Source organism: Alosa sapidissima, chromosome 20 (assembly GCF_018492685.1).
Source record: "Alosa sapidissima isolate fAloSap1 chromosome 20, fAloSap1.pri, whole genome shotgun sequence".
Classification (NCBI taxonomy): Eukaryota; Metazoa; Chordata; class Actinopteri; order Clupeiformes; family Clupeidae; genus Alosa; species Alosa sapidissima.
Genome location: NC_055976.1, coordinates 11,607,453 through 11,672,885, shown reverse-complemented (window position 1 = coordinate 11,672,885; position 65,433 = coordinate 11,607,453). Strand labels below are relative to the sequence as shown.

The 65,433-nt window shown below is 41.9% G+C and overlaps 2 protein-coding genes and 1 non-coding gene across 3 annotated transcripts; all 3 read right to left on the bottom strand.

Annotated features, from left to right (window-relative positions):
- Positions 1-15,538: 15,538 nt before the first annotated feature.
- Positions 15,539-16,964, bottom strand: smim19 (small integral membrane protein 19). Its single transcript, XM_042075205.1, has 3 exons — positions 16,697-16,964; positions 16,399-16,523; positions 15,539-16,260 (listed from the first exon to the last, which is right to left on the bottom strand). The coding sequence occupies exons 1-3, from the start codon at positions 16,825-16,827 to the stop codon at positions 16,199-16,201; spliced, it is 318 nt and encodes a 105-aa protein (XP_041931139.1). The 5' UTR covers positions 16,828-16,964; the 3' UTR covers positions 15,539-16,198.
- Positions 16,965-29,594: 12,630 nt separating this feature from the next.
- Positions 29,595-29,785, bottom strand: LOC121695107. The gene has a single exon (XR_006026025.1). It is a non-coding gene; the product is annotated as a U2 spliceosomal RNA (small nuclear RNA).
- Positions 29,786-36,844: 7,059 nt separating this feature from the next.
- LOC121694832 (myosin heavy chain, fast skeletal muscle-like) lies at positions 36,845-50,429 on the bottom strand. The gene is made up of 38 exons (XM_042075210.1): positions 50,214-50,429; positions 49,974-50,117; positions 49,731-49,887; positions 49,602-49,629; positions 49,348-49,468; positions 49,167-49,259; positions 48,771-48,834; positions 48,588-48,686; positions 48,405-48,508; positions 48,185-48,323; positions 47,533-47,651; positions 47,225-47,374; positions 46,960-47,130; positions 46,570-46,870; positions 45,716-45,786; positions 45,545-45,632; positions 45,339-45,456; positions 45,117-45,240; positions 44,878-45,014; positions 44,339-44,594; positions 43,982-44,224; positions 43,713-43,889; positions 43,479-43,624; positions 43,286-43,376; positions 42,813-43,202; positions 42,483-42,728; positions 42,196-42,392; positions 41,914-42,097; positions 41,661-41,826; positions 41,445-41,569; positions 41,049-41,357; positions 40,689-40,892; positions 39,927-40,052; positions 39,649-39,819; positions 39,465-39,569; positions 39,294-39,389; positions 36,955-37,086; positions 36,845-36,865 (listed from the first exon to the last, which is right to left on the bottom strand). The coding sequence occupies exons 1-38, from the start codon at positions 50,415-50,417 to the stop codon at positions 36,845-36,847; spliced, it is 5,817 nt and encodes a 1,938-aa protein (XP_041931144.1). The 5' UTR covers positions 50,418-50,429.
- Between the last annotated feature and the right edge of the window lie 15,004 nt (positions 50,430-65,433).

The following is a 65,433-nucleotide window of genomic DNA, read 5'->3' as shown; positions in this document are numbered from 1 at the left end:
GAGTTTCAGTCAAGTGTCTTTACCTGCAGTTAGTTCAATCTGTCGCACAACACCATCAAGCTTAGGTGGCGAAGATTGGGTCCCTGATTGTGTGGGCCCAACTGATTGAGAGATAAGAGAGAGAGAGAGAGAGAGAGAGAGAGAGAGAGAGAGAGAGAAAGAATGAGAGAGAAGAGGCTCAAACACTACAGAAGGGTAATGAACACAAGGAGTTTGGCAGCAACAGAAGATCAAACAGAAGGATAAAGCCAAAGAGAAGAGTTCACACAAACACATAAACACACACACACACTCATCAAACACACAGACAAACACACACACACACTGGTGCAGTGGTGTGTTTAACCTCTGCCCGTGAGATAACATGGAGTGATAAAAGCACAAATGGCCTGTGGGACACACACACACACACACACACACAAGTTGGTTTTAGACCCAAGACTCACACATTCCCGCAGAGTTGGTTTTAGACCCGATTGGTTTGGTTTCTTTGCCTCTGTGTGTCTCTGGTGTTGGAATCCGCTGTTGGTTTCTTCTGTGTTCATCATGTTTATTCAGTGTCCTTCTATGTTTTTGTCCTTACATTCACCTTCTATAAATTTGTGGGTATTTTATTTTAAAACAACAACAACAACACATTGTATTTCCATAGGGCTTTATCAAGGCACCCAAAGCACATACAATAAACATCACTATACTCTAATCACCTCTCAGTGTTAACAGTAAGACTATTATGGTTATCACAAACACATGCTATACATCACACATACAGTACCATGAACACTGAGTGCTTGTGGATACCAAATGGGCTAGTTGGGTAACATCCCTCTTCTGTTTTGGCATAGAGGACTGTGTGTAAAATATGTCACTGCACTGAACAGTAAGTCGTTTTAGATAAAAGGCGCCTGAATGAAAATCTTGAGAACAGTTTGGTCCAGTTATGTGGTGAATCGCTGTAGTCCAGCCAATGCATTATAACAGCAGCATGCATGTGCACTCAGCCTCACATGTGATTGATGCGTGTGTGGATAGCCGGTGCTGTGCTCAAATGTGTGCAACAGCGCTGTCAAGCAGAGAACTCATGCACTGTCAGAGCCTTTGGTCCTTTTTAACTAGTGTCACAGCACCCCTCACAGGCCGATATTGGTACTGCAACCAAACACACTATCCTCAGCAGCGTCTGCACTCATCAGCCCCTACACTCTCAGAATGCCCCCCCGAGGAGGAAGGGCCATTGAGTGGACTCGGCTTTCTCCGCTCTGCGCAGGGACAATCAGCGGTGGGTCAGAGCATTAGTGGCCAGTCTTCAGCCAGTCACAGCGCACGCCATTAATGATAGGAGCGCTGGAGAGGACATGGGTGCCAGCCTCCTTCTGTTGTCATGGCAGCATGCTTGGCAGAGATGATGGAGCAAGGGGTCATCTGCTACCCGTGATCATGTAAGACCTTAATGCGGCTGTGTGAGTGTGTTGTGTGTGTGTGTGTGTGTGTGTGTGTGTGTGTGTGTGTGTGTGTGTGTGTGTGTGTGTGTGTACGTTTCTGCTGCGTGTGTGTGACTGAAAGATAGTGTGCTGCCTAAAGTCACAAAAACAACATCCCATTTGATAATTAGTGCACTCTCATGCATGCCCTAATGTAAATCGCTGGCTAAAAAGGATTGTGTGTATGGGGTGGAAGTTGTATTCTAAGGTAGGGTCTATAAGAAAGCCCATTCCCTTCCCTTGCCTGTGACTTGTGTGGGTTTTGCATATTCTCTTCCCTTTTGTGACCCCTCTTTGAAGAAAATAACTCAGCTGTTTTTCAAAAATGTCTTGTGCATGTACACATTAAGGGTCAGTTTGCCCATACTGTACATGGAATGAGCATAGCTCTGGACTAAATGAGAACGTCAGACCTCCTCTCCCCACCAATGTACTGAAGACCAGCCCCAAATGCATTCATACATGTAGACTGGAGTCCATTGGGTAAGATCCTAAATGGCTCATAGACCACTGGTGCCATTTAGGAACCATAGTCTTGAGATCTCTGGCTGACTTTACTTTGTGTCATTGCCCACTGTCGCCCCAGACATCAGCATATCTTGGAATTGGTCTGGTCCAAACCGCCACTCAGGAGCGGCAGAATGTAGCCAGCTCTGTTCCAGAACCTTCTGCCCCCTGGGATGAGGTATATCGTACGCAGAATACCTTATTATCTCATCTCTCATTGCAATTTTGTCATTTCAATAGGATGGCAGTTTTTGTATATCTGTATTGATATCCTTTATTTGTTATTTCATGTTCTATTTATTGTGTAATGTGTGCACTGTTGTTGACTATAACCGTGCCCCCTGGGGACAATAAAGACAATGCAATCGAATCGCTGCTGATGGTGGTGTCCGATGTTTTCTATGCTTGACTAAGACTTTAATGTGTATGGATGAAAGAACAAGGCAATTATATCTAAAAGCCACTAATAAATATTTTGTAAAAGCACAGGTCAACTCCCTTTTGCAGAGGACACAGTGCTCAACAGCAGGTTGTTCATCTTCTACATGCACCAACCCACAAGACACGCCAGTGGTTTTCCGATAAAGCAGAGCCTCCATAGAAGAGAACACTAGCCTAGATTTTGGATAAAAAAGATCTGCATGAACAGTACTTTCTAAGAACATTCAAGTCCTCTGGGGGCAACTAGAAAACCTGCTACGGGAATTTTAGGAAGCCTATAATGAAAGTGTAATCATTTTTCAGGTGATTGCCATTTCCTCAAACTCAGCACTAAAAAAACAAGAATCGCTTACAACGGTATTCTGCACACCTGCTCCCAAAGAGTTCTCTTTAGTCTATATGATCCACACACACACACACACACACACACACACACACACACACACACACACACACACACACACACACACACACACACACACACACACACACACACACACACATCTCCATTCATTCCCGACCAGCAAACTCATAACACACTGGACACTGGGCAGATTCTCTCTCTTTACATGGCCTACAAAAATAAGTTAAGCGGAGTTAGGAGTTACTGTAAGTGAATTGATCTGAAATTAGCACCAATGCAATGAGCTTAATTCAAGTAGCTGTCCGTTAGCGTTGAATATGACATAAATCCAACAATATTGGCCGCAGTGGAACAAGTTTCTTTGGGTACTGCACACAGAGAGAGAGAGAGAGAGAGAGAGAGAAAGGCCTTATAAAAAGTTCCATATCTGTGGCCTAAGGAAGCACATGTTAAGGCTATCACACACAGCCAGCGATGCGACAGTCAAATGCGACGGTGGAATTCTGTTCATCGCTTTACTACACACAATACTGGCAACGTGATCACCCATCGATTCAGTGGAGACACACTGACCAGACAGCTGTTTTCTATTTATGATGTATCAAAATCGTCCTGAAAAATAGAAAGGGGCCAATTAGAGCGATGCGATGGCGACGGCTGCCCCGTCGTTCCACTTGCTGAGTGCGTTGCCCCATTCACTTCAATAGATTCTATTCAATTTTGCCTGTTACCTGCCATAAATCGCAGTCGTGTCGCCGGCTAGGTGTGTAGGGCTTTAGGTAATGCTGGGTCTGAGTGTTGGGTTTAGGAGGGAAAAGAGCCTTTAGAAAAAAGCTGAGGGGAGAGGGGAGTTTGGGACAATGCATTTTTTGACGATTTTCTTGTCAGATCTACCTGCATGACTTACTGGAACTAACCAAGGTTAAACTTGATAGGCTGACTGCCGCATAGAGAGAGTGTGTGGCAGAGAGAGAGAGAAGAGAATTAAGGAGAAGAAGAAGAAAAGGAAGACAGAGACAGAATGAAAAAGAGATAGAGAGACAGAGAGAGAAAGAAAGGAAATGAGAGAGACTGAAGGCTGAATTCACATCTGTCCATTCTTTGTGACTTGTGGAGGTGAGACAGTGGCTGACTCATGGACCGTTGAGAGCAGTGTGTGTGTGTATGTGTGTGTGTGTGTGTGTGTGTGTGTGTGTGTGTGTGTGTGTGTGTGTGTGTGTGTGTGTGTGTGTGTGTGTGTGTGTGTGTGTTTAGGTGGGCATAATGGCAACTCCTCAGGGCAAGGCTTTTTAGTGGTCCATAATGGAGGCTTTGTCTCCAGTCGACTGCTGCTCCTCTGCCAGTCTCATCACCCCCTACCCACCCAACCCTCACATTCCCAAAAGCTAAGTCAATTATGTCCCTGTACCAAAAGAACATTGTGTATCTGTACAAAAGGGTAAGACAAACACTGAAAGAGAGAGCATGCGAGAGGGAGTAATTGTGTGTGTGTGTGTGTGTGTGTGTGTGTGTGTGTGTGTGTGTGTGTGTGTGTGTGTGTGTGTGTGTGTGTGTGTGTGTGTGTGTGTGTGCACGTGCGTGTGTGTGTGTGTGTGCATGTATGTGTGCATGTGAGTGTGAGTTTGTTTCTTTTTTTGTGTGTGTGTTTTTTTTTTAGCATAATGGCCGACCTCATATCGTGTATGTGTGTGTGTGTGTGAGTGAGAGGGGGGGGGCAAACTCTCCTTAGGTCTCATTAAAAAGAAGAGTAACACCTTTAATGACAGCTCATGGATTACAGGCAAAATACCTGGTACCTGTAATATGGCATAAGAAGAATTATGTAAAGAGTATAAGTAAAATGTATGATAATAGAATTTAATAGTCATTGCTGGCTAATTCTAGCCTGGTTAAACCAGACTCACTCACTTTGTGAAGAGAATCTGGCCTCTCCTGATTAGGAAACATTTCCAACTAACGAAACACATCGATCAGGGATTCCTAATTGTTACTTCTTACTTTGTCTAAAGTTTAACTGACAATAAACCGCATCAGCAGTCAAGAAACAATGTATGTAGGCCTACCTTTGCTGTACATAAATGTACACATTCTTCCAAACCTATAGATTCGTAGCACTAGTATCCTAAAGGATTTGTAAAGTATTTGCCAATCATCCAGTCGCTTCTGTAATTATATACTTTAATACTTGTGTTATGCCTTACTCACCTAGTACTTACCCTGTACTGTTTGGGCTGTAATTGGTGCTACCAAAAGAAGCCCCCTGTCCCTCGCATTTTCCATTTACTATTCCAACCATGGTTGCACATCATCATCCCTGTGCCCGACTTGAAGCTGCGTTGCCATGGAAACGACATCTTGACTGACAGGGCGCTGTGCATTTGCAGTAAACAGTAAATAAGTGAGTTCATCTTAGTTGGAGTCGGGAAATGCAGTGAGAGGGAAAAAGTGAAGATCCACACCAGTGCTTTTCTTTACCATTTTTGGATGGTAGTTGACCAGAGTTAAAATAATGAAAAGGTGTGCACTGCACTTAATCTTCACCAAAAAACTGTGGTCTCAGTGAGGCCATTTAACTACCTTGAAAATGACTACCTACACCTTACTACCTCGAAGAGCCTTAAAATTGAACAATAACAGTACTTTTAACATTTCTCTTGAAGAAGATGTTAAAAGTACTTTTGCAGCAGCCAGACCATCCTTTTCACAAATGGAAATACATTACCACTGCACATTACAGAAGGTGTGACGAGTTCCTTTGAAATGTAGGCAATGTGCTGTATCGGTAACTGAAGTACTACTTAAATCTGTCCATCCTTTCTTGTGTGAGTTCGGTGCTCCTCAACAATGGGGTCAAAATTCACTCAGGGAATGCAGGGCTAGGGAAAGAGCTCGCTCGAGAGGAGAGAATCACTAATCTTTGGAACCCATTGGTGACAATACGGACATTTGACACACTAAAAGGTCACCAGAATATAAAGCTTTCACTACCAAACCCACTCTTGCTCCCCACCGCTCCCTTCCAAAACCCATGGGTAACCCAATCCATTTTTCTGGCTGGATTAATCTTGTCTGGATCTGTCACATTTAATAGACTCCGGCCCTTTTTTTGACGATTGACTATATCAGGTCTCTACTGGCAAGCCTGGCTCAGGGGAGTCACAGGTAATCCAGTGAGTGGGGATAGCTTATTTGCCGGTGAAAAGGAGCACATGGGTCTTTATAACGGTTCACTCCCCGGAGAAGGAGCAGCTACGGAGAGCCTGGAGGGCAACTGTGTAGGAAGGAGGGATGAGGGAGAGGAAGAGATGAATGAGGAACAAAGGGATGAAGAGGAAAGGAGAGATGTGTGGGTGAAATGTCTCCCTGAAGATGTTCGTGCTGGGTATTGAGGGCCGGGGTTTTAGTGGTGAGGCAAAGGGCTGTGTGACTTCAGAGAGGGTTTCAGAGCTAAAAACGAATGTAAGAACTGAGGATAAACGGGTATATATGTGTGTGTGTGTGTGTGTGTGTGTGTGTGTGTGAGAGAGAGAGAGAGAGAGAGAGAGAGAGAGAGAGAGAGAGAGAGAGAGAGAGAGAAAGGAGGGGTAGGAAAGACACAGATAAGGAGAAACAGGTACACTGAGAAGAGAGAAAGAAATGCATAGAGATAAACACAGTGGATACATGAATATGAGGACCTGTTATCCACAAAAGAATGAGCACAACTATGAGAACTAGTTGTGGAGATAATGTGAAATAATGTCAGATGTTGGGTTCTACGAGACACAGATAAATTGCACTAGTACTTCTACTTTCCCAGTGCCACTGTGGAACACAATCACTAAGCAACGTGATGAGGGTGAAGTGTGTTGTGCATGCTCTTTGAATCTGATGACCTAAGGATACATGCTCTCCCACTGCTCACAGACACACAGACACAGACACACACAAACACACAGAAAGGTACTCGCTGTGTCCACCACTAGCAAGAGTTTCAAAGTCATGGTTTTCTTTGCCAAAAGATGAATACACACACACACACACACAAAGATCTTCCTGTGTAAAAACCTTCAGAACCACACACACACACACACACACACACACACACACACACACACACACACACACACACACACACACACACACACACACACACACACACACACACACACACACACACACACACACACACACACACACACACACACACTCCTACTGGCAGCGAGAACACAGATGCACACCACAGAAGGTGTGTTTTATTTATTATTATTTTTTATTGCTGAGTCAGTCTCTGACCTGCCACTTTGAGCCAATCAGCACGCTTGGATGAGTGAGGCTGTCTTCGGGCAGGTCAACCAAGGTCATAGCAGCCGGAGGGGCGTGAACTTCATTAGCGAAAGATCACATTGATTTGATTCGCTATGCTGAGGCGCCGAAGGCAGCAGAGACAGCGGTGGTGGTGGTAGCGGTGGTGGTGGTAGCGGTGGTGGTGGTGACTCGAGTCAGTAAAACGAAGCTAGAAGTAAGGAGGTCTAGCTGAGGGCCTAGCAGCAATGGGCTTTGAAAGGAGATAACTAATGAGTCTGGATATTACCTCATAACTCTCCCGCAAATGAAAGAGACTGTGAAGAAGCACCATCAGTCTGGTGAGTGGTGGAGGATAAACTAACCACGGCCACTCTCTTAATTCTCATGAGCTCAGAGATGTTTGGGGAGAATATTTATTTGGGGAAGAGTGCCAAGCCTTTGCTGCTGTGAAAAAACTGGAGTCTGTGCCACAAGGATTTGAATCAGTGCTGAAACAAAAGGCCTGAAAAGAGAGAATATGGGAGAGTGGGAAATGCATTTGCTCATCCGAAGAAGATGAACAAAGGTTTGTTTACATTTGAAGAAAAGAATGCAATTCAGCTTATCACCCAGACGATCGCCGATGACCTTCCAGGCCGGCGTTAGCACAGCGTTCGTCAATGTCCACGCGTGATGTGGCCCGTCTGAGCCGAGCGCAAGTCTTCGTTTATCCTCACCGTCCTCTTTTCTTGCTACGGAATAATTACGATGTGCGCGTCCGTCCATCTTTTTTTCGCGAAAGGAAGCTCGCCGCCATGGAGCTCACCGTCCAGAGTGCTCGTTTTAATGAAGTGGGCGGCAGTGAAGAATAATGGTGGTGTGTTAATTCACAAACGCTTTAATGAGCTTCCTCTAATGGTCCTGTCTTTCTCAATATAAATCCCCCCCCCCCACCACTTCCCCCACCCCTTCAGTTTTAAGGACCTCGCACCTCCTCCTCTTTAGTATTCATAGGGAGAAGAGGGCTTCTTAACTGTCGTCTTAAGGAACGACGCTTCTTTTTATTGTTCATCCCCCGAATTATCATAAAAATGTAAAAAAAAAAAAACAAAAAAAAAAACTAACAGAAATGGGTTTCATTGCTCACGGGTTCTGCTTTCATCTGGATGAGGGCCCAAAAATAAATAAATAAATAAATAAATAAATAAATAAATGAAAAGTCTGTACTTTCTTCCGACTTTAATACCAGGCATGAAAAAAATCACACACTGTCACTTGGTTTGTCTGATTGTAATCATAGTGTCTTGAGCAGGAAAAAAATGATACTGTCAGTCAGGAAACCTATGTTCATTTCACCTGAGAGTTTAGACTTGGGCGGGTTTAAGGGTGTGTATGTGTTGGTGGGGGGTTGGGTTGCTGCTACTGTACTCAAGGTGCCTTTGACAACCCGACCAATGGAAGAGCCTTCTGTTCACTTACCATCTACCCTAAGAATAGTCTTTTTTAAAGTGCATTTCGGTTTGAACTAGCCAAGTAAAGAAAGCAATTTGGGGTCAGTCTCTAGCAGTTGAGAGAGTAAGTGATTGCCCAGGGCTCACCCCCCCCCCTCCCCCCTTTAAAAAAAAACAAAGTCATAATTGAAGCCTTTATAGAGGTGAGAAACATTAGATTTTTCAAATATTTTTTTTCTTTGCTCAATAGCTATGCACTGAGCGGATCGTCTCTTTAATACAAAACATAATGATGAGCCGCCGGGACATTTCTTTTTTTTTTCAATTGTGTCGTGTTTGTGTTTCATAAAGGTGGCGGCGCAGTTTAAGAACACAAAGCATTCGGACGGGGTGTAATAATGTCGGATTCGGAAGGGCAGGGCAGCCTCAGGCAAGACGCTTTCCTGCATTCAGATGTTGCGGTGCATAGACATAAGGAAAGGTGTGTGTGTGTGTGTGTGTGTGTGGTCTATTCCTGCACATTGTGAGTAATGGAAGGTGACTCCACTTATTCTTGGGTATAATTGAACGGAGGGAGCAGAGGTCTGGCTATGATCTGTGAAGCCTTGCAAAGGAAATGCAGTAGAAGGGAAGGTGTGTGTGTGTCTGTGTGTGTGTGTGTGTGTTTATGCAAGGAGTAATGACAACACACGTAAGTACACTCACTCACATAGACAGACATACACACACACACACACACACACACACACACACACACACACTCACAAATAGGCAAATTGCACGAATCGCTGGAAACCAAGCATGTTGTGATTGGGTGGGTGCACCTGAAGCATTAGCTTACTTCACATGCCTGATGCATAAAGCAGTTTGCCCCACCAGCACAATCCTTTCACATGCAGTGGTATACAATACCACTCCTCCCCTCCTCCTGCCAGTCATGCTGCTCCTCTCTTATCCTAATAACTTATAATCTCTCTCTCTCTTTTTCTGTCTATTTCACTTTCATTCTCTGTCTCTATTGTGTACACATGCACATTAACAAACACAGAGATACACACACACACACACAGACACACAAAAGACAGAAAACACACACACACACACACACACACACACACACACACACTCAAAAGAAAGAAAACACACACACACACAGTGAGGTAGAAAGGGAGAGGAAGAAAACGACCCCCAACCTCCTTATTCCTCTCAGGCCTCTCAGCAAATAGGATGAGAATGAGATTTGTGCCCGGGTCTGATTAGGTGAATTATGAAAAGCCTCGCCATGCTATTCCCTTCATATCTTCAGCAAACACATGATAAGCTAACAACTGGGGCGACTAAGAGAGAGAGAGAGAGAGAGAGAGAGAGAGAGAGAGAGAGAGGGAGAATGGAAGAAGGAGGAGCGGTAGGGAGAGGAAAGAAGATTGAGAGAGTGTGAGAGGAGAGAGAGAGAGAGGAATAGACCTGCTTAAGTGCGGGAGAGAGGGTAACAGACATGTCTGTGGTTCAGGTCCAAACATATAGCCCACATATTGGAACATAAGGAGAGGATGAGAGAGATGAGTGAGTGAGATAGAGTGTATAAAGAGAGTGAGAGAGAGGGGGAGAGAATGAGAAAGAGTGAGAGAGAGAGGAGAGCGTATGAAATGCAATCTTCCCTTTGGCTCGCAAGTAAATGAGACAGATTCAGTATTTCATTAACTACTCGCCGTGATGTATGGGGCTGTTTCGCCGCCATAAGATTACATTAAGTTATCAGCATCACTTTTTCCCTCTGCCCACTCCTCCTCCTCCTCCTCCTCCTCACCACGTTCCCTCGTTCCCTTCATCCTCCACCTCCTCTCAGTCCTCATATAATCACCCTGTAAAAATGTAGATAATGAACGCAGAGGAATTAAATGACCTTAACATTCCAGCACCTCTTCACCAGAGAGAGGAGAAAGAGTGAGAGAAAGAGAGAGAAGGGTGGTAGAGAGATAGAGAGAGAGGGGGGCAGTGATAGGGATGGGGAGATGGAGGGGAGATCTGTGGAATTCTATGGGTATCATCTATAGTACCAGAGGGCATTAATGGCACTAGCTGCATAGATCACATTAGCCTAAGTTAGCTACAGACAAAATTAGCCTAAGTTCACACCTCTTGTTTTCATTCACTTCTTGTCCTCTGCTGCTTCTCTATCTTGATTTTCTCACTTTTCCACATAATTCACTCCCCCCCCCCCCCCCCCCCCCCCACACACACACACACACATACACACACCCCTCCTCGTCTCTCTCTTTCCCATTGTACACACAGGTTTTTTTTTGTGTATTAATGGCTTTCTGCGTGACTGCAGACAGTTCATTACCGAGGTCGCCCCCGACCAAACGATAAGCCCTTTTTAATTACACCTTCTGAAACAATATTAAAAAACCACTGAGGTGTGCCAGTAATATTTTTGTTCAAACACCCCCCCACATCAGCCCACCCCTCCCTCCAGGAAGACACATGCCTGTGGTGTATTTGACAGATATGGATTGGAGGCTGGGGGAAAGTGCTGCGGCAGTGACTTTGTGGGTGATGCGGTCGCGGCGCAGCCATGTGGGACGTGTGCCGTGATGAGTTGATGACAGATGAGCGCGTCTGGGGAAGGGCCCGGCTAGTGCCAATGCCGATGCCCTCCGCTCCCTCGCTAACCGCCATTGTTACTGCTTAACTTTCACAAGTATGAATTCACATTGTCGTATATCTTAGAGTTCCTTGTTCTGTACCATAAAGAGACTTCCACTGGTCAAGAAGAACAGAAACACCACTTTCTACCTCCCTCAAGCCACCACTCATACCAGATGCTAAGTGCCATGCTGAGATGCTGAGTGCTCTCTACTGTCTCTAAACAAGGATTTCATTATTATTATTGTGTTTAACAATGATTGCATTATTATTTTGTTTAATGTCATTTTATGTCATTGAGTCTTACCCCATTATTCTGCTAATGTAATGGTGAATGATTAACATATTGGGATTGTAGTCCCACATACATTGGAGTGTTGAGTGTTTTGATTCTGTGGGGAGTGGTTTCCCTGCTGGACGGATTTGGGCAGAAGATTAGTTTGGGGAGAGTGAACGTGCGGTAGGCTACTGGGGCAGCCGTGGCCTACTGGTTAGGGCTTCGGACTTGTAGCCAGAGGGTTGCCGGTTTGAACCCCGACCAAGACACCTAACCCCTCACTGCTCCACAGCTCACTGCATCGAGATTAGTGTGTGCTTCACCTCACTGTGTGTTCACTGTGTGCTGAGTGTGTTTCACTAATTCACGGACTGGGATAAATGCAGAGACCAAATTTCCCTCACGGGATCAAAAGAGTATACATACGTACTGTATACTTATACTTACTGAGTGTTGGCTTGTCTGGCTATTGGTTGTGAATAAAGAAGTGTAACCTGTCTTCGTCTTGCCCATATCTGATATACTGAACTGAGTGTGAACTCAGCAACACAAATTATCAGGTTACAGTGTCCAAAAAAGCTCCTCTCTATCATTTCAGTCGGCCCCCCTCTCATAGCAGTTGGCAGAAGTCTGTGTGTGGCTTTCAAGGGGATCCTCCACCAAATCCTCCAAATCAAAACCACACAAAGTGCCATGAACATCTGCATACTCATTCCCAGCATTTACTAGTTCCTTAGGAACACTGCAAGTTTACTGAGGGGAAAGGAGTTGTATTTTTCTCAAAAAGGTGGATCTTTAGGATAAGATTAATGAGGGTCAAATTGGACCTTTAATTTAGGGCGAGTATTAACCTCTCATTCTCTTGTATCACTGCCCCCCCACCCTCCCCCCCTGTCTCGTCCTCATCCATATTCTCCTTTTAATTCACTGCTGTAGTCTTCCCAGGGCTTTCTGTCTCTGTGTCTTTCAGCCTCTGCTGGCAAGAGCATTTACCCTCCCCTTTTTTGGGTACAGCATGAAGAAAACCCCAAAGAACTCTCCACAAAAGAAAAAAAAAACTTTTTGCCTCCTCTTAATGATCTCATTAAGTCATTGGTAATTAAGCAATTGACTTTGGCTCAAGTATTGATTAATGTTTGCATGAATATTGCATCTCAATGGGATTTCACTGGTTAAATATTAATCAATCAGTAATGAGTAAATGAATTATTTGATTATTAGATTAATTGTGACACGCCTAATGTAATTAAGGCCAGTGTTGTATAATTACCTCTTTTACTAATGTAAATGTGAATGGGGGCAGAGCTTGTAAAAGGTTGCATGTTTTTGCGATGTTGGTGATATTTGATGATTGATTGCGTGTTACGGGGTGCCGAGGGTGTTGTAATTGATTCATCTTTTATGATCTAGGTGTGTGGGACGAGGTGAAATAAAGGGAAGTGACCCTGTCAGGAAAACAAACTGCACCTCTAATTCGTTTTTGCAAGCAGCCCTTAGAATTACTGTATAACCAGAAGTCTGCACACGAGTAATGTATAACACTGGGTTAATGTTCATTGCGATTTAGCATTTTCCATTTGACCCTAACGAGAAACCATATAGTTGGATGGTGCTCATACAGACTGCAAATGTGTAGTCAGGAGACTGATTACCACCCGGTAATGTCTTCAGCAAATGCATTCAGTAAATCTCCTGATAATAAACTACTGTATAACCATTTATCACTCAACATTTTACTCATTATGAAGTGAGATGGGGGGGGGGGGGGTCCCACCACACACATATGGCACGGTAATGCTACCCAGTCATGCTGCCTGAGACCCTGCCAGTATGCCACTCCACTTGTATTCTGCCAACCAAAAAGCAGCTCATCTACAGGCAGCTCATGTCACTGTAAAAACACAATGGGGTCTCATTCAAGAGCAACATCACACACAAAAAACTTTGCTCCTCTGATTCTGATTCTCTCTCTCTCTCACACACACACATTGTTTTTGGAGGCAGAAACAGGCTCAGTGCCAGCCCATGATGCATTTAATCAAAGGGCCACTTTACAGCAGAGGAAAGCAATCATTTCTCCACAATACCACCTTCAAAGGACGTCCACTCCAATTTGACTGGCACTCTCTGTTGCACCCGGGCGCTGGAGCTTTTTGGTGGTGGACTAATGCATTATGTATTTCTATGATAGATTAGAGGAATAGTATTTGTGCTGGCCCCTCCATGCAGAATGTCACCTTCTTTAATCATTCTTCCAGTGCGCCTCAGCCGATGCAAAATATACAAATACACACGCACGCACACACACACACACACTCACACACACACACAAGCAAAAAAAAAGCAAACCAACCCTGGAGGCCACCTCCCATGCACAACTCTGCCAAATCACTATGAAACTTTCCACTCCTGGGAATTGTGACATTGAGGAAACAAAATAAATAATTGAGGTTTCCTTTTGTTGTTGTTTTTTTGCCTTTTCTGATCAGGAGGGTGGATGGAGGAAGGGGAGGTGTTTTAAAAAAAAAAAAAAAAAAAAAACAGCAAAGGCTCAAAACATAATTGCTTTACTATTATTTTGGTGGTCTGGCTGTTCCTTTTATTCATATTATCATTATTATTTCGGGAAGCAATTTCATAATACAGATTCAATTTCCTTTCCCCGGAACAAATTTAATCAACATCCTTATTTCTTTGCAGGTCAGTGACAGCGAGTGTTTGATAAACCTTTTTTTTCCTACTCTTGCTGAGAAATGATGTGTAAATGTGTAAACACATTATCTCATTGCATTTCGAGATCTTGATTAAAATGAACACCAATCAAAGATAACAAATGCATCCACATTAACTTCAGCTCCCCCGAACACGCAATAAACTCAAAACCTTTCAAGAAATTCAGCAAAAAAAAAGTTTAATTTTAAGTAAAGTTATTACAGAAACCATCTGGGCATTTTATTATCAACTACAAGTCAATCACCTAAAGAGTAAAAAAAAAAAAAAAAACTTTTGAAAAAAATTAAGAAAAGTCCCATACACACACAAAAGCAAAAGTCTCTGGACTGTCTGAACCTGTGGCAAGGACATCAGTGATCTCATAAGCAACTGTCCATTTCTGTGCAAGCTTTCATGAGGTTAATATAGGGCTATGGGCCCTAATTTGAATGATGGTGAAAGTGCAGTCTTGGCAAAGTCTACAGTTAATCTAACCAGGCACAATACATTTGCAGATTTAACACCATGGGTAAGACGTTTAACACCATGGGTAAGACGTTAAGCGTGAAAGTGATCCGTCCATTCCAATGCTCAATGCTATAAGTATATTTACTCTTTTGATCCTGTGAGGGAAATGTGGTCTCTGCATTTATCCCAATCCGTGAATTAGTAAAAAAACACTCAGCACACAGTGAGGTGAAGCACACACTAATACCGGCGTAGTGAGCTGCCTGCAACAACAGCGGCGCTCGGGGAGCAGTGATGGGTTAGGTGCCTTGCATGAGAACATTGCTTGTTGACAGACTTTGCACCGCCTTTTAAATTAGGGCCCTATATGTTTAACTATAGGTATAAATCCATTAAATTATGGCCCTATGTTTAACTATAGGTATAAATCCATTAAATTATGGCCATATGTTTAACTATAGGTATAAATCCATTAAATTATGGCCCTATGTTTAACTATAGGTATAAATCCATTGTGGTGCTGCTGGCGTATTTTCACCAGTTGTCACCGGCACATGGATGTCAGTTTGCGTTGAGACATTTTAAGTGACTGGCACAATGAGGTTATATCAATACACTCTGCTGCAGAAACTGATCATCGATGAGAACAGATCAGGACAATACACAAGATTGCTTTCTGTCTCACTTATGAGACAGACAGACCAACCTACCAACAGAGAGACACACACCTCGAACAAATCAGACTGATTTCCTGACACTTGGGTCACACTATGAAAATCCTCCCATGCATCTTGATCATGAAAGTTGGCAAAAAATGTGGTCTTGCCCACAAAGGAACGATTCATGACTTTCAATCCATTTGCCTGGTAGAAAAGTTCTACTATTGGCTACTCATAGTGAATCCCCATGGAGCCAAAATCTGTAATAATATCTTGCTAGATAACATCTTACACTTTATTTAGCTAAAAGGGGACAGAATCAGCCCAAGTCCCCAGCAATACAATTTCAATATAAGACAAGACATACTTTTATTATTATTATTTCAAAAATCACGGAGCACTCACAAGATCACCTCTTAGGTGAGATGTTATACTAACTTTATCCAACATCCAATCCTTCCTATATGTAGAAGTCAGGAGAAGCAAAAATACGCATTCAGTTCTACTGGCAAGCGATCCATGTGAACGCGAGTAATGTTGTGCAGCAATTATCCTCATCACCACTAGAGGGAGGCAAATTCACATTACTTGACTTACACATCACCAGCCCACTATCTAAGTGACTATCTAAATCAAATATGATTTTCTACTTATGGAATAAGTTACAACAGATGTAGTTTATATTTATACTAGTTATCATTTTCAAAAAGGTTATCACCCAATCCTGCAAATGTCCCAAGAGTGTGTAGCCTACTATCATCACAGTCCAAGACATTGGTCTGCATCCACTGACTCCCTGGCACTGAAGTTGGCTACAGTCAGTTTTCACTGTTTCTGTGACAAGTTGTTGATGTAGTCACTATGAAGTAAATGAGCTGAAGAAGCAATGAGAGGTGCGATGCATGGCCAAGGGCCACTGGCTTTTACTCCATGGAGAGTTGTACACTGTCTGACTGCGCCTGTTGGGCTTGGTCATATTTCCGTGCTGTAAGGAAACAAAATAAATGTCAACATGAATTCAGAAGGCGGTCCTTAGTCGTGTGAGATGATGTGGGTTGGTCGCATCAATGGTAGGCTGCCTGCTAGCCTACATTAGGCCAAAATGTTTTACATTTTAACTTACCCAAGGAGTACATCTCCAGCTGTTGTCGCAGCCTGACTTTCTGCAAACTGTCGTAAAAGTTCGGTTCTGGTGTTGCCCCGACGGTGGGGGGCAGTGAAAAAATGCGCATGATCTTCCTCTTGTTTCTATGAGCAAGTCAGACAAGCAGTTGTATGTTACGAAGGTGCGCCACAAGTTAGCGCGCATGCAAAACCACAAACATTGCCTATATAAACACCCAATCATTAACCTTAATCGCAACAATTAAACCCATCTACTACCGATAGAAGCAAATAAAAGGGAAGGAACTGTGTCTTACTTCCTAGCATACATCAAGAGTCCGAAGCTGACCAAAATAACAAGAAGGTAAACATTTGTCGCTTCATTCCATGCTTCGTGCACGGAATAATCCAATGACTCCTCGCTCGCCATGACGCCATATCCACCCATTACAAAGACCAAACTATAGGCAATAGCCTAATATTAAATTCTAGCCTAGATCTTCTCAAAACACATCTAAGCCAAGACCGCACAACCTAAATACAATGTTGCCGTGAAGATGGTTACTTCCTCGGTTACACTTCCGGCTCTGCCGCCTTCTTTTTTTCTTTAGCGGTTGGCAAACAGCTTTTAGGTGCATTACCGCCACCTTCTGAATAGGAGTGTGGGTCTGAATACTACATCCCTCTAAATTCTATGGAATAAACCTGTTGTTTTCAAATATTGAAAAACACATCTAAAACATTGTTCCCCAGAATTTCTTTGCAGTATATCTGTTATGTCCAGACTTATTTTTTCTTGTGCTAGCTGCTCTATAAGTGTCTGTCGTTCCTGTTGGAATTTAGGACACTGTACTATGACATGTTCTACGGTTTCTTGAATGCCACACTCACAGTAACCATCAGCATGCTTTCTCATTAGAACTAGTGTGCTGTTCAACCCTGTATGCCCATACCTCATTGTTGACACAATATCCTCCTCCTGTTTGTTTCTGCTGGTACTCCTACTCCATCCTACATTCTTTTGAATTGAATACAGATGCCTGCCTGTAACTTCATTATCCCATAAATATTGCCATATTTCCTTATTCTTAGCTTTAATCGTGTTTTTAATTTCAGCTTTGCTATATTGTACCTGAATACCTATACTGTCTTGTTTTGTTGCCTGTTTAGCATACTTGTCTGCCACTTCATTCCCCACTACTCCTACATGGGCTGGAACCCACCCCAGAAGGATGCTGACTCCTGAATTGGTTAACCTATTTACCAAATGCACTCTCATATATATAATATCCTGCCTGGATTCAGAATGTACATTCCTTATACTTAATAAAGCTGAACTTGTCACGGTTCAGACAGACGACCAGAGGACCACAATTGCGTCACAACACGTTTATTAAACTTAAGGGAAAAGGGAAGTAGGGAGTAAGTGAAGGCTCCAGGGGTTACCGGGAATAACAGGGATACAGGGGTTCCGTCCAATGTGCTGTGACTGTGTCCCCCCCAGTGGCAGCGATGCGTCCTATGACGCCGGTGGTGGGTGGTCCGGAAGTCCTGGGGGGGGGAACACAGACACAACAGGGCGGATGAAACGAGGCAGAAGTACAGTTCAAGGGAAATCCAAATTCGTAGTAGCAAGGCAGAAGGCTGGTCAGAGTTACCGGGATCGAAGAGTAGTCAGGAGTCGTTACGGCAGAAAGCAGGTCTGGTTTTCTGGGGCAAAAGAGAATCCAAGATTCAGGCAGGTCCGGGGTCACAAAACAAGAATGTTCCGGGTGTGAGCTTTGCAGACGATCTGACAAAGGAGAGCTGAAAGACAGGGCTTTAAATACTGGGAGAGGTTAGTGGGTAATGCAGCGCAGCTGGCAGAGTAATTAGAATCAGAGTAATCAGAGCAGGGACAGGTGGAGCTAGTTAGGCTGAGTAGAGAGAGTGGTGAGCAGAGTGGAAGATAATGGAAACCACTTAAGGTGGTAACCCGGTGGAGTGAGAGGGCTCATGACAGAACTTGAGTCAGACCATATTGCTACACTTTTAGATCTATACTCCTCCACCCATAATAACGCCAACCATATTGCAATTAATTCAGCTGTATATACAGCAAGATCATCACTAACTCTCTTAGCCTTTACCAACTGTAATTCAGGAATTGCATATGCAACTCCTCTCTTGTTTATTTTTGATGCATCTGTGTACACATGAATATTATTTCCATACTTTTCTCTGACATATTTCAAATGCACAATTATTAATAGTTATCTCCCTTACTTCCAATAATGCTAAATCTATTGCTACTTCTTTAAAGGGGAACTTGGCAACTATTCCAACGTAATAAACCCGTTTAGAAATCATTTGGATGGTTAAATGACCTGTTCCGGTGAAAATGGTGACTTTTCCCGCTGCCCCTAGCGTCCCCAGGCGGAAAACCAACCTTGCAACATTGAAACTACCGTCCCGGAAAGAGAAGTGAGAAACAAGAAACTTGTTTTAAATCGTGTTTCTTACCTTGTAACATCCACATTGTCTACCGAACTTATGCTAACCGTTTTGCTAGCTTGTAAACAAATCCATGTGCTTTATCATTACCTTTTTCCACAGTTTGAAATAGCATAATGCACAATTTCTCCAGCAGAGGGGGAAATCCTGCCAAGTTTCCCTTTAAACATCCATGGAGGAACACTTGAATATGCTACTGTTGGACTTACACTTAGTGTTGTAATTTCCATTTCTCTTGCAACATTTCCTATTGTCCAACCAAAACATGAGCTTTGTTTTTTTCTTCTTCTCTTGGCAGGGCATTAGAACCCTCTGACAAGGATGGTCATCTTTGTGGCCCTTCAGGTTTGCCAACTGCTCTCTTCTTAGCTTAAGAGGCATCTCTCCCATCTCATCTCGAAACACGGTCCAAACGCATGCGCCGTCCGGTCCACCTCTCACTAGCATAATCGCATCCCTCCTTCCGGCTCTGCCTGAAATTGTTTCACAATAAAAGTGTTGCGTCCATGTTTAAACAAAGTTTTGATAACATATTTTTTTAGATTATTAATATGACTAGGGAATAAATATGGAGCTACAGCGCGCCTGAGGTCCGTCATTACTGCTGGCTCTCTCCACACGTGTGGGAAAACATTAAAAGCTCAGGACCAAGGCCTTTATGCTGCCACACACTAAAGCGGTGGGAGCTCAAAGGAAGGCAAGCGAAAGCTTGGAAGCAGTGGGTAGGGTGAGGTGGGGGTGGGGTTGGTAAAAAGCCTATGGTATTTGATAAGTTTCGTTTTTGATTGTTGGTGTATAGACATGGTTATCATTAGCTTACATCTATAGCCTTGCTAACTTTCCATAATTGTCTACTGTTAATGTTACCCATTATATTGTTATTTGAAAGTCAAAAGTGTCTGCTAAATTACATAAGGGTGATTCTTCAATTGGGGGCTGTTTTGCCATCTTACATTTTAATTTGGAATTTTGTTTAAATTATGTCAAGACCATGTTTACATGCTTTGATGTAACATATAATGGCCACAGCTGAGCTTAAATATAATTTGAACATTTTATATCTGCTAACTGGCACTGCAAAACGTCATTCCCATCACAACATCAAAAACAGTCTTGAAATGCAAAGGATAGGAGATCATTTAAACTCATGCTTTAAACATATTTTTGCTGTAAATTAAGCAATGTGGTGGTAATGACATACTGTTCTGGTGATGACATAGTGTTTAAATAATAAAAAAAATGAGCACACTTCGTGCACTAAAGTGCACTGAGACGTAAAGAAAATGTAAGGCTTAAATGATGACTTCTGGTGAGTGTTGTGGAAAGAAATGGACCGATTGAGATATACAAATACGACACAACCATCAACTTGAACATATTTCAATCATGAAGAAACCCATACAATATTTTTTAGAGAGTCAATTGTCACAATGGGGTTAAACAGCATAAAAATATCCTTCATAAACTATGTATGACTATTACCATTAGGAGATAAATGATATGTTTGGCTTAAAACCTCCAAAAAAGTTGCATTGGGTTAACACTAACAATACAACATGTTTGCTTTCAAACACTGGCTGAAGACTGTGAGTATGGGGCACTGTGCGATGACTTGTTGAGAGACAGGATCGTAGTAGGCATTAGAGACAATGTGCTTTCACAGAAAATGCAAATGGAGAGCAGGCTGGCAAAAGCCATAAATATGGTCAGACAAGCTACACGAGCTACGAGGATTATGGTAAGCGAATCACGTCACTTCCTGTTTGTAGTGTCAGAGTGGCTGCTCTCACGCTAGCTTGCTCCTGTTTTTCTCTCTACGTAATCCACTTAATTAGACTACACCTAGGTTTTATTTGAGTAAAAACTTCACTCTTAACCACTTGTGTAGCCAATTCACTTGTCTAATCTGTCTTAAGGACGATGGCAGAGTCCTCTGCCGCCCCTGCCTTTCCTTCCGATTCTCTCTGTTGCCCGGCGTGTCACATGCTAGCTAACTCTTCAGCCTCCTTTAGTGGACATGCTACTTGTAATAAATGCAGACTAATAGTTAGCTTGGAGGCGAGGATAGGTGAACTAGAGAATCGCATCCACACACTGGATCAGATTAGCAAACAGCTAGTGGCAGAACCCCTGGTAAATTGTGTGGATGCACCAGCCGTCAGCACAGTTAGCACAACCATGACAGCCCCCTCGCAGCAAGGGGATAGCTCTTGGGTGACTGTTAGGGCAGCTAGACCCAAGCGAAAGCAGCCTGTTGGGCCTGTTTCGCCTGGATCTAAATCCAAACGAAGGAAGCCCACTGCTAACCACCAATCTATTCATGTTTCTAATAGATTCTCCCTCTTAGCTAGCCCCGAGAAACCTGCTACTCTGGTCATGGCGCTTCTACTATACGAAACGTGATGCTAGCGACTCCATCGGCCATAGTAAAATCGATATCTGGGGCCAGAGCTAACGACATCGAATCAAATTTGAAAGTGCTGGCTAAAGCTAATCGTAAATACTCGAAAATAGTCATCCACACCGGCACTAATGATGTCCGATTGCGTCAATCAGAGATCACCATACAAAACTATCTCCGTGTGCAGGTTCGCGCAACAGATGTCTGACTGTAACTTTCTCTGGACCCATACCTATTAAAAGAGGTGATGAAATGCTCAGCAGAATTTCGGACCTCAACCGATGGCTGTCAAAGTGGTGTGCCAATAACAATGTGGGCTTCATAGATAACTTTAGCTCCTTCTGGGGGAAACCTGGACTGTTGAAAAGAGACGCTATCCATCCCACATTCCTCCTTTCAAGGAACATAGACCGTCACTTAACCAAGGCTAGTTACTCCCGACGGGCCCTGACACAATATGCAAATTCGGGCCGGGTACGGGCCTTACATTCAATGAATAACACGGGCTCAGGTAGGGCTCGGGCTTGACACTAATAAAGTTGGTTTTATGTATTCAGGATTTTTCAGTTAGGTCAGGTCAGAAAAACATTCATGCGCACAGCTTTTTATTTCTCTTTTTCTTTGGAAGCAGACGCTATGCAGCACGTCATAATAGTCAGTCAGTCAATAAAGATGGACAAACTGAAAAGCCAGCTAGCCAGAGGTGAGCTATTGAAAATTCCCAATTCGGGAGGGAAAATTTCTTTATGGGAGCACTTCGACCTCATAGCTAACAAAGAGAAACAACCTTTAGGTCATGTACAGTGCAGAAACTCCATTCTTGCTTACGACAGCAAGAAGACGGGATCATCGCATTTACAGCTCATCTTGACAAAGGCTGCACCAGGGCTATTCGCGCTACTGTTAATGCTAGCCAACAACCTTCCTTGCCATCTTTTTTTACGAAGCCAGTACCAGCTCAAGTGAAAAGCGAAGTCACTGTAACGTGTGTGGAATTCTGCTGCGAGGACATCAGAGCTTTTGAAACGGTGACGGGATCCGGTTTTCGCAAGATGGCTCAGAAGCTGATCAACATAGGCGCAGCATACGGCCGTTTGCCTGCCGAAAAAGTGCTCCCTGACCCCACAACTATCTCTCGCCGGAGCAAAGACATGGCAGTGGAACAACGAAACATATTAGTTGCAGAGATAAAAGACGTTCTGAAGTGTGTTAACATCGGCATGACCACTGACATGTGGACCGACGATTTCCGCAAAGTAAGCTACATGGCAATCACTTGTCATTATATCACTGCAGATTTCCAGCTGAAATGTAAAGTACTCACCACCGCCAAGTTCCCCTCTGACGAGCCTAAGACGGGTGCCAACATCCGTACCGAATTGCAGCAGCAGCTTGTGTCCAACCTCGGTTTCCATGCGAGCGTGATGAACAAGGTAGTGTGGGTAACAGACCAGGGCTCCAATATTGTCTCTGCGCTACGACCATACCGACGTCTGGACTGCCAGGATCACGTCTATAACACGGTCATGAGACATGCCCTTAACATGGAAGAGCTTTCTGAATCAGCCCCAGAGGTCTCAGAGACTCTCCTGGCTGTAAAGGCCTTAGTCCGGTATTTGAAACAGAGTGGAATTACAAGCCAGTTGTCCAGGACCGTCAAACAAATGTGCGAGACGCGCTACAGTACTCAGTATCTCACTCTTGAGTCCGTCAAAGCGGTATATCCAGAGCTACTAGAGAAACTGCAGGACCAGGCAGAAGCCTTTCACTACATCACCGACGTATCCCCTGATGTGCTGCACTTCATGGTGGACTTCCTTCATCCCTTCTACGAAGCCCAGTGGGAGTTAGAAGGCGAACTGTACCCAACATTAAACATTGTTGTACTGTGGCACGGGAGGCTCCTTCTTCACTGCAAGCCGAAAAGCCATGACACCCCTTACCAGGTAGCCTAACATTTTTACTCGCATCTCTCTTCTCATGCTGTTTTATTGTAGGTTACCAGGCTACTGGTTTAATGATATCTTCAGGGGTAAAAAATGTAGCCTAAATTGGTGAAACATGTTTTAATCTAGCTAGAAAATTAAATGTAGCTTATTTAATTTATCTCTTATTCCATCTATGTACCAGGCCACCATCCGCAAGCGTCACCTAGAGTGGATGACGAAGAAAGTATATAAATTACACAATAAATTAAATTGAAATTGACAAGCAGAGGACATTAAACGGCAACAAACCAATCTGAGAGGAGATGCTACACATGCTACTAAAACTACAGTGGATGCAGTGCACACGAAGAAAGCAAAACAGCAAGCATGGAAAAATAAAAGACAGCCAACTAAACAGTACAAAGACAAGCACGAAGCAGGAGCAGAGCATATGTCACGCCCTACATGTGGTAAGTCACATGCAAAATTCCAGTGCCCAGCAAAGAATGCAGACTGCCCCAACTGTGGGAAGAGAGGGCATTATGGTAAAGTGTGCAAGTCAACTAAAAGCATGAGTGCTGTCATGGAAGATGATGACATTATTCCTGGGAACCGTTGATGCAGGAGAACAGGCATGGACAGTAGACTTACAAGGAATGCTAATGTGAGGTTCAAGATCGACACAGGGGCCGATGATACTGTCATACCAGAGCAGGTGTACAGACAGATATGCAGAGGCACCAGAGAAATACGCACCACAGAGGACATTAAATGTAATTTTGTGTAATTTTATGTAGTGAAGCACCTGCTCAGCTGAGTAGACCCACCTCAGTTAACCTCAGACTGGTAGCCAGAGTAGATAACATCGACTTTTAAAACAACAATACCCTAAGCCAGTGGTCCCCAAACTTTTTCTTCCGAGGGCCAGCTTACTATGCCTGGCTCTAAGAGAGGGCCAGAGACTCGGAGTATATCAGTAACCATAAATAGCTTAGTGCTGTGAACAACAGCAGTCTACCTTCGAATATTCCATTATATTTAATCTATAGGCTATTGCAATTTAATACCATTGTTAGCTGTGTTTATATTGCCATCATGCCATGTCAGTGTAAAACGTAACTCAAATTAAATAATACTAATAAAAAGACTTTTGCATTCCCAAAAGTATATTTTATTAAAAATGGGTGAACATTGAACTCTGAAAATGTAAAGTTCTCAAATTATGAGAATTTTATGAAGCGCTGAAGTGGTCTGAAATGACCACCATTCTAACTTTCACTCACCTGAATTTGTGACCTCTTTGTAGGCCTATGAACATTTGAACGAGTGAATACAAAATAGAAATAATTATCCCAGAAAGTCCCAGAAATATGACTTGAATAGAAGTTAGTTAGTTATTAACAATTAATTGATAAACTTATACAATACTTTGAGCACTGATGCAGTCAGCATAGGCCTCTTACATTGTTTGCAGGTAGGCCTACATTTCATTCCGTTTTTGATGGCAAACGCGAAACGGCGCCAAAATAACCACCAGTGGACAAAAAGAGTATTACATGTGTACTGTTAAGACTCGCCATAGAGAATGAATGGGGGAAATTGCGGAGGTTACCCCCGTGCGGTCGTACTCCCGTGCGGGCCGGTTGCTATATACCACGAACATGTTTTGGGGGGCCACCCAAAATGAGGTGGCGGGCCGTATCCCACCCGTGGGCCGTAGATTGGGGACCACTGCCCTAAGCTGTGTGGTGGGTTAGGTTTAGTACAGCAGCAGTACACAATTAAGCTTAGACCAGATGCCAAGCCTGTGTCTTTGAAAGTGCCCCACCGTGTCCCACTGCCCTTGATGGGAAAGGTAAAGCAGGAACTCCAGCGCATGAAGCAGCTGGGAGTCATCAGCCAGATCGAGCAGCCGACGGAGTGGTGCTCTGGCATGGTGGTCGCACCAAAGAAATCTAAGGATGAAATAAGGATCTGCGTTGACCTCTCCCCTCAATGAAGCGGTGTGCAGGGAAAAGTTTATCCTCCCTTCTGTGGACCAGGCGCTAGGCATGCTGTCCGGTGCAAAAATATTCACAAAACTGGATGCCAACATGGGATTTTGGCAGATCCCATTATCAAAAGACTGTGCCCATTACACCACTATCACCCCATTCGGGCGCTACTTCTTCAACCGCTTACCATTTGGTATTGCCTCAGTGCCCGAACATTTTCAGAACTGGATGGTGACCGAAGTGACAGAAGGCTTAGAAGGAGTCGTTTGTCACATGGACGATGTCCTTATATGGGGTTCCACACAAGCAGAGCACGACACATGGTGCATGCAGTTCTGCAGAGGGCACAGGCGGTTGGCATCTCACTGAACACAGCCAAGTGTGAGTTCAGCAAAACCAAGGTGAAATTTCTTGGATACATCATCACGGCAGATGGGATAAGCCCATATCCAGAGAAGACACGTGCCATACGTGAGATGGATCCGCCACACAACATAAGTGAGCTCAGGAGCTTTTTGGGCATGGTGAATCAACTAGGCAAGTTTGTGCCCAACTTAGCCGAAAAAGATAAAGCTCTCAGAGACCTGCTTTCAAAAAAGAACCTGTAGTATTGGGGGCCTGATCAGCAGAGGGCATTCACCAGCCTCAAACAAGAGTTAGCGTCCACTCCGGTCCTGCAGTTGTACGACCCAAACAAAGAACTTAAAATCTCAGCCGATGCCTCGTCGTATTGGCTAGGCAGTGTACTTCTGCAGAAAAGCCAGGAGACCTGGGCACCGGTGGCATATGCGTCCAGGGCACTCACAAGCACGGAGCAACGCTATGCTCAAGTGGAGAAAGAAGCACTGGCCCTGACCTGGGCATGTGAAAGATTCAGTGACTTCATCATCGGTCTCCATTTTGAGCTGGAGACAGACCACAAACCTCTCGTGAGCCTGCTGGGTGGACACGCGCTGGATTCCCTCCCACCTAGAATACAAAGATTCAGGATGAGACTCATGAGATACAGGTACACAATAATGCACGTCCCAGGGAAAAGCCTCACTACAGCAGACACGGTCACGGGCGCCGCTGAAGGATGGCATGACAATTGGAGATGGCTTGATGGAGGAAACAAACATATACGTTGACTGTAATCTGTAATTGCAAACTTACCAGCAAGCGAGGCTTACCTGTCCGAACTGCGGAAACCGCTGAGTGCAGACAGCGTGTGTGCTGAAGCGATGAAGTACTGCATCGAGGGATGGCCAGATTGCAGCAGACTGGGTGTGCTACTAAGACCATACTGGACTGAAAGAGCTGTTCTCAGCACTCACAATGGACTATTATTGTGGGGTACTAGGCTAGTTATCCCTTCAGTAAAGATGAACAGAGTGCTAGAGAAAATTCACGAAGGGCACCAGGGAATAGTGAAATGCCGTGAACGAGCCACACAGTCCGTGTGGTGGCCTGGGCTAAGTAGCCAGATAGGAGAGCTAGTGTTGAAATGCACGGCATGCGTTAAAGAACGTGCCAATGTCACTGAGCCTCTTATGCCTTCCAAAGCTACCCGATAGACCATGGCAGAAGCTAGGGGCTGATTTGTTTACATTGAAAAACATAGACTACTCGCTTGTTGTGGACTATTTTTCCAGGTATGTAGAGGTGGCCCAGCTGAGCCCGACAAGAAGTGTGGATGTGGTAAAGCACCTCAAGTAAATTTTCGCCAGGCACGGCATACCGGAGATTCTAGTCATGGAGGGGGCTCACATGACTGCCTTTGCCACTGAGTATGAATTCGAGCATGTAACAAGCAGCCCAAGACAGGGGCGTCACTAGACCTTATTCACTGGGGCACGTGCCTTAGTAAAAGTCTCCAGTGCCCCAGTAAAATTCTAACGCTGCTCTCGCTGGAAACGGCATTCATGAGTGAGCGCATCTCCGTGACTCGAGCCTGTCACTTACCAGCCAATAAAAAAAACAAGGAAAAAGAAAGGGGCCATAATAGCCAATCAGGAAATAGCACCTCTGTAGCTGGGTAAGATTGAACGCAACAACCAATGAAAATCGTTCACATGATTCTTCTGAGTATTTCATCCGCTGGAGCTTGTCATATCACTTTGAGCACAGAGTAAGTCGTCCCGTTTTAATGTTAAAACAAATTCACAACTTGTTTGACAGAAAAAATGACAAGTTGATCGCTGTTAGAGAATGTTGCCCACATAATTAGCATCTGTTTTTCAATGCTTAGCGTCGTAGCCTAAATTTAGCAACAGTTTACCAGCTTGTGCTCTCTCCCTCACACACACACTCACACCATGTGTAGGCTGCATGCACACATGCGGACAATTAATAATGATTTATACGTATACTGGAGAGAGAGTCCTGTAAAAGTAGCCTATACTGTTTGTGAAGCTAAGCTGTCCTACTGTAAAACTAAACATAGCCTTCTGATAAACTATTCAGAGATGGACATCAGACAATTCTTCCTGAACAGAGGCAGAAGGAAAGGAACAGTGAGGAGAGATGAGGACGAGGGAGGTATGGTAATTGCCCACATTAAAGGTAACATTTATGCTGGTAATAGCCAGTGCTGTGATTTGATCAATGGTTTAATGGCAAACTTAAATAAGTTTGCTGCATTTGTAAATGTAGCCTATAATAATCTATTTTATTATTAGATTATTAGGCTACATTTGCAAATTATCACCAAAAGTCAGTATGAAGGCTTTAGTAGGCTATTTAAGCTACAAAGAACTGCAGTATCGCCAGGATGACTACAGGACCCTTGCCTGGGAGGGAAGTATATCTCAATTTTGACTAAAAATAAGCTTCCCTTGTGTAGGAAAGCCTATTAAATTCATGCAGTGTGTATACAGTAGGCCTACTTATGCCTATGTGTTTGGATGTTGCTGCAGTGGCTGCTACAACAGTTGAGGGAGAGAGTGCTGGAGGAGAAGGAGGAGGAGAAGAAGGTCGAAAAGAAGAGAGGGGAGAAATAGCACAGGCTGGGCAGTCCAGTACCAGGCAGGAGGAGGAGAGAGACAGGCAAGAAATGGATGAGGACATGATGGGGGCTAGACGTAAAAGCCATTTATTTCATATTGCGCGCACATTTAAATGTTTTTTTTTTTTTATGTATTGGGAGTTGGGGGCCTGTGCCCCAGCAAAGCTCTAGGTCTAGAATCGCCCCTCAGAGCAACGGCGAGGCCGAGCGTGCTGTCCAAACCATCAAAAACCTGTTGAAGAAAGCAACTGACTCCTACCGTGCACTTCTGGCTTACAGGAGCACTCCTTTGAGCAATGGCTTCAGTATGGCCCAGCTGCTCATGGGGCGCCGCCTGCGCACCACTGTGCCAGCTTTCCCGGCGGTGTTGGAGCCAGCCATCCCAGATCTCTGGTCGGTGCAGCGTAAAGAAAGGGAGAAGAGATGGATGGACGCAAGCAACTATGACCGCAGACACAGAGTGAGAAATCTCTCTGACCTGTCATCAGGAGATCAAGTGTGGATCACAGATACAAGATCCCCAGGTACTGTGACATCCACACATGAAACACCTAGATCTTACCTGGTCAGTGGACCACAGGGCACTTTAAGACGGAATCGCCGCCACCTTGTGCCCATGTCGACAGACAACAGCAGTAAAACACAAGAACATGCTGCAGGGGTCGACCTGCAGGATACTTCAGCGGACACTGGTCAGGTGTCTCCAGAAGGGCCTCGGGGCACTCCCCAAACTGTGAGAACCAGGTCTGGCAGGTCTATCACAAAGCCAGATTGACTGGATCTGTGAGAACTCAAAAAAAAAAAAAAGAAAGTGAAATAAAAAGACAATATACTAATGTATTGGGGGCATAACAGGGAGGTTTGTTAATGCAAAGTTACTGGTGGCTACTGTTCATTTATATCTTAAACAGGCCTCAATGAGTTCATTTTCTTGAGTGTAATCTGGTCACAGTATGAGTTCACAGGAAAGAAGAGTGTTAAAGAAGCACTGTAAAGAAATGTGTTATAGTAGACTAAATGTTTCACAGTGATATAAAAGTGAGTTTAAGAGTTTGATACAACCTTGTGAATGAGGCAGGTCACAGTCTTTTGCTTTTCAGAAAGGGAGATGTGGTGTGATCTATAATCTTGTTATATTGCCAGGGCGCCAGGGGGCAGTAGAGGGGGATCCCAAGAGTTGTATGACAGTTATAGTTCGTGAATAATCATAGAAATAAACACTAGAAGTCGCGTTGACTACCACGGTCTATTGGAACGAATGCGTCAACAAAGCCGCCATCTTGGTACAGGGGAACGCAGCTTCGAACGCCAATCGGGGACAAGGCCATAGGCTATTCATACATAATTAAAATACCTTAAATCGGTGAGTTAGATAGATAGATACTTTATTGATCCCCAAGGGGAAATTCAAGAGGGATGTGCACCGTTCCTGGAGTCACTGCAATACCGGGTCGATGCATGGAGTGGACGGAGCAAGCCCCTCTTCCGTCTCCCTGTTCCAAAAATCAGATTAATATATAGTCCTCGGGTAGAGGACGTATCAGATATTAAACGGATAAGAACAGATACTACACTTGATCTTAGCCAAAAGGCCGAGAAGCGAAAGTTTATTTTCTTGCTTCGTTACGAATGTCAAAATAAAATAAAATAAGGGTTTTGTTACATAACCTGTTTTTACGTTCAATCTAATGGGACATAATTCCATTCCAAAATAGGCCAGCAATGTTAACAATGTAAATTTAAAGATGCTGGCAATCAAACAAGTGCACGCAGCGTTACCATTCAAAGTCCTATTGTCAGGCCTTAAAAAAATGTTGCAAAACAACCTTTTCCATTAATTTCCCAAGTTGTGGCAGATAAAGTGGGCCTGACATGGAGATCCCTGATTACCCGTTTACTTACCTGCAACCACCACAATCTAAGGGATAGCACACTATACGCAAAAGGCATTTGTAGAGAACTCCAGACAATTTACTGTACACGATTAATTTTCCAGGCAAAGAATACTATATCTTAATATAGTACAAAAATAACATATTTTTACCTGCTTTAAAAAAAAAAATGAACTAGAAAGGACTAGTCCATAGACACAGGCATCTTGTACAGCTTTGTAGAGACAATGAATTACACAATACTGTACATATTTCCAGGCAAGGAAAATACTTTCCACATTTATGTTCATGCTGTTAGTTTTTAATCAGTTTTCCAACTTTTGATTTTGACAGCCTACACAGCAAAGTGCAAACCCACTCTTTGCACATGCCCCAGGGTTTTACATGTTTTTGAACAAGTGCAAGTACAATGTACATGTTGAAAATATTTATATTGTAGAGGTAAATATAGTAGCAGTACTGAGAAGTATTGTAAGATACAATATTATGGACAGGTACTGTAAAATCATATTACTTTAAATGGTTTATATGTGTAATGTTAATATACAGTAAAAAATGAACTGTACTGCAAATACAGTGTGTGCTCTCTCTCTCTCCTCAAAACCATCTCCTCTCTCATTCTTTCTCTCCACCATACTCAAGTCTCTCTCTCTCTCTCCCTCCCTCCCTCCTATGTCTTCTATGTTGTGGGACAGAGACTCAGTGTCTAGTATTAATAGCCTTGTAACAATACTATCTTACACAGCTTCTTCCTTAAACTACCACTTTGTAGTTTTAAAGTATGCACTCTTGCCACATGGTGCTGTCTCAACTTGTAAAAACAAGACACGATACGTGAAATTAAATCGTAGTGATGGTTGTCAATGCCATCTTAAGTTTCAGTACTGTGTTTGCCAAGATTAAAAATATCCTGAGAGCCTATTTCTGCTTTCACAACTCTGTTCAGCAGTTTCTCTGAACACTGATGTGCTGCAGATGAGATATTGGAGGCCCGCCTGATGCAGTGCTCAGCTGAGCGAATCACCTTTACTGTACCATAGCTTGGTACAAACAGACCTCCATGGTTACGCAAGGTCAGCAAATGATAGTGATCACCGAGAGATGAGGGCTCAGCTGTACTAACCAAGCTACTGCAGCATACATCAATCACACTTCAGTTTCTTTATAACCCGCCTAACAACAAATCCTGCGATATACACCAGAGCATTCTCAGTTAGGGCCCCAAAGCTGGTAGGTAGGTAGCTATGGTCTAACACCACACCAGTCACTTGCTCAAAAGGAGAGGGTGCAATGTCACTATCATCCTCCACAGCTGGCGCCACTGAAGACATGTCAATAGCTGACAGGCAGTTGGTGGTGTCCTGTGCTTGTACATTGCCTGTGTCTCCTGGAGTGATGCCACAGCGGACCATAATGTGCCTGAAGTAATTCTGGAAGCTAACAACACTCGGGTTGTTATTCCATCCTCCTGAAATAATAATAAAAAAAAGAGAAAAAGACAAAAGCAGGGTTGAACTTTTGAATGTTTCATGCCATGGTTCAGACACATTAAGCGCTGAGCAGTGTTCAGTGTAGCGCATTTTTACACTACTTTTCTGATGTAAAAGATAGTATGTAAGTTCATATGTGATATTTGTATCACATATGAAATTACGTCAGGGATTTTTTGAGATTTATCCACCACAAAGGGATATAGATAAGGACAAAGTGACCTTGACCTTTGGCTACCAAAATATTACAAGTTATTATTTGAATCCAAGTGACTGTTTCTAGCCCTGAGATATGTTGGAGATATTACATTTTCAAATATTGGACCTACGGGTATACTGGTGTATGTCACCCAATGATGTCATTTTGAGCTACCTTAAGGAATATATTGCACTCAGGACATTAAATCTAGCTTGGATTTGATCAGTAGACATGCTGGATGATAATATATCTCCATTTGTCCACCATAAATGACCTAAACATTATGTTTTAACCAATCATTGAAATAGATATGTATTTGAAATCACTGACTGGATCACACTATTTAGGCGGTTACAGCGACAAAAATAATAAAAAGGCAGAGCATTTTTCTTTTGATTTATAAAGTCCACAGATGGCCCTTTCATGTGCAGAAAGAATTTTGAAAAAAGGAGGTTGCTCATCGGAGATATTCAGGTCTGAAAATGGCTTTTTTTTGGGTATTCGCCAAAAGGCATGTGACATAGTGGATACGTGCAGTCCTGGACTGACACCAGTCACACCTTACGCCTACTCCAGTTTTAAACTAACCTTGGATGCACCTTTGATGGCATGGATTGTTACTTTGCTGTGATTAAATCTGACAGCAGGAGGGATGTCAACATTTTATGCAATCGTGGGCCTTTTTTTGAGTTTTTTTGGCCTAAAACAAGGACGGGGGCCTAACTCCCCCTGGGTTGTTTCAAATTTTGTACTATCTATCAAAATCGGTGACGTAGCATGTATCACCCCCGCCTGGTCCTCTCATGGACACACTCTTAAAATAAATGTTTTGAAAGTTTTCCGTTTAACTTGTCACATATCTTTGTATGTAAAAGTGAATTTATGGAATCTTGTTGAGTCGTAAGAACAGCGAACACAACTATAGAAGCCATGGAAATAGCAGTATAAAAGCCAGAGAGAGATAATAAGTATAAGTATATATACTTTTTTGATCCCGTGAGGGAAATTTGGTCTCTGCATTTAACCCAATCGTGAATTAGTGAAACACAAACAGCACACAGTGAACACACAGTGAGGTGAAGCACACACTAATCCCGGCGCAGTGAGCTGCCTGCTACAACGGCGGCGCTCAGGGAGCAGTGAGGGGTTAGGTGCCTTGCTCAAGGGCACTTCAGCCGCGGCCCATTGGTCGGGGCTCGAACCGGCAACCCTCCGGTTACAAGTCCAGAGTGCTAACCAGTGGGCCACAGCTGCCCAAAAAGCAAAAAATTAGGTGTTTTCATCACAATATCTCTGGCTGACAAGGTCAAAACTGCACGAAATTAAAAGTGTAGGATCATTATGACACCCTCCGAATGCATGCCAAGTTTTGTGTACTTTCGTTCATGGGGGGCCTTACAATAAAATAATTTATGTGTACATTTAGTGACGTACACCAACAAGGATTCCCGGGACACTGAAAGACCGGGGTACACAAAACTTGGTGGGCATGTACCCCCACATGGATAGCATGGAACCGTCATTTTTCGTTATGATCTGTAGCCCCCCCTGCTGGACTGGACCCCCCGAAAGGAGGGTAGGACAACACAGTTCTCTGTGAATATCTTGAGAACCGTAGGGCCTAGGATGACCATTTTTTTCCGTATGTTTGCCTCCAGGGGTCATGTTAACCCATTTCATGTGCACACATGTGCACAAACAGATACACACACACACACACACACATTCACAGTAATCATACGTATGACACATACTCACACAGTAGACATATGTACGCTTGCATGCACAGGCACATACGCAGGCACACACACAAGCACGCACACACACACACACACACACACACACACACATAACATAAACATAACACAAACAATCAAGAATTTCTCAGAATTATGAACAGGCAAGATGGAGGTGGGGTTGTATAAAATTAATTTTACATGTGAAATCTATGAACTAATCATGTTTTGGTACTTGTTGTCTAGCAGATACCAGTGAGAATTGAGTGTGGATAATGCAATTTAGTGAGACAAGTTAGAATCATATAGGCCTTTCAGTGTGATTTCTTTTTGTGGAAAAAATGTGCTGGACTGGGCGGCGGTCATATTTTGTACCGCTCTGCGGTACATGTAGTTTAATCTTAAAGTTGGCTACAAAGAGCATTCATAGCCTAGAGAAAACGATACATTTTTCTTTATCTGCAATGTTCCAGGAAGATAGGCTTACAAGGCTGTCCCTGTTTGATCACAGGTCCAAGAAAACGAGTGGGTATAACATCAATGCATTCTAGTTATGTTTCATGCCTACTTTATTTCATGTTTTGCTTCCCAGCATGCATTGCGTAGTTTTAGTATTTTTGGCTATTATTAGTTTTTAATATTTTGAAACAATATGGTTTGAACAATTTATCTTAGGCTAGCCTAGGCCTACTCTGGTGATGTTTTGAACAATATGCTACGGGATATGCCCATTAAAATGTCGTATTGAAAATGACACCGTAGATGTGAAAGCAGCACATCCTAGCCCGGTATAAATGTCCATGTCTACTCATCATTAGTATAATGCATTCGGAGGACGCGATTTCATACATGCGTGAAAATATGAGGTGAGTGAAGTTGATTGTGTAGTTATAGATCAAGTCATTAATTCGTGTTCATGTTCCGTCTACCTCTCTCCTAGCAACGCTGAGACTTACAGGATGTAATACCATACCAAATCGCGCTTCATGTTTTTTTTTTTTTTACCATTGCGGAAATATAAACGTTGCGCGCATAATGTCGCGGTGACCATTACAGGACGTCCTTTTAAAGTCTCGTGGACGTCTTTTAGACCTCCCGAACAGAGGTCAGCGGGACGTAAAGGGAACCCTACACAATGTCGAGGAGGTGACGTTCGCCAGGGGACCTTTAGGGGACGACGCCAGGACTTTATTTTGTTTACTGGGTATTCATTATCCGAGACCAAAATTTTAACCATGCACATTCATTTCAAGCATTTTCTCTAGTCTTGATCTTAAATCTGAGCATGGCATTGCATTCCCTATCTGTGAAAACCTATAAAAGCACATTACATTCTACAGTCTAAAAGATAAGTGATTAATTAGATTTTGACCTGGCGGCAGCGGCCATAATGGATTTCTCCATTTTGAGGCATTATGGGACATTTTTGAGCCTGGCATACAGAAGATTTGAATTCAGCACCCTTCAAAACCCCTAAAAATGTTGTATGCCAAAAATTAACATGATTTGCCTTCGGGACTTTAAATTCGGGATTTTCCAAAATCCTGCCTAGTCTATTTGGGTTCAATGTAATTTAGAAATAGACTAAGCAACCATCGCAAACTTTTACATCTGAAGAGAGATCCTTGCTAACTATCCCGCTAGCTCAGGTCATGTTTGACAATAGTGCTCGCTAAAATCATTAATGAACATTGCAAGACACTTATCTCTTCTAGGATCCCAGAAAGATTTTCTTCGACTTGTACATTTTTTGAACATTTATTTTATCTAATGACATACAAAACATAATTAATTGCATCCACATATCCTTATGCGCTATGTGCAACTTTTATTTACAAGACTAAAACCATGAGACAAGGCCAATTACTCTCACGTATATCTTAAAGTGACACGCACTCAATTACACCTACACATCACCAATGTGCACTCAATTAGACCTAGAACACCACATTAAAGATATGCCTAAGTGTAAGAATATAAGTGAAGAATATATTAAATATGACATAAGCCATAATTTTCCATGTGTGTTTTTGTGGAGAGAGTCATCCAGAATCTGGGATGGCCATTGGTGTGAATGATCACACTACATTATATCAATATTACTGATGATGATGTCAAGGTGGTGGGGCCCCCAAATCAAATACATTTTTTAAAAAGCATCGAAGAAGTATCAAAATGAATTCTTGACTTGGTATCGGTATCGAAACATTAATTTTGGTATCATGACAACACTACATGCGAGTCACCGGTCTCTGCGAAACCATATTTTAAATATGACTCGTCATATTTCCTATTGAATGACCCCTTCTTTTTCTTTGAGGTATCTGGCTCATTACCATCGTCAGTGGGTCTTTTGTCCCCCCTACCCCTTCCAAAGAAATGCTCTAAAGATGCTTGTTTTTTGTTGCTCATTCTAGCAGTTTAGCTAACTTTGTGTGACACTACCGTTCGCCAAGAACTGATCAAGTGAAGTGAGCTGACCTGAGGCTGCGCAGCGCTGAAGGCAATATGTAAAAGTGTTGAAGGCAGGACAGACAGACATAAGAAATACCTTGCAAAATGCAAACATGCGTGCAATTCAAACAACTGCATATAGGCCTATGCCATGTAAAAACGTGACATTATTGTAAATTAAATTGAGTTTATTTAGTTTGCATGCATTTTTTTTAAAAAACTCATGTCGTAGGCTACGGCCCGGTTAGGAATGTCCCGCGGCCCGGTGGTTGGGGACCGCTGGCTTAGAGCCTATTCAGCCTCCCAGGTATGTTCAACACCAAAAAAGCCAACTGCTAGCATTTCGCTAACCGCTAGCATCTAGATAACAAATTACACAGCAAAGGACAACGCAGTTCAAACGAGGGTAAGCAACGCTAAACGCTTTTATTGTCATTGTTAATATTCCACATCTGGCAGAAAGAAGACATCATTACAACAAACTGTGCAACCAGGAACTGTCATTTTAATGTCCTTGTGACCAAGCTAAACAACATCAAATTTGCTGAATAGATGAATGACTGTTATTGTGTTACGTTAACATAATGGGCACATATTCAGCCTGTTGTTCTGTCTGCTATTGTGTAGTTGAAAAACTTGCCTTTCCAGATTAAATGTCTGTTCTTGGTCTTGGATTTTTGTGAAATACATTTCTAAATAAATGCCACTTATAGTCCAGTGCGACTTATATATATTTTTTTCCTCTTCATGACTTTTTGACTTATAGTCTTGAAAATACGGTAGGCCTACTCGTATATTCTGAAGATGCTTATATTTTGTTGTAGTTACAGAATAGCCACAGCAATCAGGATATTAATCCAGATGAGTGACTAGTAAGAAGTTTTCACAGGATTTACTCGGCAGCCTCCTTGCCCTAAGAAAAAGACATTGAAACATTTAATTAAATAGAGTATGAACATATGATGTTTCATAATACGTTGAAATATGGTAAATTGGATTTACCTTTCCAGAATCACGGCTCTTTGCTCTCATCTTGTTGACCTGGGATTCAGCAATGTCAGCACGCTCCTCAGCCTCCTCCAGCTCATGCTGAACCTTCCTTAACTTAGACAGGTGGGAGTTGGATTGCTCCTCCTAATAATGAGCAAATATGTTTGATGAGTGCTAAGGCTTATGTTTCGAAGCAAACCAAAATTGATTGTGTCTATGAAAATTAATTTAGGGTCCAGGACAGGTGATAGCAGTTATTTTAAAACTGGACTAAAAGGAATAAGAGATACAAAATGTTTTGGTGTTCATCCTTGCGTTAATTACAGTGCATGAAAATGCACTGTTCTGTTATACAAAGTCTTCTTCTTTTTATCACAGTGCATGAAAATGTACTGTTCTGTTATCCAAAGTAGTCTTCTTCTTCTTATTCTTCCCACCAAATTTCTGCGTCTAATTCAGCTTCAACTGTTTCACATAGAAACTTCGTTCAAACTTTTGTAACGTAGGTCTTGAAAAGGACACTTGAAGAATGTATTTTTTTCGTTTTTGTAAGCGTTATACTTTCAGTGTCCCGCCGGCGGGACGGTTACCCCCCTCCCCCCAAAATTCTAAATCAATTGTATGCACCATATTGCTATGTAGAATAGTAATGTTATACACCATTTCAAAGCTTTGACTCTTGGGGATCCAAAAATGACAACTTTTTTCATGTACAATCTGTATAGTGCTTTACATTCTCAGATTAATCTTATTATGTCTCAATTAAATTTGATCCAAAATGCCCCCCCTCCGCTTTTGGTGCTACCCTGACTTTTGGCTGCAGTGTAGCTGCAGCACAATAAGTATATGCAACATAAATGAAATATTCACAAGAATCCATAGAAATTGAATCTTCATGTTGTGTTATCCAATATTAGTTGTACAGATGTATAGTCTATCTTATACACACTCATTGAACTAACAAAGTACTGTAAATGCAAAAATAGAGTCTTTTTTGTAATCATTCCATATTTAGTGTAGTCATTCCATATCAGAACCTCTGAAGTATAATCCAAATACAAGCATGAAACTTCAATGTGTTACCTTTCATTTGAGACCAGGATTATGTTTCTACACAAAGGGGTTAATGTGCAGTAAGCATTTGATTGTCAGTATGCATTTTGGATAACAAAAAGTCCTATGGGGAGTTTCCATAGGCATTTTACAAAACCCATGAGCATACCTTGGCAAATAATAGTCTAAAGCACTCATATTTTCATTGTATATTGATCTACTTTTGCACACAACTTCACAAGACCTGGTGCTAGGGCTCAGTTGTGTTTCTAAGTCATATCAAGTGACCTAGAGTGCTGAAATGTGGTTAGTTCAGAGATGCTTGTAATCCGGCAGAAAGAAAAAAATATATTCTAGCCTACGAAAACTAGAGGTTCTCAGCTTTCTATAGAGGTCCCAACATTTGATGGTTGGCCCCAGAAGAGGTGGGAACAATGCCCTTGTAAATAGGCACAGTGCAATTTCAGGCAAAAACTTGAAATTATTTTTGAGATTTAAAGAGTTAACATAAATCAAGCTTATTTTTCCCCTTAGACTTTGCATTGGCACTATGACATCACAATGGGCTAATTAAACTGATTTGCACCTGTATCAACTGGCAGCTGCTCAAAGGCCCCCTCAAAGAGCCAGTTTAACTGATTGCACCTGTATCAACTGCGTTCTGCTCAACTAGGCCAACTCTCTCTGTGTCTCTCCATTCTACAAGGATTCTACAAGGATATTAAGCATACAATCTGGCTCTGTTCAGATGACAGATTCTGTTCAACTGTTTCCTCTACCCACAACTGTTTCAAAATAATAGTCCTCACTACAATAATTCACTATTAAATAATTTAACTATTTAAACTACTCAACTACTTAACTGTTCAGCCATTCCAACTGTCAGTTATCATCAACTATGCCTCCAGCCAACTATATTAAACCACCACCTGCATAACAACCAACATAGTAACCATTGAAATAAAGCATATATGTCAGTTTCCATAGCAACCAACATGATTACCCTAGCAACCATCAAAGAAACAGCTTTATTTAGCATTGCAACAACCATGTCTACCTAAGCAAAACCATTGTAACCATCTCTACATTATCTGTTTTAACACTGTATGTTTTACATCATATGTTTTGCATTTTCATGCACTGGTAATTCCTCGGAATTACATTTTCTAGTTACAACTGGTATTTGCATGAACACATTGTTTATCTTTTATTCATTTCAGTCCTGTTATTTTAAATTAAACTATATGTTTTATTATGACAGGCATTTTACCATATAAGCAACATAGGAAACTACTTACAGCTTCCTCAGCCTGCCTCTTGTAGGATTTGACCTTCAGCTGCAACTTGTCAACCAGGTCCTGCAGTCTGTTAATGTTTTTCTTGTCCTCCTCAGTCTGAAAAGAAAAACAGTCTGTCAATCAGTCCTCGACTTAAATGCTGTTCAATAGTGGTTAAAACAAATGTTGTACCTGGTAGGTGAGCTCTTTCACTCTTCTCTCATATTTGCGGACTCCCTTGACCGCGTCAACTCCATGTCGCTGTTCATTCTCAACCTCACTTTCCAGCTCACGAACCTTTACATGAGCAAGATTTTCATTTCAGACAAGGTCTTCATTTTATTCATTACATTCTGAACAAAGTTTAGCCACTCACCCTGGACTCCAGTTTCTGGAGTTGTTTCTTGCCACCCTTCATGGCCAGATTCTCAGCCTCATCCAGGCGATGCTGCAGATCCTTCACAGAGACCTCCAGGTTCTTCTTCATCCTCTCCAGATGAGAACTGGTGTCCTGCTCCTTCTTCAGCTCCTCCGCCATCATGGTAGCCTAGAAGACCATATGATAGTTTATGGAAGGTAGCATGAAAACATATCCTTAATGTTGACATATTTAATACATTTAGGATGAATTAAGGAAAAATAACTACTACATACATCAGTGATGGCTTTCTTGGCCTTGTCCTCAGCATTTCTAGACTCTTGGACGATGTCATCAACCTCTCCTTGGATCTGAACCAAGTCAGCCTCAAGCTTCTTCTTGGTGTTAATCAGACTCGTGTTCTAACATTCAGAAATCATTTCAAATATGGCATTCTGTAGTTAAACAGCTAAGGATAGGGAGGGAGCTCAGTCTTCTAAGATGGATTGCATTTGACGGAGAATTCAAACCAGGGAAAATCGACACTACATACAGAAATTGGGTAACTGCAGGCATAACTGCTATATGTACAATTATCAAGGACGGAGAAATTAGGAGTTTCCAAGAAATAAAAGATACTTTTAGTTTAAGAAACACAGATGTATTCAGACCTAGGAGACTTAGAAGAATATGTATCCAAAGATGACCAATATCTAGTAAAGATTTTGCTTACAGTGAGTAAGAAGGCTATCACCAAGAATTGGCTGAAAGATGTGAAAAGAACTGGGGAAAGTGTTTTTTGAAAATGAATTGAAGGTAGACATAACAAGTTAAAACAAAAATGTAGAGTATGAATGTCCCCTCCTGTTATACAGTAGGCCCCCTTATATCTGTTTATTTGCTTTTTGTTCTTTCTCGATGTATGTATTTGTTGTTACCAATAAAAATAAAAAAACAATACAAATAATAATTTTAAATATGTTATTTGGTGAAAAATCTTTTCAAAGAATTGCGATGATTGAAAATATTTTCTTTTGATGAGAAAAATATATCCACACCTGAGAATGCAGGAGGCCAACACGGTCACTGGCATCAACCAGCTCCTGTTCAGCCACTTTGCGGCCTCTCTCAGTCTGCTCCAGAGCAACTCTGAGCTCCCCAATCTCAGCCACCATCAGGGTGTTCCTGCGCTCTACCATGGCAACCTGCTCCTTCATGTCTTCTTGTCCTCTAACAGCATCATCAAGGTGCAGTTGGGCATCCTAATAAAAAAAAATGGAATGACAAAAGATGTGCCATACTAGCAAGAGAGTTTGGACAAAATCATATAATATTGATTTATGGACATTCTTGAACTATTAACCAAATAGTAATTATGGTAAGTTATGATCCTTGTACTAGTTTATTGCATAACTGACCTTGAGTTGAGCCTGCACATTTCTCAGTTGTTTCGTGGACTCAGCAGCTTGGCGGTTAGCATGGCTCAACTGAATCTCCATCTCATTGAGGTCTCCCTCCATCTTCTTCTTGATTCTCAGGGCATCATTTCTGCTCCTGACCTCAGAGTCCAGAGTGCTCTGCATGGAGTCGGCTATCCTCTGGGCATTCCTCTTGATCTGCTCCATCTCCTCATCCTTCTCTGCAAGCTTCCTGTCAACCTCACCCTTGACCTGGTTGAGTTCAAGTTGGACACGAAGAATCTTGGACTCCTCATGCTCAAGAGTTCCCTAAACAAGAAAATTAAGAATTTTAAAATATAAAAATATCATAACTTCTGTTTCTCACTGTGTAGGAAAGCCCTCCTGATTTTTTACCTCAGCCTCTTCCAGGGCTGTCTGGATCTCAGTCTTTTCAGTCTCTACAGCCTTCTTGGACTTCTCCAGCTCATGGATGTTCTTTCCAGTCTCACCAAGCTGCTCAGTCAGGTCAGATATCTCTTCTGCAAATGTGCAGTTATATTATAGGAAACATTATCTGCAAGTTTAAAAATGTTTTTTGAGTGGGATATGGATTGGGTTATTTTGACTCACGCTGCAAGTTCTTGTTCTCCCTCTTCAGGGTCTCAAGATGGTCAAGAGACTCCTCATAGGAGTTCTTCATCTTGAACAGCTCAGTGCTGAGAGAACGAGCCTCTTTCTGGGCACCCTCCAACTCTGCCTGACCCTCCTCGTATTTCTGCTTCCATTCTGCCAGGATCTTTTAGGAACAGTTTTTGTTGTGAAGCTTATACATATTCAGCTTTTACCTACATTCCACATTTGAATGATGTTTTGCAGGTATTACCTTGTCAAAGTTTCTTTGCTTCTTGTCAAGGTTGGCAGCAAGACCATTTGCTCTCTCCACATCAATCATGAGGTCCTCAACCTCACCCTGGAGTCTCTGCTTGGTCTTATCAAGAGAGGCACATTTTGAGTTGACAGCCTCAATTTGCTCCTCAGCCTCTTGGAGACGCTGGGCAAGCTTTTTTCTGAAGGAAAAAGCACCACATTGAAAAACATGATGAAGAAAACAGGTTTTAGTGGGGAAAATCCATATACAAAATCATGTTTAATCTTTAGCACATACTTGGACTCCTCAAGCTCCTCAGTGCGCTGGATGGCATCAGTTTCGTACTTGGTCCTCCACTGAGCAACTTCGCTGTTGGCCTTGGACATGCCACGTTGAAGCTCAGCCTTTGCTTCCTGCTCCTCCTCAAACTGCTCCCTTAGAAGGTCACAGTCGTGGCGAGCCGACTGAACAGCATGAGCCAGGGCATTCTTGGCCTGTTAACAAGTAAGGGTGTTTATGAAAGCTTTTCCCCAAATGTGACTGATGTAATCCAATTTCTTCATTTCATGCTTAGGTATCAGTACCTTGACTTCCTCTTCATTCAGTCTCTTCAGCTCCTCAACTTGCTGAGTGAATGCCTGCTTGCTTCTGGTCAGCTGAGACACAAGAGCATCTTTCTCCTCAACCTGGCGGCCAAGCTCACCATTTTCAGTCTGAAGTCTTGCTCTCTGACCACTGAGGTCATTGACCTGACGGGCACCCTCATCACTCTTAGCCTTGATTTCACTGAGTTGGTCCTCAAGGGTGCGGCACATCTTCTCCAGATTTGTCTGTTTATAATAAGTAAAACGTTACTGAAATTATTGTAAGTTGATTTGTTTATAAGATAGCATGAGGCTAACCATTTCACCAACCTTAGATTTAGTAACAGCCTCCATATTGCTGGAGAGATCATCAAGCTCCATCTTGTATTCACTCTTCTCCTTCTCAAGCTTCTGCTTGACACGTTGGAGGTTGTCAATCTGCTCTCCCAGCTCAGCCACACTGTCTGCCTGCTTCTTACGGAGAGCTGACGCAGTGGCTTCGTGCTGAAGGGTGGACTCTTCAAGGTCACGACGCAGCTTCTGGAACTCAGCCTCACGCTTTTTGTTCATCTCAATTTGAGCAGCAGTGGCACCACCAGCTTCCTCAAGCCTTTCACTAATCTCTTCGAGTTCCCTGGAGAGATCAGCTCTCTGCTTCTCAACCTTGGCACGAGCTGCACGCTCAGACTCAATCTCTTCCTCCAGTTCCTCAATGCGGGCCTATCGGGGGCGAAAAAATATTATAGTATAAGACAGAAACTTGCAGAACGCTCAGACTTTCAGTTGGTGGAGAATAATTAGACCTGAAGCTCCTTGATCTTCTTCTGCAGCTGGGCACCAAGTGATTGTTCATCTTCAATCTTACTAAGAAGTTGACTTGTTTCAAAATCCTTCCTGATTAAAAAATAAGATTGAAGAAAAGGAAGAATAATTTCTGAAGTTGGCTGCATACATGGGAATAGAACAGTGATATTTTATAATAAATAATGCCTTTACTTCTTTATCTTCTCATCAGACTGCTGCTTGTCATTCTCAAGATCCATGATGGTCTCCTGGGCCAGCTTCAGGTCACCCTCAAGCTTTCGCTTGGTTCTCTCAAGGTCCATACGGAGCTTCTTTTCTTGCTCCAGGGAACCCTCAAGCTGTCAATTTAAAGTGTGAGGTGAGTATGTGGTAAATGGTCAATGTTCAGTGTGAGAAGTTGTCAAATGTTGATTCGTTTGTACTTACATCATCCACTTGCTGTTCAAGCTTAGTCTTGGATTTGGTCAGAGTGTTGACTTTGTCTTCCTCTGCTTGAAGATCATCAAGAGTCTGCTGGTGGGCCTCTTGGAGGGCTTTCTTCTCCTTTGTCAGCTTAGCAATGGACTCATCCTGTGAGGCCATCTCTTCAGTTAGGTTCTTGACCTGCACATAGAATGTTTTATATTAGTGAACAGTGTAAATAATAAATAATTTTTTCGACAGACTACATTGATCGGCCCTTTATAAATCCAGACCTTGTTCTCGGTGGCATGTTTCTCCTTCTCCACTTTGGCCAAGGTCAGCTCCAGATCATCAATGTCCTTTTTGAGCTCAGAGCACTCATCCTCCAGTTTCCTCTTCTTGGCAGTCAGCTCAGCATTGATTTCCTCTTCATCCTCCAGTCTCTCGGTTGTCTCTTTGAGCTTGGCCTCGAGCTGGATCTTACTTTTGATAAGACCCTCACACCTCTCCTCAGCATCATTGAGACCCTCAGATCCCTATTGTAAATATAATATGGAAGCATGACAATACATACTTTCTATTGACAACACAATGCTGAGACTGGGTAGTGGTATGATTGTGAATATTGAAATGGTACACTATACACTTACAGATGACACTTGTAGCGCTAGGTCATTCCTCTCTTGCACCAGAACCACCATTTTCTCCTCTAGCTCCTTCTTCCTGGCTGTTGCCTTTGCACAGTCCTCTTTGAGTTTTTCATAGTTCTCCTTCATGTTGGCCAGCTCCTTCTCAGTTTCAGCACTCTGCAGCAGAGGCTTGATCTTGTAGTAAACCTTCATCCATGGCCAGTGCTTGACATTCATGAATGAGCGGACATTGTACTGGATGGTGTAGATTGCTTCTCTGTAAAAGGTAAATGGTTTGAAAACACCTGGGTCAGTTGATTGTCAAATAATGACAGTGACTAGTCTCATCTTTGATACACATATATTAAACATGGGAATGTGAATGATCTTTAGTTATAGCTTTCAAAAGTTAGAAAAGGATGCCTTATGTTACATTTCCACTAACAATTTATAAGACACTTATTATGAAACATACACCTTAACCTGAATGAAAAAAAAACTGTGATGCTATATGACAGATGATTTTTGAACATGATTGCACCAAATACATCATACATTACCTCCTTGCTGTCATCTTCACAAACTCTCTCCTCATCAGGTATGCACGGCAGAGAGCCTGAGTCATTGTGACTAGGGAAGCCAGTTTCTCATCTCGAAGCTCCTCAAGGTCACCCAGCAGACCAGCTTTGAAGAACACCTGAGGGATGAATGAAAATATAAGCATCTATTTGACACAGAAAAAGCTGTGCTCTAGTTTACTCATGAGCTACAGATAATAGATTGCATGAAACCTATCTACCTTTGTGTGTCCAAACATGTATTGCGTGTGATCAACATCAATAGATCCCAATAGCTTCTCAGAAGCCTTCTTATTATCAATGAACTGGCCGTCAGGGATGACACTGGCATTCAGCACTTTGTATCTGGATAGAATAAATAAATGTCCATATAGAGCATTACTTTTTCTTTTCTACATGCAGTATTGAATAAGTGTAATACTTCTTTGGCTTTCTCAGTTCACCTCTGCTTGAAGTCAGCATAGAGGATTCTGCTTGGGAAACCCTTTCTGCAGATTCTGATACCCTCCAGCACACCATTGCACCTGAGCTGGTGGATGACCAGGAAGTTCTGCATATAACCTATCAAATACATGTCATGAGATCTGCTATTCTCAATGTAATGCATAAATAATACACAGATCGATATTGACTACCAAACGCCCTTTACCTGGTTTCTTAATTTCATTTGGAATCAGACAACGCACAAAGTGGGGATGGGTGCTCCTCAAGTTGGTCATCAGTTTGCCCAAGTTTTCCTGTTAAGATAAGAAAGCTAAAACATCCCCTCACCTTTCTTTAGGATGATTTGATGTGTTTGTTATTTGTTTAATATACATACCCTGAACTGTGATGACACTGTTTGCATGGAGCCACCCTTCTTCTTACCACCCTTCTTAGCGCCACCAGTCTCTGTTGACATACAAACAAGTGAAACATTTGACAGTTGAGTTACAAACACAGAATGTTCATAGACTGGAAATAAAGCTCAAAAGTCCCGCCCACCGCTGATTCTGAAAGTAAGAATTCAATGCAACTTCTTCATTGACAACTGGAGTATAAGCCATAAAATTGTACCTGTCCATGGTAGACTTAAAACCAGCAACGACATGAATAAGCGATTGTACGTGCTCATGTAGATGTCCAAATTTCATCGGGCATCAACCTTCTTCAGAGAAAAAAAAAATATTCGCAATTTAATGGAAAAGTACTACTCTACCCAAAATCCTAACATGTAAAAAACCTGTAAAAGCAGAGCCTTTGATTGGTAGAGGTCACCATTGGAAATGTTTATGCCACATGGCATAAACATTTTACTCCCTGTTATCAAGAGGAAGGAAGTTAGTAATTTTATCAGACAATAAACTATTTTTAGGCTGCAAATATTCAAATGTGTCAGTTCGAAAAGGCTTATGGGATGAGTAGTTCTTTCCCTCGGAAATTTAAATATGTACAGAGTCTTCTACCTTTGCCTTTTTTTGTTTTGTTTTTCTGATTGTTTTTTTTTTATTATTGATTACGAATCACGTAATAGCTGGTCAGGGTCTTAAACTCTTTATATATGGATTATTCCAGATGTCAATTGGAGAACTGAATGGAAAACTTAGTTTTGGAAACTAATCTCTCTCGGAGGAGGGGTGGGACTGTTGAGCTCTATTTCTGTATTAGATTTTACTTTATATAGCTTTTTGTTACCCTCAACAACAGGTGGGTACAGGACAGACAGGAGTTTAACTCCCGACTTCTGGTACAGCTGTATAACAGAATCGTTCAGTGGATCCTTGTTCTTGTCCAGCCACCCAGTAACATTGTAGTCCACAGTGCCGGCATAGTGCACCAGGGAGAAGTGGGCCTCAGCCTTGCCTTTGGCAGGCTTGGGCTTCTCAAAGGCCTTATTTTTGCCAAGATGCTGGTCATACAGCTTGTTCTTGAAAGTGGTGTCAGAGGCCTTGGGGAACATGCACTCCTCTTCAAGGATGGCAAAGATTCCCATTGGCTGTTGGAAAAATTAGCTTAGTTTTAAAAGTGGCCATTATAAAACAATACAAATCTAGCACTTGGCTCATTTGACTGATTAAAACTGACCTTCTCAATGAGCTCAATGCAAGCGGCTAAGTCCATGCCGAAGTCAATGAAATCCCATACAATGCCATCTTTCTTGTACTCCTCTTGCTCCAGAACGAACATGGTGTGGTTGAAGAACTGTTGCAGTTTCTCATTGGTGAAGTTGATGCATAGCTGTTCCATGCTGTTGTACTGTGATTGAAAAACAGTTTGTAATATGAATGTTCCCTACTGAGATTATACTACATTGTGGTGTGAGTGAAAAATGGTGTTAACTTATGCTTACATCAAAAATCTCAAAGCCAGCAATATCCAGCACACCGATATAGAACTGCCTTGGCTGTTTAGTGTCCAGCATCTGGTTTATACGAATGACCATCCACAAGAACATCCTCTCATAGATGGATTTGGACAAGGCCGAAACTGAGTTATTGACCTGAAACAGAATATAGCAGTGGTCATCCTATGCTCAGAGACCAAAAAGTAAAATGCTTATAAGGACAAAAGCAGGTCATTTTACTACTAGTAATTCTGTCCAAATACTGCAATGTGGTTTGTGATCTTAAGTAAACTTTTTAGTGACTAAAATAATACCTGTGGCACAGTCTGACCCTTGGTGACATACTCATTTCCGACTTTCACTCTTGGGTAGCATAAAGCCTTCAGCATGTCAGCGGAGTTCAGGCCCAAGAGGTAACAGATTTTGTCAGCAGCTAAAAGAAGTGTAACAGTGAAGCATTTTGGTGATTTGAAATGTATAGCGACCAATTTCATACTCCCCATTCCAAACAAATTTGAGACAGCATAAGAAACAAGTTTGTTCACCTCAGCTTCCTCTCCCTAAATCAAAACGTTTGTCCAAAATAGTGTTAGGTTAAAGGCTATATGTCTAACAAAAACATAAAGGTATCTAAGTGTCCATTGTTTTGTAAATACTTGTCTTTAAATGAAGATAATACTTTTTTAATCCAGAGGGAAATTTAGAATATGAGTGTGTATACATGAATACACATATGTTGATATAAATAACATGGTGGTATGACAATTTTGTGCATGGTGTAGCATCGTTAACATTACTGCTTGACAATCAGTCGTCCCGGGTTCTCTTTCCGAATCTTCCAGTGCCATTTTTGTCAATTTTGATAAAAGTGTTTTCTAGATATCAGTCATATTTAACTTTAATTTACATAATAAAATTACCTCAATAAATAAGAACTGAATGATTAAGTAGAGTGTCGTAACCTACTCTCAGTGCCATCAGGCTCAGCCTGCTCTTCGCGCTGCTTCTGCTTGAATTTCAAGTTGCCATGATGAAGCACAGCACCAGTCAGCTTGTAAATGGTGACTTTCTCCTCTCCATTGAAACCCAAGATGTCAATGGCATCCTAGAATGATAAATTATTTGACTATTTTAAAGCTATCTTCGAGAAATTGAAGTGGGGAAAACCAATTATTGGAAGACTTACATCTGTGGCATCCAACTCCTCTTTGTCATTAATGCTCGCCACAGTGATTTGACCCTGACTGCACATTGGGAAGTCATAGGGGTTGGAAGTGATGAGGGCCATTTCTGTCGGGATTAAAAAATGAATTTTCAAATTCCGAATTACATTTATTGATTGAACATTTGGTGAAATTATTAACCTTACCTATAATTTCAGGCTTGTGGTTGGTCATCATCTGGAAGAAGATGTGGTAGCCTCTCTCATCAGGAAGCTGGAATGTCACTCTAGACTTCTCCAGCAGGTCTTTTTATGCAGTGAAGGATGTATTTTCATTTGATACATTTAAGGCAATAAAAGAGCATTTCTACTTGGAACAATTATACTTACAAGTCTCAATATCAGCACTAGCCAGTTTTCCAGATGTGGCAAAGTGAATTCTGATGAATTTTCCCTGTTTGAGATTACATTTTGACATAACATGTATTCATTTAGCTCATGCTTTTACCCAAAGCAGGTTACACATGAGGAAAATATTCAAGTATTCAATAAATATTCAAATATTCAGTAATACTTAAAGAGTTACAATAAATCTGCCTTTTCTAATAAAATAAATCAAAATATGATAGTGTAGAGTAGACATCAGAGGATGTTTTTCAAAAGAGATACTAATAGATATAAAACAAAGTGCATGATAAGTTTGAGTTAAAAGAAAAACCCTAAGAAGTTGATTCTATCTAAAAACAAAAAAAACATGTAAGAGATTAGATGAGAAACTAAACTTACAAAACGTGAAGAGTTGTCATTCCTCACAGTCTTGGCATTACCATAAGACTCCAACAGTGGGTTGGCAGCAATAATCTGGTCTTCAAGAGAGCCCTGCAAGTCAATACATATATCATCATTGAAGTTAATGTCTGTGTTGCTATGTGAATATTAGCCTATTAATATGCAAGGGGTCCTGTACCTTAATTTTTCCACTGCTGCCGGCTGGTGCATCTGACTTCTTCCCACCAGCCACTGCAATTGTTGCAAAGTACTGGATGACACGCTTCGTGTTTACAGTCTTGCCAGCACCAGATTCTCCGCTGTATTAAACAGAAGATATTGCAATTTTCTGTATCACAATTACGAAGTGTACCAGAAGAGTATACAGAAGATAATGTAAAGGTTTAGCCTTTTAATAATGTAAAAAGTTTTAAGGGATGCATGGACACTTACGTGATCAGGACAGACTGATTCTCTCTGTCTGTGGGGAAAAATAGAGATTGACATGAATGGGTCATTTTACATAAATTAATCAAATATATAATGTATTATTCAGTGATGGATTTAAAACTGAAAGCATACCTTGGAGCATGAACTGAAATGCATTGTCAGAGACAGAGAAGATGTGGGGCGGGGCCTCCACACGCTTCTTGCCTCTGTAGGCATCCACCACTTCTTGGTCGTATACTGGGAGCCACTTGTAGGGGTTCACAGTGACACAGAAAAGTCCAGAGTAGGTCTAGAATGAAGAAATGAAGAAGATAGTTTTTTCAGCTTTTCAAATTCATTTTATTTTCTTGATTTGTTTAAAAGTGTAATGCTTACATAGATCATCCATGCTGCATAACGCTCTTTGAGGTTATACAGGACAGAAGCTTCATTGAGATGGGTCATCATGGCCATGTCCTCAATTTTGTCGTATTTCGGAGGATTCAAGGGGAAGACTTCGTCTTCCTTCACTGTCCTTTCCTAAAACCAATGTAGAAACAGAGATATATTCAATAAACTTTCTGTGAAAATGTAATTTTAACATCAGAACAATTTCAACAGCCTTGCTTAAAGTACCTCCTTGGTTTCAAGCGTTTCAACAACAGCTTTGCCGCCTTCCTTCTTTTTAATTGTAGCCTTGACGTACAACTCCTCTTTGTCAACCACAAAGCAAGCAGTCTTTGCATCAAAGGGCCTGGTTTGGGCCTCAAGTCTCTCCCTCTCGGGCTTACGAAGGTAGATGGAAGCTTTGCCATACGTGGCCATTTCAGCGTCCCCCATGGTTGCTGGTTACTGCATTAATCATAAACATGAAGAGCAAACTGTGTCAACATAAAATGCTTTGCACAATCAGACATGTACAGATACGGTACTGTAAATAAAGTCGTTGACAGTCAACAGGGAACAAAACATGTATGGATCTTATCAAAAGGGGACTCAAACTGCACAATGCATTAAAAAAGTAAAATACAACACAATATTTTGATATCTTAATAATAATGGAACCCATTTATTTACTGCATAATTGTCCTGAAATGTAATCGCATCCCCATCATACTAATATACACATTGAATATACACACATATCCAGATATCAATTAAATATGGTGGGGGTGGGGGGTAGGGGGGTTAAACATAAGCTTCCATTTTAGAACTGTGAAGGCCTTAAGAGTCATAATCAGTGACATTAGGTCATTTATGGTGTAGGCAGCATATTAGACACAATCTGCATAGATTGAATATTTCTATACAAATAAGACCTTGAAAGGAGCAATAATCAGTAAATGCCCCCAAAAGATCTACTTTACTAGAATGCAAGTAGCTTGCTTTAATCATTTAGCTGTTCAGTTAAATCAGATGTACTGTAAATCAGATGTGCCTTACCTTTTCCTCCCAAAAGAAGATGCAATTTCCACAGTTGTTATGAGTATCTAAAAATGATAAAACACACAAATACGTCTTTTAGTATCAATACATTAATGTAGTAATCTTAAGTTTATTATTACATGCTTTAGAGATGCAGTTTGTCATGACACATTCTCTAATAGGAGCCACTTCCTGACTGTCTGTCTGTAAAAGCAAAGAAAGACTTACTGTGCACTGGAACCCCCACCTTTTGCAGCCCTCCCATACTCCCAGCAGGTCCTTTTATTGACCGTATTCTGTCAACTAAGCAGAGCTCTAATTAAGCAAAGTGTGTTTGAATCTATTTAAACATCACCTCAACCTCACTGAGACGTAACAGCAGACTAGACGGTTTACTTATTAAGGAGCCATAATTGAAATATGTTGTTTTTTGGAAATCCCCTTTGTGAAAAGATTTTTTGTGTATTTTAACTGATTAATTTATGGGATACATTAGGATTTTTAAAAAATAAAAACCATTTGATATCTGGAGACGCTCATTATGGTCACATCTGTGGCTATTTTTAACCGAAAAAACTGCAAGAAGTTAAATGGAATTGGCACACTAAACAATGTTGTCTATGAATATGTTTTCACTATGAACATAGTATCAAATGCAATTGTTATCATATATCATAATTATGTGTATTATAAAGTGTATTGTCCTATTTTGTTGTCACAAAATGTTTGACGACCCCAATCATGTTTGGCTAACTGCGAGTCTGGTTGTTTTGCTACTTTGTTTGGTACGTTGATCAAGCATGATGATGTCAATCAAACATCTCACGCAGGCTGTTTGTTTCAACGTAGCCATATTGCAATGAAGGATCAGATTAGTTACTTAACTTGGATATCATGGGGATTTTAATATTTATTTTTATTTAACCCTTGTAAGGTGTTCATGTTTTTGTTACTCAGCCAATGTTCAAGAGTCACCCACCACATTGTAATGTTTTTAAATTAATACAGCCATAACAATTTATGTAAAAATAGTTAAATTACCAAGGATATTGACATAATGTTTGGTTAATTAATTAAATTAAATTAAATCACAAACAAGGTATGGGTGAAAAAAAACCCCAATAGAAACAAGGGTTTTGATCAAACACACACACTCACACGCACACACTCACCCTCACACCCTTTGTAGATATCAGTTTACAAAATGTTGTTTCCCAATGTAATTAATATGTCCTTCAAATATTAATGTTCCGTATTCTATTTCTGCCCGCCACGCATACATAACATGTGTCACTAGTTTTGTTTTGGCAGTGAGTGAAGCAGCATAATTGTAGGGCAGCATTCCAAAAGTGAAGAGCACAGCAGTTTTATTACTGGTGTTCAGTGACAGATTTCTTGTAAGCTCTCTGCCTGGACACATTGCACTACCAAATGTGAGAAATTGAAGCATAAAGTAGATAAGAAGCATTGATTTCTTCTCTATTCTTCTTTAACCTTCTGACACTATTTAAATACTTGTTTTTGAGGTTAGACTTTTTGGCCTATTCGGGTGTTTTTTATGGTGGCTCTTCAAATACAGTATGTGCAACCAGTCTCTAGCTTCCATAGTTGATAATAAATATGACGGTATGGTGTTTCAGCTATGTACACACACGCACACATACACACGCACACGCACACACACACACACACACATATATATATATATATGTATTTGCCCCCTTCCCAATTTCCCAAAAAGCTATCCAACACTACCTGGTCCTATGTGAAAAAGTAATTGCACATTAGTTATTAAATTAACCAACTAACCAAGCTCACAAACACACCCAGACATGATTACTGCCAACCCTGTTTAATCTAAACATCACTTAAATAGAACTTGTCTAGCAATGTGAAGTTGGCTAAAAGGTCTCAAAAAGCAGCACATGATTCTTGACAGTATTAGTCTGGAAAGGGTTACAAAGCCATTTCTAAGGCTCTGGGACTCCAGTGAACTGATGAGTTTCATTATCTACAAACAGAGAAAGCTTGGAACAGTCATATAGGGCCCTATTTTCCGACCTGGCACTTGACAAAAAGTGGATTATTATCCCAGCGCAACGTTTATTCTTATCTTGCATATCTCTTTTTTTTTAGCAACACGTCGAGGGGTGTGGCAATTATCAACCTCAGGAGAGGTCTGGCGCATTGTCTAAAAATTGCCTTTGTGCACTACCTAAAATGCATTACGCTACTGACCAAGAGAAACCTGGTCAGAAGTCATAAGTCCATGGCGAGTTGTTTATTTTAAGAGCACATTATCAACAGTGATATGGGCAGGTGCACAATGCACCATGCTTCTCTCATCCACAAACGCGCATCAGTGCACATCCATGCAAAACATTACAAATTACACAATGGGAAACATAATTAGAAATATAGCTGTAAAGCAGCAATGAGGGGGCCAAGCAGAGTGCAGATAATTGAGCTGCCGAGATGGCAGATAAATTTGACATTGCCAAGGTCTCTACTGCATCGCCTGCCAATTGTCTAAAGGTCTCTACTGCACCACTTGCCCATTGCCCAGGGTCTCTCAACTGCACTGCCTACCCAGAATCCCTCCACCGTGCTGTCTGTCCATTGCCCAAGCCTTTGAATGTTTTAGCATTGGCCTGTTGGTGGCGCTACAGCAAGCATAGTAAAGTGTTGTAAATTGGTGAGGGGGGCCTAACCTTTTGCCCCAATCCACCGAGCCAGTTTCAGCTTGATAGGTCAAAGTATTGCAGATATATTTGTATTAATGCTATTAAAAAATATGAAATTTGATCTGTTGGTAGCGCTAGAGGTTTAGATCTAGAGGTGTGGAAATTGGTGTGCGTGGTTATCGCAGGTGGCTGACATGCGAGTTCACTTTCTGTTTCTCTAGCGCTGCCCAAGTGGTCAAAAATCTGACCAATAACTTTTGTTGGGCTTTGTCTAAAGATCATATGTGCCAATTTTTGTCACGATCGGTTAAAGTTTGTGGTCTATTTTCTTGCATTCAAAAATTTGAACTGTTGAACTGGTGGCGCTAGAGGGTAAGACTTATTGGCAAGTTGGTGTGCGTAGCCAGGGCCATGCCCTGATGGCATGTATCAAGTTTGGAATTTATAAGTCAAGGCACTAAAGAGATATGAGCTGACTTCCTGTGTGGTGGCTTCGCCGCCATATTAGATTTGCTCTCACGGGCCGATACTTTTGAAATTGAAAAATCTGTCTCATAACTTTTGTGAGGCTTGAAGGTCTGAAGATTAAGTGTATCAAGTTTCATGAGAAACGGACAAAATCTGAGACCCTGAGAGTTTTGACCTGTTGGTGGCGCTAGAGCGCTCGAGGTGCCGACATGACACTTGGTGAAATTAATCATTGGACTGTCCCCAATCAGTGTGCCAAATTTCACAACTTTTTTTACCAGACTTCCATGGCAGAATAATAATAATAGGAAAACAAAGAAACACAATGGGTGCCTTTGCAGCTTCGCTGCTTGGCCCCCAATAAAGATATTACGAAATACATCTCATAATGAGTAGTTATTCACCATCATTTGCAAATTGGTAATGATGGAGAGGCAAATTTGAAGCACTGTTTTGTCATTGACTGACACCACGGTGAAGTAAGTTTCACTTTGCCAATGAGTTCAAATAATAGATGAGTGCAAATGTGTGTACGCTATACTCTGCTAATCTTTAGTGAAGCATGGTTTAGTGGAATATCTGTTCCATACGGTCTTGTGTGCAAGCAGATTCTTTCAGATGCGCCACAGACTATGAAAATATCGATGCGCTGTTTAAAGTTGTGCTGCTCACTGTTAAAGGGAAAGACAGATGTCATTATCATTAGTTTAAATTATGTTAAGCCCAAAACACACCCATGACTAATTAAAAAACCTAGGAACACCTTGTTGCGCCATCCACCCGACGTTTGATAACGAAAACACTCCCAATGTTGACTGGCAACTGAGCAAAAATAGCATCTATGGGAGAGTTGCAAGGCGAAAACCACTGCTGACCAAAAAGAACACAAGAAAGGGAAGGCTTGTCTCACATTTGCAAATGATATATGTGACCCTTGCAAGGCGAAACCAGTCGTTTTGGTCAAATTTACAAAATTAAGTTAATGTGCTCACATGAACGACCATTGACTAATCTTTCCAACGATATGTATATCGAGGGTTTTGCAAAAAGTATCGCTAAGATAACCGCATCCAAAGTTGTCATGGTTCTCCTGTCACGATACGCCAGAAGAGGAGAAAATCACCTTTTTAAGTAATTTGTCACGTGCGATAGTGTGAGGACACAGCTATTACTAGCTTTACGGTAGCGTGACTTTGAAGCGGATGACTGACTCCAGTTTTATCAGAGTGTCTTTTTGTGCCCCCTAGTTAATACCTGGGACAGTCATAAGGTGTCACTATAGAATATAATTCATGTATTTCGGGGGAAGTAAGGGGAGAAGAAGTTCTATGTACACAGATTGTGTAGGCTATAGGCCCACTTTTAAAATGTGCTACTGCTACGTAAATGGAAAACTGCCATCTACATCTGCCAAGAACGAGAGCTTACACATTGAGTAACGAGTAGCCTAATGAGTAGGCTACATTTTAGCTCTACCGTAAAACCTTATAGCGGCGTGGACAAATGGAATGACTGCTAATGTGTTTAATCTTCACCTAAATAAAGTCAGGGTTTAACAGTCAAAACATATGTTTATCCATGAAATTTGTTCACAATATGAAAGTGTAGACTGTATACTGTCAAATTATGCAAAAACGTGAAATTCGACATTTTAACCCATGCGTTTGTTAATCGTGGATTTTCTCAAAATAGCACTGTGCGCAAGACGACTGGTTTCGCCTTGCAGGGTCACATATGATGATACATTTGGGATAATTTTCTCTGGACTGATGAGTCAAAAGTGGAACTTTCTGGAAGACATGGGTCTCGTTAAATTTGGCATCATACCAACAGTCAAACACAGTGGTAGTGTGATGGTCAAGGGCTGCGTTGACCGGGCGACTTGCCATAGTTGATGGAACCGTGAATTCTGCTCTCTACAAAAACATCCTAAAGGAAAATGTCTGGCCCTCAGGTTGTGACTTGTAAACACAGTCGAGCTATGCAGCACAACAATGACCCAAAGCACACAAGCAAATCCACCTCTGAATGGCTCAAAAGAAACAAAATTAAGGTTTTGGAGTGACCTAGTCAAGGTCCTGACTTGAATCCAATTGAGATGCTGTGGCATGACCTTAAACGGGTAGTTCATGCTCTGAAACCCTCTAATGCTGCAGAATTAAAACAACTAGACTGCATTTCCGGCGGGAACTGCGAAAGTGTGCTTGCCCTGGTCCGGTCACCAATGTGAGCAGACAGTGACATACGCTATGCGGAACCTGCCTTGATCCAAGCATTCTAACAGTGCCTTTCAGTGTTGGAGCAGTGGCAATATCTCAAACGCTCTAGGAGAGGGCTATTCAACTATTGGCTTGCGGGGTGAATGCGGTTCGTTGGATTTTACCTGTGGCCTGCCTTCGAATTTAGCTTCTATGACTAAGATCAAATCAATAAAATAAAACAACAGCAGTTATTGGCTGCAAAAATAAATAATGTCACGCGTCTTGCACCTCTCAAACTGGGCTATCAGGTAACCTAGAGAAGAATTGAAATTATGAAATATGACCAAGGCATTAAAATGCTGCTTGTTTGTCAGGATACTTTTTCACTGATTTATTTAAAAAAAAAAAATATGAGCTATGAGTGTGAATGTTATATATTCCATCCCACAAATTATGTTTTACTGGTTTATTTGACAAATAATCTATATGGATTTGTTCTATAAAGACCTTATGTCTGTTTCGGATTGTTTTGTGAGCCTGGGGTTGTTTTGAGAGCCTATAGATGTAGCTATCTCAGATGTATCTCAGAATGGAATACTTCATATTACTCTAAACCACCGTCTGCAAATCAACTGTATACTACTGTCTACATTGCACTATATTTCTTGACCTGTCTCTGTATATTTCATCACCTTTCTATACTTTGCTTCACATTGCAACACAGCTCAGATCTTTGGTTGCTATGAAGGCCAATCGTTCTAAATGGATGGTTGCTATGGCCAAAGGCCAGTTCTATCTCTGCCGTTGTCAAGCGGGCATATCGTAGAATTCTGATTAACCTTATCTTATTTGAAGCATCTCTATTTTACTTAGCCCACTTCCACACAGTGCGTCCCATTAAGAAGTGGCCACTTCATTCGCGCTTACCGTGATTCACACAGCAGCATTATTAAATTAATCTGTCACCATATGCCTATGCCAGCCTACGTTTGCAAAGAAAACATTTTAATTTGATTCACATGAAACGTTACATTTAATGTACATGTTGACAATGAGTAGGCTAGTTTTGGTTGTTGGTGGTGTTATTGCATCCCTTAATTATGTCTACAATGCAAGTTCCCTCGCGATTGGAAGCTCCTGTAGACAATAGTAGACTCATTTCAAAACATCGCGTTAGGAGTCCTCGCCACTTCTTTTAAGCTGTCACAGACTTAGGTGCTACTTTTAGGGCTAAAGTGCTTCGTGAATTACTGTTAGTAAAAAAAATAGCAGTCCTAAAGTTACAAGTGACGAAGTTACGAGTGCAAGCATCTCATATCAAATTACCATGGCATTAACAACATAAATCCCAATTAGCAACATACATCTCCTCCCTATAGCTAGCCACACAAGATATTAATGATACCAGAGCCCGTTTACGGAGAGCCGGATGGGGGCTCTGGTATCTGGGGGTCTATGGAGCTAGACGGCTAAATTTGTCTCTTCACCTGGTTGTCGTTGAGAAATTGAAGATTTGATTGTGGTTTCTGCAAGCAATATGGATTATAGGTCAAAAGTTGAATGAACGAGTAGTCACGTCCTTTCGATTTCTTACAGGTTGGGTCGTTGTTGCCCACAACACACTAGCTTTCTGCTAATGAATGATGTCATTGACACATTTGAAAGGCTTTTTAGAACAAATAAGTGACTCAAAAAATATAATACTCAGCGGTTTGTATTTTCTATGCCCCCTCTTTTGACTGTAACATTCGAATTTCTGGGCAAAAAATTATATCCCGAGAAAAGTGGATTTGAGGGGTACAGCTCCATAGGCCTCCATTAATTCTGCACTTATTCGTGAGCGCACTCATGTGGAACCAGAAAAGGAACTGCAACCAGTTCAGAAACCGGAAGTTTCCCGAGAGTGGCGGTTCTCCCCTTATTAGACATTCTCTGATGATACTAAATCTCTGCTTAGCATGCTTCTCCGCTTAGCATTCTAATAACAGAAGGGGCACATTCATGTTGACCACTACAACATGACTCATTATGTCTGTAACGTTAACTGTATAAAACACTTACTTTCATAAAGGACGCACACCATCCAGCACATACACATGGAAACCGATATTTTAGGTTCTTGGCCACAAACTCAAAACGTGTCTCTCTGAAGGCCTGTTCTACTGTAGAATCTTTGCTCTGAAGGCTGCGTTGCTAGACAACATCAAATAAACGAAATGAGAGTCTTTCAGTATTAAATGTGTACGTGCGATTCCGAATGGATGTGTGTGGTTTTCAATTAGAATAAACAAGAAATATAATCCTATTATAAATTACATAATATTTGCACCTTCCTTACTTGTGAAGCTTACATAATTCTAATGATGTCACCGTACGGTTGCTAGGTTACGGGGACGCTGGCGAGACACGCCGCTCCGTCTGGCATCATGTTTTTGTTTGTTTTTATGTAATGTTCGTAATTTTATGTAATGTCACGTTTATTTTTTGTATTGATTTGTCTAGTTAAATGTTTTCTCTCTTTATTTGCGTTATTTTTGATAGTTTTCGTGTTATTCTCTTAGTCCTTTTTACTGCTTTCAAGTCGGCTGATGTTGTTAACGTCTGTCCTTTGGGAGCTTGCTATGGCTAGCTTTTGCCCTGGGCCTCTTACATCCTTCCCATCCATCTGTGAGCCGGTGCTGCACTTCACTGTCTGGTCGAGGGGATTTCTCGGGACAACAGCTGGAGCTGAGAAAGATCTGCTGAGGCCGCCGAGCTGTTTCTGACCAGTGAGCTGCCATGCCAACTGCCTGGAGTCTGGATTGAGCAGACTACGTTAACGTTAACGTTGAAGAACTCTGCATTACGGACCAACAAACGGTCGCTGTTAAACGTCCACCGAGTTGCTGATCTACAAGATCGCCCATGACTTCGGACTGTTATGCTTCCAGTGACTTCGGACTGTTATGCTTCCAGACTGCCAATGAGTGTAAAGAACTTTGTTGGCGTTGCATGCATCGGTTGTGGAGACACAGCTGTGCGCAGTTTCACACGAGTCATCATTGCCCTTGGACATTTTCAGCCGGTTGGAAATTGGACTAATTTTATTTTTAATTTGTATTTATTTTATTTATTAATTTGTTTGTTGTTTGTCTTGTATGTCTTGGTGTCACGGGTACGCTGGCGACTACGCCGCTCCGTCCGACATCTTTTGCGTTTGTTATTTCTTAAATGTAGTTCTATGTCTTGGTGTCACGGGTACGCTGGCGACTACGCCGCTCCGTCCGCTATTGTCTTTGTTAGTCTATGTGTCAATGACAATGTCTTAGCCTATATGTGGAGCGCTTGAATACCGTCAATGTGAAAATAACTGTACTTCGTCAGCAATAAATAGCTAATGTTCTCCTTACCATTTCAGTTCATAAGTCCATACTATCCCATGGCTGAGCATGATTCATGATTTCATGATTCATGATTTCATGATTGGGCAAGGCTGCCCAGAGACATTGTGCATACTTGGAAGGCATTGTGAATGAAGTACAACTGCAAATGTGAAAGGTGATAGTTACCAAATACGGGTGGGTGTTTTGCCAAATGCTTTTGGAATATTTTCTTTTTTTTTTTTTAGCTTATGCACCCTCACATTGGAGTCCCGAGTTCAAATACAAAATTTGGTATCAATATGTGACAGTGTTCCTGAGATATGGACGACTTCCTGTTTCGGAGCTTCGCCGCCGATTTCGTTTGGCTGTGACAGGCAAACGCTTTCGAAAATCAAAAATCCTTCTGCTAACTTTTGTGAGGCTTGGTCCAAGGATAATGTACATCAAGTTTCGTGGCGTTCGGACCAAATTTGTGACCTGTGAAAATTTAGTTTCGCTTTCTGTTCAATCCAATATGGCGGACGAACGACACGCCCACCTGACGTCATCTTCGCGAGCAACTTACACCGGTACTGACCGGACGTTTTAGTTGGAACGGTGTCTCTGTCTCAAAGGGCCTAGGCGCTAGAGCTGACAAAAAATTAGGGAGACGGGAAAAATAAAACTTAAGAAGAACAATAAGTGTGCTGCTTTGCAAGCACACTTAATTATATAATGAGGAGTGGGCCAAAGTTCCTTCGCAGCGATGTAAAAGACACAATGGCAGTTATCACGAAAGCTGGGAATGATGCCAAAAACCTCCCTTCCTACCAACCAGTGGATCCATCAAACGTGATGTCAAACAAGGGTGGAGGATTGGTCCACTGTGTAAGAATTGACTAGTTAAAAAGCGTCAGCCTAATGTAATGTAGTTGCACGAAAGGCTCTTGGTGAGCTCATTTGTTTCCTATGGAGCTAGGTGTGTTTGAACCTGCCACACCTCAACCTGCCAATACCCGCTAGCCAACTCAACAGCCGCCTGCTGCAAACTCGTCAGGGACTCCTAAATATGCAGCAGCGGAAAGGAATCCTTGTGTGTCACAGTCATCAACACAAAACCACCATGACCCTTCTTTCTTGCGGACTAGGACCACCGGGGCTCCCCAGGGCCTGGAACTCTCTTTGATGATCCCACCATCAAGCATGCCCTGTAGGAGTGTCCGGAGCTTGTTCCCCTCACTGGCTCGTTTTGGAAATGCTTCTACAGTATATCATCTCTCTGACTGAATCCTGGCTGGACGAGGAGATCCCAGACACGGAGGTCAGTCTTGATCATTTCACCATCATAAGGGCCGACAGGACCAGTCAGTCAGGCAAGGAGAGAGGTGGCGGGGTCTACATCAACAACAGGTGGTGTGAGAACATCAAAGACCCCAAAACAGTTCCTGCACACAGGATGTGGAGATGCTGACGCTGTTCTTGCATCCCTTCTACCGCCTTAGGGAATTCCCCACGGAATTCCCCAAAGGTGCTCACTGCTCCCCGAGCGCCGCTGTAGCAGGCAGCTCACTGCGTCGGGATTAGTGTCACCTCACTGTATGTTCACTGTGTGCTTCACTAATTCACAGATTGGGATAAATGCAGAGACCAAATTTCCCTCACGGGATCAAAAGTCAAGTCAAGTCAAGTCATTTTTATTTATAAAGCGCAAAAGAGTATATACTTACATACTTATACTTACTTACTTACTGCCAACCGTCAGACTACACCTGGACCCATATCAATTTGCTTACAGACCCAGACGAGGTACAGAGGATGCGGTGGCATGCCTTCTCCACCCCATCCTTCAACACCTACAGACACCTGGCAACTTTGCTTCATTCCTTTTAATTGACTTCAGTTCGGCCTTCAACACAATCCACCAGCTCATCAACAAATTGCATCACCTCAACATCCCTCCACCTCTCATTCACTGGATCCATAACTTCCTCAGCAACAGACCGCAGACTATGAGAATTGGCTCAACAACTAGAGCCCGACCGATATGGGATTTTGAAGACCGATACTAATATCGATATTTGAGAGTTTCAAAAGCCGATAACCGATATATCGGCCGAAAGTAATTTTTAACCAACACAATTTAAAAACTTTCTCCCATAAAATTTTGGTCAAGGTGGGACATTATCTGTTTAAATAGGCCTTTAAATAAACTATCTGGTTTCCTAATGAAAGGCTCTTATACAGTTTTTTTATGAAATAAGTGTATAGTCTTTCCGCCTTTGATAACCCCCATTCACACTACTTCCATCCGGCCGCAGATACAGAGCACTGAACTGGACTAAAGCGACTTTTAAAAAAAAGTTTTGTCCCCACCACCATCACGTTGCTGAACAAGCTGTAACACTGTCACCACCACCTCAGTTTTGTAGGTTCTCACACTGGATGTGTCTATGTAGGTGTCTTAATGTGATGTGTCTTTGTGCTGAATGGTGATGGGTAATGCTGGGTGGATGAGATATAGGTCACATAGGTGGATGGGATTTATGTGTTACATGTTTTTATAGGCTGTGTGGGGTGTGTGTCACGGGGTGGATGGATATGTGTTACATGTTATATGTGTTTTTGATCTATGTTGTTGTGCTATGGACCAGATGTAAGAAGATGTGTGGAAATGATGATCCCTATGAGACAATAAAGACTCTTCTGGAATAAGGCCTGGCTAAACAGAGTCACCTGGGAACCAGTGTCCAGGATACATGGGATGGGCTGCCCCTGTACAGTCACTTCTACAACAGGACCGTCCCCAACTAATGCGGGCTTAATGGGGACTTCAGTCTGAGTCCCCTCCTCAGTCACCCGCCCAGTGGTGACCGAGGAGCTCAAAAATCCTGAGGCCTGGCTTGAACACAGGGACAACTATATTGCATATGGCCAGCACGACTGCGATAATTATATAATTATTATAATTATATAATTATTATTAATTGTAACAATAATTTTGATTGTTTTGTTTATTTGACATCTAATTTTGACAGAAATGCAGCAACCGTATGTCAAGCCTGTGATGTGGAGGGGTTTTTGCCAGTGCTGTGAAACCTACACCTTCTCTCCTTTCATGTTGTTAATACTTAGTTGTCAGTAGCTCGTAAAGACTTCCCCAAGTAAATGATTTATTGGCACTGTTACAGTCAGCTTTCAACCCTCAACCCCTCCCTCTCAGCATACGACTTGCAGTATCCTGTTACAAAATATGTTATTGTAAATAGATCCTTTATTTCTAAAATAATGTTCCCCTCTAGCCTGGGCTAGGCCTACATAGACCATAGACCATTTTTTTTGTACCCTCTAGTAATACAAGTAATACAACAATGTACATTGAGCTGTATCTTTGTGCCAGTCCTGTTTCCTATGTGTGCCTGACCAAACCAAAACCATAGTTTGTTCTTACTATGATATATTTTATGGGTCAAACAACAAGACTGACTTTATCATAAAATAACAAGACTTGTTGTTTTATAAAAGCCCTATAATAAACTTTAAGATCATTACTGGGTTCAATTCAATAGCATATTTTCAACAAGTAGTGACCTTTACACTTACATATTGAAATATCCCACAGAGTCTGCCAAATTATTTCACTAGTGTGCATGCAAGTTAATTAGAGATGTTTCAAAGACATTTCCTTGGACCCACATGCTAAATTGGCTGCCAGCAGCTTTCTGCCAGATTGCAACTATATCACTAAGACCCTGTCCCATACAAGATTATATGGGGTACGTCTGATCCAGTTACTAATTCACAGACATCTGAACATGACAGCTTTGACAACAACCTTTTTGCTGTGGCTGCCATATTTATTTTTGTATTGCCATAATAGGCGTAGTGCCCATTGAAGTGAACTAGGCACGTGCCCACTCAGATTTTTGATGTTTCAACTGCTTGATGATATATTTGTTCAGCATGCAGAGCAGTTTTTACAAGTGGATAAATCTTTTGGTGGGGCACTGTCCCTTTGACCCATTTGAATAAGCTCCACTGCCTTACATGTCTTCCACCCCCCCCTGCTAAATTCTAAAAACTATTTTTGGATCTGGAGTGTGTGTGACTGTGAGAGCTTTGGATCTGGGCTGCATCGACTGTGACACTTTGTTTGTTGGGGGGCAGGGAGCTGCAGTGACATTCCAGGGCATTTGTCCTTGACAGGATGATGGGCCATTGACAGTGACAGGGGAGGGGTACTTACAGGTGTGCTGACACCTTTTAGATTAGATGAGATTCAACTTTATTGTTATTGTGCAGAGTATGAGTACAGAGACAGCGAAATGCAGTTTGCTTCTAACCAGAAGTGCAAAAAAGCAGAAAAGTGCAATGTGATATATACACAGTAAAGGCAGGTGGTGCATACATTAAACAGTATAAGATATACAAGTGGTGGTCATATAATTAGAATATCATGAAAAAGTTGATTTATTTCAGTAATTTCATTCAAAAAGTGAAACTTGTATAATGTATACATTCATTCCACACAGACTGATATATAGGTTGTTGCTAGGATAACAGAGAAGGTTGTTAAGGTGTTGCTATGTTGGCATTGTAGTGGCGGTTGCTGGGTTATTGCTAGGGTAACTGAGAAGGTTGCTATGGTGTTGCTAGGGAAGCTGTGGTTGTTATGCTGAATGAAATGGTTGCTATGCGGGTTTTTAGGGTAGTCACAGTGGTTGACAATATCAAAGTGGTTGCTAGGTTGTTGCTAGGGTGGTTGCTAGTTTGATGTTATGGTAGTGGTTGCTAGGTTATTGCTAGGGTAACTGACAAGGTCTCTTTGGTGTTGCTAGGGTTGATATGGTGGCGGTTAAGCTAAATAAAGCAGTTACTATGCTGGTTGCTAGGGTAATCATGTTGGTTGCTATAGTGGTTGCTAGGCTGTTGCTATGGTAGATATGTTGATTGCTATTTTAAACATAGCGGTTGCTAGGTTATTGCTGGGGTAACTGAGAAGGTTGTTATGGTGTTGCTAAGGTAACGTATGGTGGTTGCTATGCTAAATAAAGTGGTTGCTAGGCCCGTTGCTAGGGTAGTCACATTGGTTGACAATACCAAAGTGGTTGCTAGGTTGTTGCTAGGGTTATTGAGATGGTTGTTAGGGTCGATATGGTGGTTGCTATGTTAGTGGTTGCTAGGTTGTTGCTAGGGTAACATAGAAGGTTGCTATGGTGTTGCTATGTTGGCATTGTAGTGGCGGTTAGTGGGTTGTTGCTATGCTAGATATGTTGATGGCTATTTTAAACATAGCGGTTGCTAGGTTGTTGGTAGGGTAACTGAGAAGGTTACTATGGTGTTGCTATGTTGGCATTGTAGAGGCGGTTTCTAGGTTGTTGCTAGGGTAGCTATGGTGGTTGTAATGCTAAATAAAGTGGTTGCTATGCTGGTTGCTAGGGTAGTCACATTGGTTGACAATATCAAAGTGGTTGCTAGGTTGTTGCTATAGGTCGATATGGTGGTTGCTAGGTTAAACATAGCGGTTGCTATGGTAGTGGTTGCTAGGATTGTTGTTAGGTTGTGATAGCAATAATTTTACGGTTAAAATTAATAATAATTTAATTTCTAGACTAGTTTCCGTTATCCATGTGGCCCTTCTTGGTTTAAAACAAAGACACCCTCCCCTCCCCCAATGAAATGCTAATGTGGTGGTTCAAGGCCTATCAGGTATACAGGACAAAGGATGTTACCTTGACAT

Excerpts from the sequence above, each read along its gene's own strand:
- smim19 (XM_042075205.1), bottom strand. The coding sequence starts at position 16,827 with ATGGGTGGATATGGCGTCATGGCGAGCGAGGAGTCATTGGATTATTCC. Across the intron at positions 16,524-16,696 it reads CTCTTGATGTATGCTAGGAA|AAACAAGAGGAAGATCATGC; the intron begins GTAAGACACAGT and ends ACTTGCTCATAG. Across the intron at positions 16,261-16,398 it reads GCTGGAGATGTACTCCTTGG|CACGGAAATATGACCAAGCC; the intron begins GTAAGTTAAAAT and ends GTTTCCTTACAG.
- LOC121694832 (XM_042075210.1), bottom strand. The coding sequence starts at position 50,417 with ATGGGGGACGCTGAAATGGCCACGTATGGCAAAGCTTCCATCTACCTT. Across the intron at positions 43,625-43,712 it reads TTGAACAGCAAGTGGATGAT|CTTGAGGGTTCCCTGGAGCA; the intron begins GTAAGTACAAAC and ends TTAAATTGACAG. Across the intron at positions 40,053-40,688 it reads TTGGCCTCCTGCATTCTCAG|AACACGAGTCTGATTAACAC; the intron begins GTGTGGATATAT and ends TCTGAATGTTAG.